Source organism: Arvicanthis niloticus, chromosome 5 (assembly GCF_011762505.2).
Source record: "Arvicanthis niloticus isolate mArvNil1 chromosome 5, mArvNil1.pat.X, whole genome shotgun sequence".
In the NCBI taxonomy this organism is placed as follows: domain Eukaryota; kingdom Metazoa; phylum Chordata; class Mammalia; order Rodentia; family Muridae; genus Arvicanthis; species Arvicanthis niloticus.
In genome coordinates this window covers 82,944,889-83,016,977 of record NC_047662.1, presented here as the reverse complement: position 1 = coordinate 83,016,977, position 72,089 = coordinate 82,944,889, and the positions used below count along the sequence as shown (strand labels likewise).

General features: G+C 37.5%; 1 non-coding gene across 1 annotated transcript; it reads left to right on the top strand.

Annotated features, from left to right (window-relative positions):
* The first annotated feature begins 56,795 nt into the window (after positions 1–56,795).
* On the top strand, positions 56,796–56,925 carry LOC117709722 (small nucleolar RNA SNORA17). Its single transcript, XR_004606962.1, has one exon. It is a non-coding gene; the product is annotated as a small nucleolar RNA SNORA17 (small nucleolar RNA).
* Positions 56,926–72,089: the final 15,164 nt, after the last annotated feature.

Below are 72,089 nucleotides of genomic sequence, written 5' to 3'. Positions count from 1 at the left end.
TAATTGGGCAGTACAGACAGACAGAGCTCTGTGTTCACACTTAATTGCTCTTTTGGGTCTGGCTAGAACATACTGTATGGCTATAGATTTGGGTCAGTAGTGAGATTCTGGAAAAAATTTGTCTGGAGGATATGGAAAAAGTTAGGACTGTGAGAGCCATCAATGATTAGGTAGGATTGCTTTATGTAATATATATATATATATATATATATATATATATATATATATATGATTTACTGTATATGAGTACATGATAGCTGTCTTCAGACACACCAGAAGAGGGCATTGGATCCCCATTACAGATGGTTGTGGGCCATTATGTGGTTTCTGAGAATTAAACTCAGGACCTCTGAAAGAACAGTCAACGTTCTTAACCACTGAGCCATCTCTCCAGCCCCGTTTGTGTTTTTTTTTTTTTTTTTTTTTTTTTTTTTTTTTTTTTTGACAAAGATTTTTTCCTTTGGTAGAGTAAGTAGTGATTTCAGATAGAAAATGGTATTTAAAGAATGTTTAGAGAAAGCCTTCTTAAATAGATGACATCTGAACAAGGAAGGGGGTGAGAAAGGAAACCATATGGGTATTCAGGACTAGAACACCTTAGGCAAAAGTCAAAGTTAAGGCAAAAGACTAGAGATAAGAGAGTGCCTGGTGTGACAATGTCACCAAGACTCTGGGTCTTGAGAGGGATGCATTTAGAGACTCTGGACTTTATGGTCAGCCCTGGGCCTTTGAGTTTACTCAGATTAGAAGAGAAGCTACATTTATTTTTTTCTGAGCAGAAACTGAAGTGGTTGGGCTTCTCTAGTTTAGGATGCCTTAGGGCTAAAATGAGGTAAACACAAAAGCAAGGGTTCTACATAAGATGGTGAATAGAAATCCAGGAAGAATGGTGCTGATGAGATTTTATTAGGGGCACTGGATGACTTGAGAGGTTGCAGGGAAAGCCAGTAAGATTAGCTGGATAGTTGAAAGAAGACATTAAACTCAGAATCATCTGGGCACTTGATAATATGGAGTTCCCAGGAATTGATTCCCAACTGAAAACTGTGAAGAGAGATGAGAACAGGTTCTGGCAGAAGATAGATGCTGCAGTGTAATGTGTTCTGCAAAGTTTATATGTTGGAGATTTAATTCTCAATGCATCTAAATGGAGAGATGGGTCATTAACAAGCTCATTAAATAATCTATCTAAGAATGGATCAATGTGGGAGAAATGGTGAAGCTGTTAAGAGTATTTGGTGCTCTTGCAGAGGACCAGGGTTTGGTTTTTAGCACCAATAAAACAGCTTACCATAATCTATAACTCCAATTCCAGTGGCTCCAATACCCTATTCTGTTACGTATATAGTGCACATACATGCATGCAGACAAAACACTCTTATACATAAAATAAAATAGATAAATCATTTTTAAAATTCTACAGATTAATATTGCTAATTAGATGCATATAGTGTTTTGTAATGAAAAATGTGTTGATAATTTGTAGCAAGCTTGTTTGGCCAATGTCAGATTTGAAGATCTAATACTTATAAAATTATGTCTTTTGTAACTAGCAAACTTCAGATTATCATACTGGATATTTTTGGGACTCAGAAAATCAGTGTTGATTAATATGATATGAGTATAAGGAAGAAGTATGGGTCAGAAAGAATCTTACAAAGACTATTTCTTCCATCCACAGACAAAGAGCTATGCCAAGTAAGATTGCTAATTGGATTGTGAAGATGAGAACATTTGTGTTAATTTTCAGTAGGAATTTCCATGTGGCTGGTCATCAGAACCTGTGAGTGGGCTTGAGTTTGCTTTAGGAGGGTGGGTTTGTTAAAACGTCAATCCAGTTTTCCCTTGCCATCTTTCTTGTGTGCTCTTTTGCCCTTCATATTCTCTCATGGGATTACTCAGCAGCATTCAGGATGCTCACAAGACACAAACCTTGAACTCCCAAGGTTCCAAAATTTGGAGAACTAACTTTACTGTCTAGTGTTCTCTTGTAACATCTTCCCCCCCCCAAAAAAAAAGACTGAACAATAAGCAATTCAATTTTTGATAATTTGGATACTGGTTACATTTCTAGATACGAAAAGGTGAATTGATGGATATTGAAATCAAAGTTCTCAGTGAACCTATCATCTAGACACAAGTGTTTGGTTCGTTTTTGTCTACAGAGATATTTAGAACTGGAAGAATAATTGAAAGCACAGAGAGGTCAAGTGTCAAACAGCATTAAGCAATAGGCATTCTTTTTTCAGTGAGAAAAAATAAACCAAATTCTTGTCCTTGAAGAGCTCATAGTAAAACAAAATAAATAAATAGAACAACACTACAAAATTATGAGGAAAGCTACTAGTTTCTGGATGCAAAGCAAAGGACAAACTAGACAGACAGACAGAACAATGCCACAGTACAGAGGGCTGTTAGCAGTTCACAGCAAATGACTTGCCTTGAGGTCGACGTTGGCAATGCATGGAAAAAAGATTAGAGAGACATGTGAGGTTCTGATCTGCAGATGCTGGTGATGGTTTAAGCCCATCAGACCTCACACAACAGACATGGGTGGAAACAGTTGTGGCTTTAAAGTAAAAATGCGGTGAATTGAGGATGCAAATTCTAGATTGGTGTTCAGGTGAGAGCCCAGCTGTGTTCCTTAACTATTTTGTAACATTTGGTGGCCACTTAATATTTCTATGTTCAAGTTCCTTGTCTTTGATAAGAGCTATATTACTTCAAAATATCTCCAAGATACAGTGCTGCTCATAGAGTCAGTGTGGAACACAGCATTCATTGACTATAAAACAACCACCCCTACCACAGACCATAAAAAGCGTGGATTTTGTTTGTTTGTTTGATTGCTTATTTGTTTGTTTTTCTTTACATAGTTCGGGTTCATTGAGAGGGCTCCTGAAAATGAGACTAGCAAAAGTCAAATTTATTAATGCATGGATTGCATTTGCAAATGAGATTGCTGAATTATGCCCAACCACAAAAGGTGGTTAATATTAGCCTTAACCTAACACCATGGCAAAGGACAATAAATATGGAAAGAAAAGTGCACAAAAGAAGAGGATTCTGGGACTTATTCGTGACAGAGTGTGAAATACTGTAAGATAGTGAAGCAATTAGGCAAAAGCTAGAAGTAAGATTTGTGATGCAGATTCTTCAAGGGTCCTTTATGTTCCATGCTGACTACTGTGGCTCCTGGTGCAGAGTGGATGGGTGAACACACCACTATCCTTCTTCTAGCCTTCTTAAGGCAATGTCTTACGTTTTCTTTTTTTTTTGTTGTTGTTTTTTAAATGTTCTGTTTCTGATTTTTCTTCAGTTTAAAATAATACACTTGCCATTGTGATAGACTCTATTAGACTTCACATACTCATACATCTAGTGCCGTAGGATTAATAATACTAAAATGCAAATAGGACTCACAAAATTAAAATGATAACAGTTCATAGATAAAAGAAACATTGATAGTTTATAGCTTAGCTTAGGCATAATTACATTCAACCTAATCAGAGCTTAGTACTCTCTTCCTCTCATGAAACACAAATGATAGCAAGATAAAGAGAAATTGAGCCAGTGATGCTGTGCACATACTATATATATGCCATTTTCTTTCTCATCTAGGCTCTTTCTGTCTGATCCAAAGCCCAGTATTTAGTGACCATTTTACCTGCATGTCCTTTGATATTGAATTGGTGTTTTAATATTAGGCAATCACATGAGTAAGTCTGAAGAGCCAGACCAAACTCACAGAATAAGTTTAGAAGGGAACAGAAGACAAAATATTGCCCTCTGCACCACCTCCTTTTATTAGATTTTATTTTAAAATATATCATAATTGCTGATCATGAATTATGCATCTTTCTACTGATAGTCACTGAATTTCACTATAATACTGTAATAACCTACATACTTCTTGAAAATAGGACCATTGCCTTTGGGGAAAGCAAGTCATATGTCTCCACTGCAACACAACTGTCCTCACTGGATGGTGTACGTACCATTTTTAAGTCTTCATTGATCTAGTGTTATCCATCAACACCATGCTACATTACAAAACAAGACATATGTTTTAGTTCAACTCAACCTTTTAGCAACTAAAGATGAAACTCCTGGTAAGCATGGGATAAAGAAGAAGATTGTTGAGGCCATAAGCACAGCATGACAAATTAGCAAGAATATGGCCCTAAGACAGAAGAGGCTTCCCACCCAGACTGAATCATCAGCTCACTGGTGGAAACAATTTATTTGATGCAAACAAAAACCCAAACATTTATAAATCTGCTAAACAAGGAGCTCAAGGAGAGAGCTTCTGAGACTTGAAAAACAGATTTTGTTCTCCACGGGAATTAGAGGATTGGAAGTCTGTCAGAGTTCGGGGCATACACACATCTGGTGTGTGTGTGGCTAGGACACTTAGTCATTGCATTGAGCCTTGACCAGTGGGTGACTTTTGTTTATGGACCTTGATCTTGTGCTGCTGGAAGAAACCTTTCTTTTCATGTCAGAGGTTCATCTTTGGGTTGTCAATCATACTTCCAAAATAAAATTCTGATGTACTCCCCTTTCTCTATCTTATAGCTCACTCTCACACTTAGACAACTGACTGCTTAGTCTTGTTTCTTCACAAACTTTTAGGGGTAGTAATAGGGGAGCGACTCCTCTAGTAGGAGTCTCCCACCCAAAGTTCTTTTTTTGTCAGGGTTGTGAATCTAAGAAGAAAAGAAAAATCTGATTGAATAAGAAATAGCGACATGACAGATTCTAGGTGTAGGTGAAGAGGTTTTATTGTAGATATGAGGGAGAAAATATCCAGGGGTATCTGGAAGGATCCAGCCTGAACATGACTAGCAGAATGAACTGTGCCATGGGAAGAGAGGGAGCAAGAGAGGAAGAGAAGAGAGGAGAGAGGTGGAGGCAAAGAGAGGAGCCAGAAGTTAAGAGAACCAAGAGGCAAAGGGAACCAGGAAAGCATGTAGCAAAAATGGCTGAGTCTCTTAGGAAAAGAGAAGCTGGGGGAAGCAAATTAAAACTCGGGGGGGGGGGAGGTAGAGAGGTTTAGGGTGGGGGCAGAGGTATGCCAGCTGGGTGTGTTACAGATGACTCTGTAACAGGTACTTGTGCTGAGAGCCTGGTTGCAAGCATCCACTTTGATTTGTTAATAGGCACCCCAGTCATTTATCCCACATTTCTTTGAGATCTAACACTAAGAAACAGCATTAGCTCACGATGATTTGCTGACAAGAGACTAGAGAAGATACCAAGATCAACTTCTAAATCCATCTCGAGTAGGGAAGACATTGATATTGGGTAAAAGAGATGAAAGGCAGGGGTAGGTTAGTAAAGGATGGGGGATGATGTCATTATTTTCTGTAAGTCTGACCTTTTTACCTCTTTTTTACAAAGCTCTTGTGCTTCTTGTCATGATAGTTGATAAATGTGTGGGACATATGAAAATTATGTAGTAATGAAGATGGAAGATATTTTAAGGTCACTCCAGCAGCTATCTGGGATACTACTGGTTTTAGCTAGTCTCCTAAGGAAGTTCTGGTCTCTAGGCATCTGATCTCGATGTATAACAAGATTAGTGCCAGAGGGAAATACAGCTGGCAATACAGTCGGTCAGCTGGCAATACAGTTGGTAACATTCTACATCTGTTTTATAGTAAACTTTAAATTTTACAATAACTTTACACTTACTGAGCAGATAAAAAAAACAATAGAGAATTCTTTAAATTTCTTACCTTTTTAAATTTTGTTTCTTTTCTTTTTTTTTTTTTGAGACAGGATGTTACCATGTACCCCCATCTATCCTCAGATTCATTATGTAGACTAGGCTGGCTTCAAATTCAGCATCTGCCTGCCTCTGTTTCTTGATTGCTAGAATTATAAGTGTGTGCCACTATTGCCTAGTTTAACTGGTAGTTTTAAGTGCTAGCATCTTACATTACTGTAGACTATTTACTGCAACAAGGAACTACTATCAGACTTTTTTAATGACTAAAGTGTTAATTTTGTCCTATTTTGATCATTTTTCACACCTACCTTTTTTGGTTGGTTACCCCACCGAATTCATCTTCATGTGTGCTGAGTTCTATCAGGTCTGTGACAGAGTCTGTCTTTGCTTTTTGTTACATGTGCATATAATTGAACAGAGGATCCAAGGCCAAGCAAATTGCCAGATATAGATAATATTCAAAGTCCAATGATGAGTAGACATAGTGCAAATAATGAAACTCCTCTGTATGCAATGAGTGAACTGTTGAAGAGAAGAAGAGGAAGAGGAAGAAGGAGGAGGAGGAGGAGGAAGGAGGAGGAGGAAGAAGAGGAGGAAGAGGAAGAGGAAGAAGGGGGAGGAGGAGGAGGACCACTACTACCTCCACCCCCACCACTCCCACCACCGCCACCACCAAAACAACCACCACCACCAGAAAGTCTGATCAGGAAGCTCTCCTGTCTCACAGTTTTCTGCTGTTTCCTGCTGTCTCCATGAGGAATATATAATGTTAGTTGTTGTATTTCTTGCCTAATATGTGTAACAATCCCCGTTTTATATACCCAAGCACACACAAACAATAAAACAACATCTGACCTCTCTCTCTTCCTTGTCTTCCACTTGTGTTCAGGTTTCTATACCTGTATTCTCTTCAGAGATACTGCAGAAGTGGGCACTGGAACTGACTATCCTCATTTTCTTGATTAAGTAGATAAAACACTGACATTAGGATGCTACTATATACTCTGCTGTTGGAGATCAGGGTTCTAAAAATATCATGCTTGGTCTTCAGTCTCTAGAAAAACATACTGAAGCCATATTGCTAACCTGAGATGATGGGATTCCCTGGCCCTTGTTCCTGTACTTGCAGACAGTCTCCAGAGAAAATTTTATATATATATAATTTTTATATACATAAACTCTCTCTCTCTCTCTCTCTCTCTCTCTCTCTCTATATATATATATATATATATATATATATATATATACTAATTTCTAAATGTTATCTGAAAACAAAATAGACTAGGTTTTCATCATTTTATCTGACAACTGAAGGAAACAGAGAAGGAAGGAAAGAATGGATGGATGGATCAGGTTAAGTTTGTTCTGTTAGAGTTTTGATTCATTTAAGGCCAGATTTCCCAAGAAAACATCTGACTACAATTTGACATTTCATGAGGAAACTAGCCACTGGAAGGAATAAGTTGTTCAGACTGCCCAGAATTTCTCACTATTAGCTGACAAATTGGAATCTCACTAAGATGTGGTCTACCCTGAAGCTTGGTACAGGGAAGGAATGTTCAGAGCTCAGGAATACCCATTTTCCAGTCCACGGGACACTTCTATTTTGCAACATAAATTAATAAAATAAATTTCAAATTTTATGCTCCTCTTCTTAAGAATGCAAAAGCTCTGATCCTGTCACAGGGTGTGTCCTCAGGAGCAAGGTTTTTCATTTCTGCTGTTGATGCTTTGTTCAAAGTAGGACGATACTTATATGGCTGCTTATGATTTGAGTTCTCCAAGATTGTACAAACCCAAGTAACAATTTTATAATGAGCTTTCAAATGAGATACATGGAAAGAAGGGTGTGTTGATGAGGCAAGGATGAGTTTGCAGGAGACACTTGTCCAAGCCCTGACTTGACAGCTTCACTTTTATCTATTTTGTTGAATTAGTTGGGTGGATACTCACGTTCTTGCTCTCTGTGTATAGTTTTACTTTTAGTGCTGGTGCCTTATGCTTGACTTTAGCCTTTACCCATCTTCACTGTGTTAGAGACAACCCATAACCCTTAATATGGAAGGGATTTTTGTTATTGTGGTTGTTTTGCAGGGTTTTTAAATTCGTTTTGTTTTGCTTCCTTTTTTGGTGCTGGCCATCCATCTCCTCCTCTCTCTACCTCTCTGCTGCCGGAGGAGTCTCTACCCTAATCCTTACTTATTCTCGTGCAACTGTGCTTAGCCTTTGACTACTCTCATAACACACTTCATATTTTAGTCTCTTTCCCTAATTAAATTTTTTTTTAAGGAAACATTGAGCCTGCTACCCACCTTACAATATGCCCAACATTTATACAACAGAAAATATTTCTCTCTGAGCCTTGGTTAAGTTCTTTGTAAGGTTACTATACAAATGCAAGTGAACCCCCTCCCAGGTGCATGCACACATACTTGCATAGACATACACACAGTGTGCTTAGACAAAACTGCAGCCACTTATAGAAAATCTGACTCCTCAATATTCCCAAAGCATTCATGTTAACTCAATGTCCATCTTTTACTAGTGAAAAGGTTATAGCTTATAGAAGGAAATAACCTCCCCAAGAGTGCACAGGGTAAGGAAGCCACTCAGAGCCAGAACTGAAGCCTTTTCAGTGGTGTCTGCTGACAGTGATTAAAAGCCAATTGTCATTCCTACCAGCTGCCTTAACACTTTGGGGAAGCCAGGTGGAAGCTGCTCTCATTGGCAGAGCACTTGAGCTATGCCAGGTCAGATGTACGAAAATCAGCATGGAGAAGATATATTAACTGTGGCCACAATCACAGTGCTTTCTCACTTGCCAGTACTGATTCTAGCCTGGCAGACCTGCTTCCTTTTACTTAAGTGTCTCACTGGCAGATGCAGCTGGTAGTCTTTGTGGATCCTTTGATGAGCTTTTCCCTGGAGTCTCCTTGCCACAGGGTTTGGAAGCTTTGGTTGAGTGCCCCTTCCATATTCAACTGACCTCAGGCCATTCCCTATGAGTCGAAACAAAAGAATTTGCTCTCTGGAAATGCTTATTACAAAAATTTATTTTGTAACTGCAAATTCCATTAACTAATTGGAATGATCTTTATGTACTTGGCATAACATAGTCTTGCCCTCCCTCTGCCCCTGCAGAAGTTTGGAGGTAAGAATGTTTGTTCTACCATTAGGCACTTGCACAGACACTCCAGAGAAAAGATTCTCAAGCTTCTTAATTCCATGACCCTTGATTACAGTTCCTTATGTTGTGGTGACTCCCCAGATCCCCGATGATAATTTTTTTTGTTTCTACTTCCTAACTATAATTTTACTACTGCTATGAACTATAATGTAAATATCTAATATACAGGATATCTGATATGTGTCCCCTGTGAAAGGGTCTTTCGACTCCCAGAAGAGGTCCAGACCCATTGTTTGAAAAGCCCTGCTCTAGAGAAATCATTTCAGCATGGATTTCTAGGATTGGTTTTCCTCTTGGGGGAAAGTGCTTTGTACTTATATCAAGTGATATACTTGAGGTATCACACATCCTTCCTCGAGGTGACATACCACACCTTTTCTACTTCAGCTCTTAAGGAGAGATCTGTAGTGACCTTGGTTGGTGACAGTTAGATGAGAATATCAACATCATCCATGCTAAAAGAGCCTGGACCTGAGTACTATTTCATCTTAATTTAATCTTTATTTAATTGAAATTAAGGGAGAAAAAAGGCTCACAGGATAAAATTTGACTATATAAGTGTAAATGATGATGATGATGATGATGGTGATAAACCTAGGCCCCAATTCAGCTTTTCCTTTCTATCCTGGTCTTGAGATTCCACATTCTTTTTCTTTTAAGTGAAAAGCTGAAGTTTTATATGGTTCCAACAGCTGAAAATATTTATCCGAATTTTACTACCAGTTCAGCTTTTCAGCTTTCCTCTTCCTTCTCATGGGTGACTCTTTGGCTCATTAGTTTATTGTTTGTTTGCTTACCTTTGCTTTGTCAAAATCCTGCTTCATTCCTGTAACACATCTTTCAAAGCCCAGCTGTTAGAGAATTGTGATGCTCTCCCCTTCGTGGCTTGCATGGGAACGTCCTAAACCATGTTTGTACCAGAATTCTGGAGCAATGTTAATTAAATGTACAGGAAATCCTTAGTTTCTGGGAATTCTAAAACAAGAGACTAAATATAGGGATTTTCAATCTTAAAAAGCACTTTCGAATCTTTTAATGTATTAAGTGGAAAACAACCACATCTGAGGATCAGCAGTATGTAGTTCTGCATAAAGTCAGATTTGGTAAACACATTCAACATTTGAGGACTGTGTTTTTCTTGACAGGGTATCACTTGATCACTTGACAGCATATCCCATTGGCTGGCCTGGAACTCTCTGTGTAGACAAGGTGGCCTAGAATTTGTGGTAATTATTCTGTTTCAAACTCCAAAATATTGATATAAACACTTGATATTATAGCCTGGCCCATACATAACTTGTAAGGTTAGACTTCTAGGAAACCAAGGAAGACTCACATTCTCAGTTGTTCATCTTGACTGAAGCAAAATATCTGTCTGTGTCTCCAGTCCAGTAAGTATTCTGAGGCAAGGCAACAGCATCAACAAAAAGAAAAGAAAAGATACATCTGTAGAAATATGTATAAAAAGACCAGTGACTCATGTTTTATAAAAATTTACTATACATTTTCATAAAATAGTTCCTCCATCAAAATTTAAAGGTTATGATGATATCTTACACTATTTAGCTATGTGTCTACAGAATTATGACTAGGTAATGACTTGAGTCTCATTTGCCAAATGAGTAAGCAAATGAGTAGTAAATGGGTGAGTTGTTGAATGCACTTTCTGCTGATCTATGAGTTCAGAAATGGGACTCTGTTCTTCAAGCACCCATCAATTCCTGCGTTGAGGCCAGATATTAATATCTCTTTCCCAAAAACATTCAATTCTTTAGAGTCATTAAAATGGCAGCGATTTAATTGGAGGCATCCCACCTAGTGAGAGGACTCTCCTGCCTCCATTTCTGTTTTCCTACTGAGTTGCTCTCTGAATTGCAGATTTAGTAAAGCGTGCCTTTAGTTCACATATACGCTTATTAGAAGTTTCATGGGAGAGATAGGGTAAGAATTAAATACCTAGACACACAGTATAAAGTACTGCCAGGGAAAAAAAGACAATGAAGCTGTGATGTTATACTGATGTTTAGATGTTCAGAATGACAAGCTTAAAACAACATTTGTAGCTGTCATTCCTCCATCAACAAACACAGTTGAAGGATTAGAATCAATTAAATATGAAGACAGCAAGGGAGAAGTCACTATGGTTCTATTTTAAGGGAACTCAGATGTATAATCTTCAGAGAGATAGAAAAGAAATGACCGTTACTTTATAGACAGGTTTCACTTCTTGTTCTTTGTGCATTGTAACAGTCACTAGAAGTGATATTGAAGGACTGAACTAGCATACAGAAATGGGCTTGGTGAAGAAGAAATGATTCTGTGAAGTAGGAAGACTTCAGATTTCCAAAATCTTGAAGAAAAGTGTCTGTTAAGTTGATTGTTCTTCATTTTTGTTATGCTTTAACAGTATTAGCCATTCACACAAGGCCTCTGGTCCAAGGTAGAATATGTTCCCTACCCCAACACTAAAGGTGGATGTTGACTTGTCATGTATCTTCATTTCCATTGTTATAATACAATACTCTGGCAACAATAACTTAAGACAGATAGATATATTGGCAGGTAGTTTCAGACAATTCAGAGGTTGTCAGTGTAGAGAACGCATGAAAGCAGGCAGAAAAGTTTTGGGGAAGGAGCATGAGTCTGGCTTGCTCTATGCATTCCTGGGAAATAGAGAAAGAAGAAATGAAACCTATCTATAAAGCCTTAAGACTCACCCTCCAAGAATCACTTCCTTCAGTGAAGCAATACCTTCAAAAGGTTTCAAAATCTTCCCAAATGGCGCCATTAGCAGGGTACCAAGAGCATATGGGAAGCATATCACATTTGTAACATCCTGTCAGGAGAAGTTAGTAGAATGATGCAAATGGGTAAAAAATGGTCCCAGCATCTATGGCTTGCTCTTTCACTTTCTTATCACCATGATGGCAGAGCCTAGGTCTCCTATGTCTCTTAAGCATTGTAGAATTAAAAATGAGACACGAAGCACAGCTTTAAAAAGAGCCTAGCAAAGTCTACTAGACTCTAACTGTTATATCAAGGTATATCTGGAAACTTCATGGCAAAGCCCCTGCCTCAAAAGAGAAAAAAAAAAGAAGATAATTAAAGATGAAATGAATATGTAAACATTTACCCCTCAGTATTTATTAATTTATAAATTTATTTTTTATTCAATGAGTAATTACTAAGGTCTGACTACGGTACTATTTAAGCTTATGCCTCTTAACTTCCTGAAACCATGTCAAGAGGTGCACTTTAAACATGTGGTCACAAATGTGCAAACTCCAAAGAGAAAGAGTCAGAATGGTAAGTGTTAGACATGACTAGTCAATACGAGTATTACATATCTTATAATTGTAGTATACAAATTGTTCATTCTCATACATATAGAATTTTCTATGGACTTTACTAAACCAATCAAATGAGTCCTTTAAAACATTTTTTGTTGAGAGTAATAATTTCATACATTTATGAAGCATTCTGTGTTTTTTCTATACACGTACATGTTATAGAATGGGTATTCAAATTTCTGATAGAAATGAGTCTCAATCAAGAATCCTATGCTCAGCAATAATGAAGAGGTGACAAAGACTTTCTTAGATCAAGCTGAGAGAAGTCCTCAACACTAGACATTCCTGACAACAAATGCTGTCTTCAAGCTGATAGAATTAGATGTTCCTTAGTAATCAGAAAGCATGGGGAAAGATAAAATTACCTGGTAAAAGTAAACACACTGTCAAAACCTAAAACAATCTTATACTGAAATAGTGGTGGGTAAATCAATCATATATCTTCAGAACAAAGATTAAAAGGCAAAACTATTACAAATAATTGAAGATACACTAATTTGTCAATGGATCTTTAAGCCATGATAAATGCTTAAAGGTCCCTGGTATAACAATTTATTTGGGAGATTTGATTTAGTTGACCATAAAAGGTCACTTTTGCATACTAGTGTTATATGGTTGCTAGACTGAATGCAGACTATACATAATGTGGTCATTCCTCATTTAACTGTTTCCAGAAGGCTTGATCATTACAGCTAGACTTCAGTGTGCTAATTACTAAATAAATAAATCACAAAGAAAGTCCTCAGCAAAAACTAGCTGTTGTGCATCTTAGACTCTTCTAGAACTGTGAGAGGATTAATGCCTGCTATTTCAGTCATCCAGAATTTTGTTATGACAGCATGAACCAACCACCTCCATCTCTACTACTTGTACAGTATCTTAAACTGGTGTTCAGCTTCCAAGGAGTTGCCAGGTTCCCAGGTTGCCAGCCCAAGGAAGTCATTCTTAGTTTGCCCAGAACTGACATGCACTGATGAGTCCAACAGGTCCCCTGACTCTATGCCAGATTCTTTCACTGCCGGTCTGGATTTCTGGGTTTCCAGTGGTTGCTTAACCATGCCAGCCATGGAAAGCCAACAGCTCTTTGGGGGAAGACACTATACACATGAATAATATGACACACATCTGCATTGGCAGCAAGGAATAGAAGAATTTTCCTAGGGAGGCAGCCAAGGTTGGCAGGCTTCCTGTCTCCATTCAGCTTCTGGAAGTCCAGAAACTTCTGCTGCCCCAGGATCAACTGGTTGGGGAGATTTTAGAGACCACTGGAATAATACACACCTCTGTAGCTTCTTGGTATCCAACACTTTTCAGCTATCCTAGGGCCTTGGAAGGACTAATAAATATGTGACATTGCCCAGAAGGGCTGAGCAAAGACTGAAATGCACATCCTTCCCACGATTTCTTCTCTCATATATTACATCCTAACTGCAGTTTCCTTCCTTCCTCTCCCTCCAGTCCTTCCCATCCCCATTTCTCTTCCCCAGTTCCACTCCTTTCATTCAGTAAAGGGCAGGCCTCCCAGAGACATCAATGAAGTATTGCAAATCAAGTTGCAATAATACTAGGTACCTCCTCTCATAATAAGGCTAGATGTGGCAACCCACAAGGAAAAAACGGTTTGAAAAGCAGGAAAATGAGTCAGAAACAGTACTAGCTTCCAATGCTGGAGGACACTTTGAATAATGTGTCTCTTGGGCAAAGTGGAGGTCTTGGTAATAAAATTAGAGGACACCTGTAGTGAGTGCACATTTATTCTATAGAGGACAAATGGCCCTACCATGACTGGACACTGCTCTAATAATCTTCAATATTCCATTTTCTATAAGCTGTGTAACATCCTGAGTTTAACTGAGATGCCCATTTAATAAATAAATGTCAGGTCCAGCATTGGTAGGGACAGAATGACAGAGTTCCTGCTCCTAGGACAGTAGGGGTGGGCCTCCATGAGTGTCGATGGCTGCCATAGGCATAAGGCTTGTTTGTGTAATAAAGTACATATTTTCATGTTCCTTCAAAGAATGTTCTCCCTCTTAATGTTAATGACTCCATAATTATCAGAGATGCCATGTGTCCGGGAGTCTAAGGTGTGGTTAATATTTCAGCAAAATTGTAAATGTTGGTACCTTCAAGATAGCCCTTAAGGGTGTGGAAAAGAACTCCAAAACATGGGTTAAAATATATATAATTTCTCAAAAAATAAGGATGCAATATGATTCATATGAGGGTCTTCATGTATCTAACGAAACAAAAGCAGCTGTGTTGTAAGCCAACTTGTCAGAAAATTACTAAAGAGATTTAGGGAGTGGTGATCACAGGAGATCCAACTCAGCTATGATTTTTGTTTATGCTTACAAAGGCAGGCAAATTCCTGAGTTCAGAGTCAGGCTGAGACAGAGCAAGTTTCGGCCCAGGTGTGGTGGAAATGGTAGTTTCAGGACAGGGTCCCACCCAGCTAGTTTATAGTCTGTGCTTAACAGAGGCAGGGAGATCTCTGAATTCTTTTGCAATATTAAAGGAAAATATGAGCTTGCTGTTTCCTAAGAATTAAGGGCTGGTGTCATGGGATGCTTATTCATAGGATAATCAAAAGGAAACCTGGTGTAAATGACTGGATGGTTATGTAAAATAAAAGACTGGGCTTATGATCGGCAGGAGATGAGCTATCCAGAGAATTTTAATAATAGCAAGAGAGAACTGCTTGGGCAACTGTCTGGAGCAGAACATGGAGAGGGAGAGCTGTCTGAAGATCTCCAGAGAAAGCAGATCAAGAAAGAAAGCAGATCAGAGAGAAAGCAGACTGGAAAGTGGTCTGGAGTGGAACATATGTCAGCTTAGACCCACAATTTGATTTCAAGTTGTTTGTTTTTGCTGCTCCGAGACACTCCTCTTCAGAACCCCTCTCCAAGTTGAGACTGGTCCTTGGCAAATGAAAAGACTGAAACTTGAAGAATTTGTTGACTTTCATGGGTTCACAAGGCAAATGAACATAGGATTTCCTTCCTTGACTTGCTGAATGATTTTAAATAAAATGATTACCATTTTAGGGTTTTATTATTTAATTTGTTTTAATGCTATGATATCTTAAACAGTGTCACATTATATAACCTAGACTGGCCTAAAACTATATCCTAGGGTGGCCTTGAAATTAGAATCCTCCTGCTTCAGTCTTCTGAGTGGTGGGATTACATATGCTCACTGTGACACCTAGCTTTTTGGGGTTTTAACTCAAATTGACTCCAAGCCCATGTTCTTAACACATGAGCTGTGGGGTTTTCTTTTTTCCCTTTTAAACTAAACTGATGAATAATGTTCACCTGTAACAACTCATTTATATTTGGCCATTGATATACTTCCCCAATGATTATCTTGTAAGTTGAACCCAAATGGATATCTTGGACCCATACCATTCCCTTTCATACCTTGTATTAGCTTCTGATTTAGTGTAGGCCTTCTTCTAAGCAGCTAGACAGAAGAACTGTCAGTGCTGACACTGCACTTGGGGTTACTGTGCTGCACAGGAGGGAAGCAGGACAGAGGGGCATTCATTCAAAGAGACAACATATAGTCATTTAAGATGGAAAATGTCTGTGTGGCAAATATGTTAGTACAGTTGCATGTCTCTATTTTTCTTGGAAATGCATTCTTTTAAAAATACAATATTTTAGTAAATTTGCTAACATTTCATATAAAATGTTTTGGCCATTTTCACTCTTTCACTCCTCCAGTAACACCTCCTAGATCCACCCCTCATTTCTGGATCTCCTTTCAAATTCATATCCATTTTTTTATTAACCACTGTGTTCAACTTGCACTGCCTATACATTCATGGGTGTATGGCGGTACACTGCAATAAGGTCAACCCACTCATTCTTCCTCAGAAACCATCAACTGTCAATAGTTTCTCAGCTAGATGATGGGCTTTTTAAACCCTGTCCCTCTGTGATAGTTTAAATAGGAATAGCCACCAGAAACTCAGGTGTATAAATGCTTGGTCATAAAGAGTGGCACTATTAGAAACTGTGGCCATGGAGTAAGTATGGCTTTGTTGGATGAAACATGCTGCTAGTGGTGGGTTTGAGGACTTAAAAGCTCAAGTCTGGCCAGGTGATACAGCCTCCTTCTGCTGCTGCTTTTGAATCAAGATGTAGAACTCTTGACTTCTCCAGCACCATATCTGCCTGTGTGCTGTCATGCTTCCTTGCATTATGATAATGATGTAAATTTCTGAAACTGTAAAGCAGCACCAATAGAATGTTTTCCTTCTTAAGACTTGCCATGATCATGGTATCTATTCACAGCAATAAAACCATAACTAAGAGACTCTTCATGTTAGGACATTGAGTGGCCTGATAGTGTGTAGATCTTTTGCAGGGAAATAATACTGTTATGAATACATATGTGCAGTGGTCCTAGCATGTTCAGAAGACACAGTGTTGCTCTCAGCCTCCTTGACTTCTGGCTCTTACAATCTCTTACCTCTCCATGACAATAGTCCCCAAATCTTGAAGGGTATGTGATATAGATGTCTCATTTGTGGCTCAGCATTCCACTGACACTAAGAAAACAATTAAACACTGACACTAAGAAAACACTAAGAAAACAAAAATTAAAGTATATTCTTTAATATAAAAGACATTTTTTTTAGCACTGTCACTGATATGATACTAAGGAGCACTGGGATTTTGCCAGCTCTAAGTTCAGATCCTTATTAGCCAACGTGAGTCCTGACACACTGTATAGAGAGCCTTTTAATACATCTCAGTTTACTCATTTGTGAAAACAGGGACAATTACTGTATAATAATAAGACGTGACAAAGCTATAAAGTTTAACCTGATAATGCCTGTGAGGTATAATTCACCTAACACAGAATCAATGTTTAATAAGTGATTATCATTAACATTTGTATTCACATGCAATTATGAATCAAAACTAACTCAGGCAGCAGATTCTCCATTTAAATATGAGTGACAGTTTGTGAGGTTTTCTTCAAAACAAAGAAAGGTCACTGTCATCTTGATTGGGTAGGTTGCGGGCTGTGACCATTGGCATGCAGAGCTTGGGGATCAGTCATTATAAAGTTACTCTTCTGCTTGGGGCCTCTAGGCTAAATGGGGGACAAATAAATGAATGAGCATCTTGCTTTCTTAGAGTTCACATGGAGTTAATCTCTCCTCAAGGATTTCCTGAGTGTTGCTTCAGAGGAGTTGATGACCTTTAGTATACTCACTGTTTCAAGAATTTTCTCACCAGCAAGATTTCACTCACATGGATCCTTCTCCAACCTTGTGAGATGCACTTGTTTTAAAACCATCTATCTGCTCACTGAGATGGAAAGTGATGGATGGACTAAGTAAGTGTTCAGCCTCTGATTTTTCACATGAAAGATCCAGTGATTCATCACCTCCGAAAGTGTTACAGGGGATGCACTGTCTGTGGAGACTGGAGTTTTTCCAGAGAATAGGGTGGGCTTTGCCCTTCACAAATGGAGGTATTATAAACAGAACCTCATTTAGGTGACCAAAGAGCCACAGATTTAGAGGGATATTGTTCTTCACTTTACTCAACCACAAACCAAGGGCAAACACTTGCAAATCACTTTTCTTTGTGAATACTCTAAATACCATATACTCTGGTCCTGTTTTGATACATCGTAGCTGGTTGGGAAGAAGACAGGCTTCATCATCAGACATGTGATTTCTCCTTTTCTTTTGTGGCACTAGGGATTAATTAAAACCACAACATTAAGACAGGCACTTTACCATTGATGAGGACCCCAAGCCTCAGAGACATGATTTTTTAAGAGATATGACATTTAACTGTCATGTCTCTTGAAAATTTATCAGTAAGGTGATAGTAGTCTCTATCACCTCATCCAGATAGTAGAGAAAATAATCCCTAATTACAGAAGTAAAGATTAGCCCACTAATGTGTAGTCATAGGGCCTCCTTCACAGTAGACTCATAAAATTTATCATGTATTTTATCATTATCTTTACATTGATTAAATATAGTATCAAAGACAGTAGCTCACAATTTTGTGACCTTCATACGTGTTCCCTTGTGCTTTTATTAGTTTCAACTTTTAAATTATTATTATTGCAGTTTTTGCAGTGATGAGAATTAAAGCCTACAGTCTCATACATGCCAAATGTGTGTATTATTGCAGGCCTGCATCCTTATCTGCCCTCATGGTTTCAGTGACAGAGATGACCAGGATATTAACTTGATTCTCCTCTTCCAAAGGACCGTGGTTTGGTGATTGTCGACAAGAGACATTCACTCTCTAGGCCACTGCAATAATGACTCAATATGGTCATGAGAGGGGATTTGGATCAGGAAACAGAGTTTCCTAGTCATCTGACCACATATGAACACTCTGAAGTAATTTTGGATGGTTCTTGGGCAACTCAACTTGAAATGGTCACAGAAGCAAGACATTTGTCCCAGCAATTTGGCATTTGTGTATCTAATAAATTGTTGGACATTTATTTTGTGCATATGTGGATTGCTGAGACTGAAAGCTCATGTCATCCACAGTGATTCTGAATAGGCAGACTCTCCATATTCTCCAGTCATAGATTGCATTGTAGACTTTACCCTGGGCCATCCTGTTGTGCAAAGCTCTGGGAAGTCAGAGCCTTCTCAGACCACATGAAACGAACCAGTTGTTAAAGCATCCCAGGAACTGAAATTTACTTTGTGATACAGAAGGAAGTGTGTACTGACCTCAGAGTGCTGACCATGCTGTGCTATAAGAACGTATGAGAAACTTTGGTGGGTTATAAGGGGACCACCTAGCGCAGTGTTTGTAGTTAATGCATTATACATATACCCATGGGAAGTGACATTGTGGGTGATAATGAAACAATAGTGAAAAAAAACAAATGGAGATAGTGAAGGAGAGAGGTAAGACGAAGACAAAGGCACATTGTGTACAACTATGGATACAGAAGAGGGCGTGGCATACTTGGGCACTAGAAAGTGAGTGTTTGACTAGAACTGACAGTCAATGCCCCATCTGATAGTCTTCATCACAGATACTGAGAGTTGGGGTCACTAAAGAAAAATACAGAGAACATTGTACAACCTAGTTTTTGATCAAATAGAGAAATCAGCTCAGAGGAGGAGGCATGAGTTCATGGTCTTAAAGCAAATAATAAGAAATGGTGTTGTCTTCTGAATTCATCGGTTGTTCTTTTGACCTAACCTGTGACCTTATCATGACCTCTCCTATCACTGAAGGTCATGTAGTTTCTTCTGGCAATCTACTCCCTGTGATATCATGTAGGATTCATTACTAATATATAATGCCAACTGGTTTACATGCATGTGTATTGAGAAAAGGGTCATGAGGTTGAGTGGGGAAGTTCTAGCTTCACGTCTCTTTTGAATGATAAAATATTTCTTTCTTGATTACAAGATGTTTAGAATATTTCAATAAGCCAACACACTTTTGAAAATGTATAGGAAAATTTCCACTTTTCTTCAGTGTTATATATGACAAGACTGACATGTTAATCTGCATAAGTAATGCTTATCAGATTGACTTATGTAGCTTCTTCAGGGCTGATATTATAACTGTATTCTCTGAAAGTCTCTGGGGTTTTACTTGCTTCATTTAAAGGTTTAGCACTAGGAAATTAATCAGCTGTTCTTGAAGTTCATCTGGATGTCTCAGACAGATAACACAGTGCAGAGCCTGAATAAACCCCAGCAGCTTCTCCCAGACTTGAACATTTTAGGATGTATCTCAAAAAAATATTGGCAGTATCTCTCACCTTCAGTTGCATTTCTCCTCCTGTGACTGTCAATCATCTGCCTCCATTAAAACCTCTCATTTCCAGGTAACATCAAAGTAGAATCTCTGAAATCAGTAAATGAAGATTCAAGTTAAATTCAGTGACATGAGGTACAGCATATGCAAATAGCGCTGCTGAGGAGATCATTAAATAAGAGTCACTCTCCATGCACAGCCTAAGTGAGGACCACTGAAAACCAAAAACCACTTACCACTGTAAACATGCATTTTTATTTCAGAGACTGAGATGTGAGCTGAGTTATAAGTGACAGATTGGATCTGATGTAGCTGACATATACTTTATAGATCATTAGGGAATGTCATTTCCCTAAGACAAAAAACAAAATTATAGAATTTTGCCAACCTTTAACCAAAGGGAAACTGTTGAACCTCAAGAATAACAGGTACTCCAATAAGTCTTCAGTTCATTTTGCAGAAGTAATATGACTCTGGCAATAATACAATCTATCTAACACAGTGTTTCTCAACCTGTGGGTTGGGGAGGGGTTTACATATTAGATATACTACATCAGATATTTACGTTATGATTCATAACTAGCATGATTACAGTTTTGAAGTAAGTTTATGGTTCGATGTCACCACAACATTAGACACTGTATTAAAGGGTCACAGCATTAGGAAGATTGGGAACCATTGCTCTACGGGCTCAAGCTATTTCAAGTTTTAAATCTTAGAACATTTTGAGACTTTAGATTTTTTTGGATACCCACAAATTATGGTCTGAAAATGCAGACGCTGGATGATAACACAGAGTGCACTGTTTAAAAGTAGCACACAATTCTGCCTATCCTTAGACTGTGTCATTTAAAATTGTTTCGATTTTAAAATAATTAAAAAAAATAATTTTCTCCACAATTTTATTTTCCTCCTCTTGCCAAGTTAACACATCTGAATGAGATTTTAAAGACTATAAAAAGAGGAAAAACTGAAACATATGATCTTAATTAAGTTTGAATGTGTGTTTTTCCAACTTGAATTGCAGTTAAGAAAGTCAGTATTTTATTAAAGAAGGAGAAAGTGGAAGTTTACAAGTCTATTCTTACTCATTTAAGTCAAAACAAATCTTTCTCAATCCCAGTCATTTGTCTAAGTAAGAGTCCTTTGCCTGACAGTGGTCCCAGGACACTTGTTTGTGAGGTCTGCAGGAATGGCTTCCAGTTTAAGCAAAATACCCAGGAGTGTATCTTCACCATCATTAAATTCATTATAAAATCTCAAATGAGAAAACTGGTTATCTATTCCTCAGCAGCTGTTTACCCATTTACTACTATCTATCTATCTATCTATCTATCTATCTATCTATCTATCTATCTATCTATCGCTGTTTACCCATTTACTATATGTTTATGTATAATCTATTATATATATGTATGTGCATGTGTGTGTATGTGTGTGTGTGTGTGTGTGTGTGTGTGTGTGTGTATGTCAGGGCCTTGTGACATTTGTCTTATCCAGGGGAGTAAGTCAATTGGAGTTATTGTGATAGTCTTGTTTAGACAACCATATTATTGAAATTTTATTGGTTCATCATTCCTCTCTAAAAGTTGGAAAGACTCTCACTGCAGACATCCTGGGCCTTCAACTCATCACTCTGTCTCCTCTTCATCATTGCTTCCAAGCTATAGATTTGTGTTGAGATGTACTAACTGGGGCTTTTACATACTTATTTACAAGTTATGGACCTCTACGGAAGTTTCCATCTGCTACAAAACAAACTTTTTTTAAAATGAGCATGTGAAAGCTAAACTTACCAGTGGTTAGAGAGGTAAGAATTTAGTATTCAGTAAGACGGTATATTGATTTAGAAAAATGGCAGTAGTAAGTTCTCTTCTACTATTGATGAACTCTCCAGTTACAGTTAGCTGGTTAGGTTTATAGTACCAAGAATGAGTTCTCTCATACATGAGTACTGTTTATTGACATTGTTTCTACCCCTTTATTTCTCTAATCATTTTACCTTCTATGACCTCCAAGAACCATTCTGATTTGTAACCTTTTCTTCTGTAAGTGTGTGTGTGTGTGTGTGTGTGTGTGTGTGTGTGTGTGTGTGTGCAGTTGGATAAATTATCAGGGGAATTTAAATGAGTAAAAGGAAGAGGAGTAGCGCACACACAGAGACATACAGACAGACAGAGACATACAGAGACAGACAGAGACAGAGAATAAGAGACAGAGGGAGAGAGAGAAAAAGAGAGAATATAACATTAGAGATTCCTTTAATTTGTCTTATAATAAATTCATTATTTTCTATATTACTAAGAGAGATTCAATAAAATCAAAGAGACTGAGAGCTTCTAGTCCCCTTGCTGTGTTTGTTTTCTCTCATCCAAAGTGAGCATCATACGAGTATTATCACATATTAATGCATCATAGAAAATCACAGAATTCTTGGGATCATCAATCAAACTAACACTTTCATAGGATTTGAGGGAATTCCTGGTCTATCATAAAGGTTCTAAAACATGAGTTATCATTATTGTTGTAGATGTAAGGGTCCTGTTTCCCAGTGTATTAATTATCAAGTGGAATGTCAACATCCAGATAGAGAGTTCAGTGGCATAGAAAATGCTCTGAGTTGTATTCCTAACTGCATTTTTTTCTAAAATGGTAATTAGATAAGTATAATAACTGGGATTTGAGTAGAGTATAAATCTTATTTGAGTATTTTTCATACAACTGTTCCAATAGTATGTATATGAAGGAAAAATTCAATCTTTTGATATGCTGTCTCAGGGTCAAGAAAGTACTTTGGCCTTTAGAGTCAGACACAGTTGAATCAAATCCTGTAAACAGAGAAACTCCAAGTAGATAAACTGTAATTCTATGCTCAACTGTTGTCTCTCCATTTCTTCTCCAGCCCCTGTAAGAGTGTCAGTACTGGTGACTTACTGAGAGGTCAATGAGGACGGAATCAGAGTTGATGATCTGATGAGCATCATTGGAGAATGTTCATGGGGATTTACAAAGTGCGCAAGAGAAAGGCAGATCTTTTCCCAAGAATTGAACTTTACAGTAAGTTTAGGGAAAGAAAGGGAGAAGGCAGATGAGGCAGTGAGTTTGAGATGAGTTAGGACTTTGTGAACATCCATAATGCTGGGTTCACTCCTTAGTCATAGATTTTGGGCTACCCGCCTCTCTGCATATCATAATTTTCTCCATTGTTTTAACCAGTATTAGTTTCTTATTCTTTATTTACTTGCTACTTATATCTGAAAGGGTTTTAATGTGTCTACTTACTCTTTTTAGGTTTTGTTTCTTTCTTCTAAAAGTAAGTCTTTATCTCAGACTCAGTCTGGAGAATTAGATAGTGTGTGTGTGGAGCATGCAGCTTTAAGTCTGAAACAATGTTCTCCCTGGCAGTGCCCCCTCCTCCCAATCCTCTGTTTCTTCCTTAATACCAATGTGTTGTTGTCATGGTCTTTCTGCTTTGATATAAAGACAAACAAAACAAGAAACTACAAATAACTGAATTTGAAGTTGGAACATGAGTGAAACATGATAATTTATGAATGAATATGTAGAGTCACAATTTTGTCAACCTTCCAAAGCTTAATAAATCCATGGATATTATGATTGTGTTTTCCCCCTAAGAATTTCAGCTAGGATTAAATGTTATCAAAGCATTTATTCAGTGAGATTATGTCTACATTAGTCCAAATAAACAGACATCCCTAAATTGTTTTTCTGAAATTGTTTGGATATCCTTCCACAGCCTTGAATACTAGGCTCTGATTCATTTGTTCAGTTGAGTTTAATATCTAGTCTTTCAGTCAAACTATCCATTGAGCTGTCACTAGCCATCCTGGCATACCAAATTAACTTATTTGATTATATTGTTGTTGCTGTTTCTGCTGTTGTTTTTAACTCAGTCTTCTTGGATTTTCTTTTATGTAGAAGAGTCAACTATGACAATAAAAATTGGGTATGAGTTCCATATTATGGAATGCACCTTTAGTCAAACTAGATACTAGATGACTATTCCCACAAGATTTGTCCTAACACTGCATTAGCCATACCTTGGCAGTACACCACCATAGATAAAGTTTGTGGCTGTATTGGTTTTCATGGTTTCCTCTGGTAGCATGAAGAATACCTTGTTGTATCAAACATGCTAAAATATAGGAGTAAAGATTCAATGTAGCAAACAGCTGGTCTTGTCTGTTTTCAATGAGTTGTATAAGTATTGTCTCATCAATGAGGCCTTGCTGTAAGTTTGTAGAGAGTTACTTACAGTGTTGTTAATAGTGTGGGTTGTTTGGATGTTCCTAAGGGACTCCTTTGTTCAAGAAGTCAATTAGATGTAGACCAGTCCTGGTACTGAAAGCCTCATGTGGTGATAAGTGATGCCCAGTTGTGGCTCTGTATCCACCATTATTTGGCAATTTTATTTAGATCACTCTCAATATGTATACATTTTAAAAAGCATTTCCTGTATTGGGTTTCTATACTACCCTAAAATGGCCTTCAATTTTAAGTGTCTCTGGTTCCCCTCTTTCATCCTTTTTTTCTGCCTCCTCTCCATTTTGACACTCTTCACTGAGCAAGAACCTGAGACTAGATAGTTCAGAGACCTAAGGTAAAAACCAGATAGTACTATTTTAAAAATCAATCAATCAATCAATCAATCGATCGATCAATCAAACAAGCAAAAAACAAAAGACAAAAAACAAAAAAAAATAAAATGACTGCCAATAACATTCTTCTATACTTATAGGTCAGTGCTTTGGTCAGCCATCATCAGAGAAGCTTCTTCTTGCATCATATGGAAAAAAATACAGAGACCCATATCCAGACATTATAATAGACATTATATACTCAGCATTAAATGGGATGTCAAATCCTTCCCCTCAATGCTCAGTGGAACCCCATAGAAGAGAAGCCAGAAAAAGTATAAGAGTCAGAGGACTTGGAGGATATAGAATTCAAAGTCCTTTAAATTAACAAAGTCAAAGCACATATGAGCTCATAGTGACTGATGCAGCATGTACAGGATCTGCATGGGTCTGTATCATCTGAAGTCCTAGAGAAGAAAGAAATGTACTTGTAAACTCATTCCTAACTCAGAAGCATTCTCCAGTTGATAACCATTTGCAAATAAAAATTTAGTTTGCACCAAGGAAGTCTCAGTAAGGAAACAAAACACCCTAAGGGTAGGCTTCATGCCCAGCACTGGATGATCAACAGAAAAAAATCCGATATCATCTTTGGAAGTTCCCTGTCTACTAATACTGTGTCAGGGCTTTTCCTCCCCAACTTTTAAAAATAATCTTATTATTTTTATTTTATTTTATTTCATATTTTCTTCTTTTTATTCAACAGATCTTTGTGTACATATTATCCCTTCTAGTTTAATGTTTTTATGGGATCCCTGAGTGTTCAAACAAGTGAGATTCTTGATCTATTTTCTTTCTGTTTCTTTGTTTTGTCCATCCTGATGTGCCAGCTTTTGTTTTGTCCTATCTTATTTTATTATTATTCCTTACAAATCTGTTTGTAATGAGAGACAGAAAGGGGTGGATCCAGACCAGAAGGGAAGAGGGAGGAGATGGGAGGGGGAGAGGGAGGAGAAACTGCAATCAAAATATATTATGTGAGACAGAAAAAAAATCTATTTTCATTAAAAGGAACAAAAATAATATTGACTCCCCATTTCTTACACACACACACACACACACACAGAGAGAGAGAGAGAGAGAGAGAGAGAGAGAGACAGAGACAGAGACAGAGACAGAGACATACAGAGAGACAGAGACAGAGAGAGACAGAGAGAGACAGACAGAGAGACACAGAAAGAGACAGACAGACATACAGCAAAAGATACAGTCAGGCATACGAAGGACCTACCTCTATCTTCAAGCATATCAAGGTTTTGTCACTTTTGGATGGAGAAGCTGGAGGTGAGGAAGATACAATTCTTTTGATGTAATGGAGTATTAGCCCAAAGGTTTTCCCAAGGCATCAGACTATAAATGACATGATTTGGATTTTCAGTTCAATTTGCAAGCAGAAGCCTTGTAAAGTTTGTGCTAAGAGAAGGTCTGGGGAGCTTAGCAAAGGGAATGGTTAGCGCAATGGCCTAAGCATGAAGTGAGAAGAGCAGAGGGAAGGCAAAGAGAACTGAACGAGACTGGCTCAGGCAAGAGCCGGAGAAAGTCAACATGATGCACAATTGTCCAAGGCCTTGTTAACTTCCTCACTTGACTGTTTTCCTCTATTTCTGGCTATTGTATCAAATTAATATTTCTCTAATGGCTTGTATGCTCCAGTAGACTTTGTCAATCAAGAACCATGTGTCTCATTAAGTCCCCCGGGTCTAGCAAAGAATACCAGAAATGTTTGTAAGATGCCAAATAGAGTTTTATTGTGGCACCCAGCTCTTCAGTTTACAGTTTCTCTTTTCTGCTTCTCACTCTAACAAGACCTGGTCTATGGGTCATCTCCCTAGCTTAGGAAACCTTACCTATTTCTTTTACTGCTCCCTCAAACATCAATACTGTCACTTCCTAAGTCAATTGCATTTATGTTTGTCTTTGTGTATGATTTTTTTTTCTTTAGTGTCATGTTAAAGGATGTGAAACAAGCTACCTTGTCAGATGAATGGCTGTAGAAACTTTGGCTCTCTTTTACCTAGTGCCCAGAAGAGTGCTTTCTCCCAGAAGGGGCAAGTTTCATAAATAAAGAAGACCATATGAATTTGAGAATCGTGGGCATTGAACAGGTCAAGATAAAATTTAGGAAAGTTTGCTCTTGGTGATTTACCCTGGACACTTGGAATTTGTGGCTTTTCTTTTCTCTTAGAGAAACATTCTCTTATCTCCATTTATGAAATTTCTTATGAAATTTTACAAGGAAGACCATACTATAAAGTAGATAGCTGCTGCACAAGGCCAAAGAGGTTTTATTCTGTTTTTTTAAAAAAGGTGTAACATTGAAAAATTCTGAGGTATAGAGCTGATGAAAACTACCTTGTTTAGAAGAGTACAAGAAGATAAAGATGCCTTTCAAATTGCTATAGATATGCGTTTTAAATAGTTTTTACCTCATAGGAGATATAAACATGCCAATTTGTGATCGAAAATGAGGTCGCCAAAATCTTTAGAATTTGAATTAGTTTTAGATAGATTAATATAAGGCTCTGTATTACATATAATGTGTATAAGAACCTCCCAATTATGAGAATTCTGAAATCTTCCAAGTTTTTTCTATCCAGTGTATTCAATGTGTGTGTGTGTTAAAAGTTTCTGGGAGGTGTTCAAGAAGAACATAGAGATGGATTACTGAAGGAAATGAGTTTATTAGAAGAGATACTGATGCCATGAACAGACAGATGGAAATGGAGGGACAGGCTCTTTACTTTAGCCCATATTCCTGCATCAGAGGTAGATAACGTCGTAGTGTCTCTAGGAAGAGAGGAATTATAGCCAGTCTCTTGAAAGAAGTATCTCTTTGTATACCTTTTTAAGAATGCAGGAGGTTTCAGAGCTTAATCCTGCATTCAGATAGGCTTTTGATTCCCAGGTAGACGGGTCTGGAAGAAGATGAAAAACAGCATGTGTGGTTACCAATAACTTCTTTAATATAAAGTCACTTTCCAAATGAGAGATACTGGCATCAGGAAGTCTGCTTTGGGGTACCCACAGACAAGGTCTCACAAGATGACTGTTATTTTTTTCAAAAAACTCTCCTAGAAAATATTGTGGCAGCTAGGTCTTAAACATACATTCTTAAACTCTTTGTCCTAATTGTTTTTAACAGACTCTTTAAGTGAACCTGAAGACCACTTGTTTAGACAGAGTAGCTTGCCAGCAATCTTTTGGGCATCCTCGTGTTTCCACATTCCACATAGATCACTGACTCATGCCACAGCACACAGCTTTTATTTTGTATCTTGATCATCCATCTGAGGTTCCTGTGCTTATATAGCAAGCACTTTACTTACTGAGCCCCCTTCCCGCCCCTCTAGTCATCATTTATAAGATATCTAAAATTAAATTCATGGTTTCCTTTGAAATTTTGAGCTGAAATTGTAATCCAGGGGTAGCTAAATAAAACAATTAATTAGTTGAATGTTAGAGATTTTGTGTAACCTTACCCATGGTTACAGTAGTCAAAAATATAAGTACAGGTCACTTATTATAAGGAAAAAAAGAGAAGAAACAAGAAAGAAAAACAGTTAAGAGCTAACCTGTACACATTGGCTACTATGCTATTAACTTCTGGAAAAATACACACATCCCACAAAACCCAAGTGCATAGTAACCGACATAAATATTTTCTACATGATCCCCTTCTGGGTTTCTGTCTGTTTATGATTGATGACAGCAAGGCTTGGTCCAAGAAGGCAATCTTTTACTCACATCTCTCAGCTAAGCTGCTTTTAATTGCCCACATATAATTCAGCGTTTAGAGTCTGCATTTCTTAACCAGGCAATGTCAACATTGAACTTGGCCAATCGAAAGCCATTGGTAAGACAACTACTTTCTCTCAAAATTTCTTTTAAGTTCATTCAGGACATTCTATTTCCTGTTTCTTGACTTTTTTTTCTTAATTTTTCTTTCCACAGGGTAAGGGCAAATGATCATTTCCATCATCTCTGATTTAAAGCAGCCAGAAAAAAGTTTAATTTTAATTGGATGCTATCATGTTAGGGCTGTAACTTACGTTTAGGACACTTAAAATTATTAGAGTATACATTTTCATTTCAGTCTCAATATGGTTCAGTCAGTTCTGCACTTCCCTGACTACTACCAACAACATTTCACTGATGACAAATATGGAGCTTGGAAAACTTGCTTAGTCTACCTAAAGTCACAAGGCAGTAAACATTGAAGCTGAGATTTCTGTACAGGTTTTCTAAATTAAGAATAAAACAACCATAGGCTTTCTTATTATACCATCATAGATACTTGATGTATAAATGGGACATTATCCTTTCCTGTAATGCTATAGCAAATAAAAGAAGGAACCCATTCTTTAGCATGTAGTGAGGTACTTATTAATGAAAGCATTAATGCCAAGAACATCTTCATTTGGTAGCAACTGCCATTGGGCATATTGTATAGTTTCTACAATACCTGACAAGTACTTTCTCATTAAATTTTACAATAACTAACTAATGAGCCATCTAGACGAGGCAAGACTATGATTACAATACATTCATTAAGCACCACTCACTTCAATGGCTTTGCAGAAGAAACCTGGTTTTCTTTCCTAAGATGTCAGGATGCAGGAATCTTTTCACATTGCCTGTATATATGCAGGAATAAAAAATGTCCCCACCCTACCAGATAAGCCATAAGCTTGTTCCCACTCTGTGGGAAGTCATACTCCCCCTTCCCTGATAAGTACAGACTGCTCACCAAGAGAAATCATCCCAACTTATTTATGACCAATCACTAGCAAGTTCTTGGAGCACAGATTTTTACTGTTATTAATAGATGACTTGAGTCTTTGGAAAATTTCTCCAGTTCATTCAGAGACATCATTCCTTTTGTTCTGTCTTTGTCTTTTCCAGCTTTGAATTACAAATAGTCCAAAAGTTCTTCACATTATCATTTGCTCTCAGACTTCATGGTCTGCTGGTGCCTGCCTCAAAGCTCAGTAAAAATAAATGGAGTTTTCTAAGACTATCGTAACAGCCTTGCATACCATAATATTTGTGCATCATTAGCACAAAATATTCCAGAATTAATAAAAAGGATGGGGAAGAATAAACAATATGTAAAAAGAAATATTAATATCTTCTTGGGTATCAAAAGAGAGTTAGGGCCCTATGTTTTAATAAGCCCTTGTTTTTTCAGATCTCACTTGTGTTTGGTTCAGAGATGATTATATATTTTTAGAGCAGAGATGGGGGCAGGGATAATGTTTACACTAAGACCTAGTAAACTTGGGGCCATTTTAAATTATGGAAAAAACCATAGTTTATCTTTGTACTCTTCAAAGGCATTGTTGAGGGAAAAATGCAAGGGAACTTTTACACTATGCAAAGATGTTCTTTTCTTTTTCAAGTCATATAAATGTAATTGTACATATTTCATGTACATGTGCGTGCCCATGTTTGCATGCACACGTGCACGCATGCACGCACAAACACACACACACACACACACACACACACACACACACACACACACACACACACCAACCTCTGCCTGAAGAGTCATTGTCTTATTTCTACTTTTTTCAACATGTATTTGTTGAGCTCCAACTCTATGCAGCGCATTAGATACTATAGATATGTGTGCTCACTTCAACACTCTTCTTTCATTTTCCACTTCATTATTCTGCTTTTTGAAGAAGCTGGCTCTTGGTCGTTGTGGCGAGGACATGAAAATATAAAGAATTAACTTTCCAACAAAAATGCCACCCATAACATCCCTAAGATCTCAACGTCAGCTTTTCCTTCCAAGTGTATCTTAATCCATTCATGAAGACGCCTTGGTTTTAGCTGACACATATCACTGAGGCCCCTCCTCAAATTAGTCATTTATCATTAGGGGGAAGGCACTACTGCTTTTCTTTCACAGGAAGAATCTGGGAATACCCCAAATTAAACCCAAGAATAAACACAATTAGGCTTCTTTAAACTATGAAGGAACATACTTTTCTCTTTGAGTAGTGGAAAACTTGACATTATATTTAGACTTAATCCAAGGGCAGTCGGATTTCTCAAATTGGGAACTGAAATGTTAGACAGGAAACACGTGTTGATAGTAAAGCTACTGTGCAGTGAGCAGAAGAGGGCTCATAAAATGTGTGTGCTGAGGGGTGGCGGTGGGAGGCTTGTGTGTGTGTGTGTGTGTGTGTGTATGTGTGTGTGTGTGTGTGCTCTTCAGATCCCTGATTGAGTATTAACACTAGAAATAGAAACGGGAAGTTATAAAGTGATTGAAAATATACAAAATATAAGCTAATCTGAGATTCATGATTTCCTGTGATAGTTTCATAATTTTCTGAAACATGTAAAGAATAAAATAAGAGTAAACAGGAGCTACAAAATATAAAATTTCTCTCTCTCATTTTACCAATATAAATGTATGCTTTCTTTTCGGTTCTCTGGTCTGTACCTTGAAGTGGTTAACACAGTCATAAGGTTTAAAATTCATAATTTAAAATTTGAAAGTAATGTGAAGATCCTTTCCCAATCTGTAGATTGCTGTTTGTCCTATTGACAGTGTCCTTTTGCCTTATAGAAGCTTTGCAAGTTCATGAAGTCCTATTTATCTATTTTTGATCTTAGACCTCAAGCCATTGGTGTCCTGTTTCAAAAAATTTAAAATAATTCCCCACTATTTATTATATTAGATCAAGTGTATCTGGTTTTATATTGAGGTCTTTTATGTACTTGGACTTAAGTTTTATGCCTGGTGATAAATATGGATCTACTTGCATTCTTCTACATGCAGATATCCAGTAAGACCAGCACCATTTGTTGAAGATGCTTTTGTGCCCTATTGTGAATACAGTTTTGCTTTCTTTTTCAAAAATCAAGTGACCATAGTCATGAAAGTATATTTTAGGTTCTTCAATTAGATTTCATTCATCAACCTGTTTATTTCTATACCAGTACCATACAGTTTTTTATTACTATTGCTCTGTAGTAGAATTTGAGGTTAGGGTTGATAATAACTCTGGTTGTTCTTTTATTGTTCAGGACTATTTTAGCTATGCTGGATTTTTTTTTATTTTTCCATATGAAGTTGACACTATTAATGATACTGTTACACTTGCAGACAGGAGTCTAGCAAGGCTGTCCTCTGAGTCTCCACCGAGCAGCTGAATCACAACCAAATAGTGTATGGAGCTTGGAAACTTCTTATGGAAGAGTTGGGGTAAGGATTGAGCACCCTGAAGGGGCTAGGAACTCCACAGGAAGAGCAATAGAATCAACTAACCTGGACCCTTGAGGATCTCAGAGACTGAACCATTAACCAAAGAATGTACATGGGCTAGACCTTCCTGCTCATATGTAGCAAATGCACAGCTCAGTCTTCATGTGAGTCCTAAACAGCTGGAACAGGAGCTATCTCAAGAGCCTTTGCCTGTCTGTGGATATGTTCTCCTAGCTGGACTGCTTTATCTGGCCTCAGTGAGACAGGATGAGCTCATCCCTGTAGAGACTAAATATGCTAGGATTGGGGGCCTCCACCATCTCAGAGGAGAAGGGGAGGGTAGGAGGGAGAGATTGTGGGAGAGGGTGACCGGGAGTGGAGTATCAATCTGGATGTAAAGGAAATTTAAAAAATGCTAGTAAATAAACTAATTATTTTAGTTCAAAGTGTGTATTGATAACATATATTTTCCCATGTTAAAGACACAATGTATAAAATTAAGACATTTGGTAAAATAATTTCTTTCAATTTATACAAACTATTTACTCACTCTTTTTCTCACTGTGTTGGGTTTTTCTTTCTCCTTTTCTTTGGCATATACTTCTGCTTCTTAGGAGTATTATAGAAAATCTTTTCCAAGAACTTCCTATAAACATTATTGTTAGACCAAGAAATAGAGTCCTCATGATTATGTCAAAGAGCAGTTTACAAAGCTGTGTTCTTAAGTATGAGGTTTCTCACTGAGGATAGCAAACACAGAAGGGAGGTGTTTGACTCTGGAGAATGTGAGGGACTATTTCATAGAGCAAGCACAGTCCTAGTTGCACTCTGCAAAGGGGGTTGGACACTCCAGCAGACAGACCTTGTGAATCAGGACATATAGACAACAGATGCTGGGGTATGGGATGAGTGTGACACTGGATAGCGTTAGATGTTGTAGGTTGTGAGACTGTAGAAACAAGCATTGAAAAGAATGTTGGGCCATATAAACAAAGGTTTTCTTGTGATTATCAGTTTCTTTTTTCTGCCCCTTCTAACTGATAAAATTATAGCAATGTGTATTGGGCATATATGAAGTCAGGAGAGCTGAGTTCCCTAATGTGACATATCAATTGATGATGAGAAATGTTGTGTCTACCCAGAGAGTTTATATCAGTTCATTAAGTGCAATGATTTCCTAAATTATGGCAATTATGACCTACCTATAGAATCAGCACAGAGTCCAAAGTTGTGGAAAAATTATAAAATGGCATGTATACTTTATTCAAGGGAATACCAATTTGGACCACTAAGACTCTGCTAGGCACGTGGTGTACAAAGACTAAAGACACATTATCTTTTCTCAAGACATTTTATTATCCAAGGTATGAAGAAGATACAATGGCTCCAATTGCTTCATTTCTCCCTACCATGTGACACATTTTTACCATATATCCAAACTTTTTTGTTTGAAAAAGTACAAAACTACATTTGATATCTACAGGACCATTCTTCACTCTCCCCTCACCCCACAAATCTGCATCTAAAAAACTCATATTGCACTGCCTAAGTAGGATATACAATTGAGTAGTCACATGGGGGAAATAATATGCAAACACTTAGGAGAGAATTTACTTGATGACAGTTCAGAAATGGGCAAGGGGCTGGATTATTGAGCATCCATACGTCTCTATAAAACCAGTCTTTTTATATTAATACACTTTCAGTATATTTACTGTGTTTTACCAGCAGACGCATTTACCTTCATTTGGTAATCAACAATGCATTAAAGAGGTTAAGGTGATCTGTCTAAATAGAATCTTTGCTAAGCAGATGAATGGAAACATCCAAACCTAGTATTTTGAGATAATTGTCTATACAGTGACAATGTTATCAAGCTATGTCATATATACGTGGTTTTCTTGAAATCTTTTGGTACCAGCTACATGGATAGAATCCAATTTTAAATTCCCAAGATTTGTTTTTTGAACATTTATGATAGCACCAAATAATCATCCCATGAGTAGTGTTTCCTTCTAGACATTCATTCAGAGAACCCGTCCACCCTATATCTCTAGGTACAATTTTGGTTCCAGTAACTTACAGTCTGTGATGCTGCAGTTTTAAGACATGAAAGTCTTCATGTGATGGACCAGGATGCATGATTTAGGTCCAAGACATGTTGATTGAAATCTGAATAGAATCATGAGTGGTCTTAGAGGAATTAAATAACTTGTAATTGTAAATAACGCATGTCCTAACATTTCCCTTCTGGGGACTTCAATAATGAGATCCAGTTGCCAAACATGATGCTCCATTGAGTTGTAAGGCAAAACAAGATTCTCAAAAACTGATATTGTGGGTTGAGATCCAAGGCTGAATGCCACTTGTTTTTGTCCTTTATAACAATTCAAACCAGATTATTTAATACTGAAGCTGCAGGAAAACAGCCCCAACTGCCAGCCCCCTTCCCTCCTCCCTCCTGATAGATTTGCTCTCTTGTTTTCAAAATACAGGTTGGAAACAGGGGTTGTTTATTGAATTCTTCTGAGGTTGTATGATGAAAAGCTTTCCTAACGGATCCTGAAGCTTTGGGGTAATTTTAATCAGCATGTAGGATGTTCACTGATTCCCAGGGTGACCTCTCTTCCAAAAAGCTCCCATGAAGTCCCCTTTCCTCTAGATTATGTTAAACAAAATGCAGACTAAGAACATCCTTCTGATGCCTAGAGAGAGACCTCAAAGAGGTTTGTGCTGGAAGACACAAGACATGAATTCTATTTCACTAATTTAATTCTTGGTTTTTGGCTCAATCTGTAAACAACTGGGTGATTTGAAGAAGAACTTCATGGCCACTGGTCCATGATTCAGGATACAGAAACTATATGCAGTGATGTGAATTTATCCATTTGTAAGCTTCAGTCACAAATTAGGGTCAGTTTTTGAAACACTAGCCATCAATATAGATAAAAGGTTCTCAATGTACAAGTCACAACCCTTTGGGGAGTTGAAGGACTCTTTCACAGATCTCTCCTAAGACCCTTGGAAAGCATAGATATTTATATAACCATTCATAATAATAGTACAACCAATGCTAGCAAAGTAACAACAAAGTGACTTCATGGTTGGGGGTTATCACAACATGAGGAAGTGTTACTAAAGTGTCACAGCATAGGGAAGGCAAGAACTATTGATCTAGATGGTCACAACAGTCAGTCCTCTTCTGTTGTCCTTGGTGGCAGACTAAAAGCAGAGGGATGGGTAGAGATTTTTGCCACTTCTGAAATAAAACTCAACTGTCTAGCTTCACGTTCCAGCACATTTATGATCAGTCCACTTGATAGCTCTCCCTAGATCTAGCCCTTTTGGTAATTCTGAGCATCTCCATGTCCTCAGTCTTCACTCCCCAGATCTAGTCTATTTTTTCATGGTTGCTTTTACTTAGTATGTCCTCACTTGCATATTATTTAATATAAAAAAATAAATATCATGTTCTGGGGTCACTTGTATTTGCTTCAACAAATTCCTCCAAATTTCAGACTCATATTTTTTTCTGTTGTTTCTGGCATCTGTTTTAGAGAGAAGGAAAATAATGTTTTCGGATTCAAGAAATTATAAAGAATTGTATTTATCCTACTCCTCATTTGAAGAACCAGAAGACAGATAAGCAAAATAAATACAAAATAAAAATCTTTAAGCTATCATTTCTGAAGTGCTCATGGTGATGGATGTTTTGTAGAAGTTAGAAGCATCCTGTAGATCACCATGAAAAACAACTATTCAAGATAAGCACAGAATATATTACTTGTCAACTACAGAATTACAAGCAACTCTGATATGTTTTATTTTCATTGGTGTAAATAAATTAAATTTTTATTTTGAGAAAATAGTAGTGGCCACATAGGGTTGTCAGATGAAAGAAGACTGACATCTCTGCACCCTTTACCCTGTTCCCACAAGTGATCACATCTTGAAAAAGAGTAAGCCAAGATCACAGTCATGTTATTGACACAATGAAAATACAGAGCTCTGTTGTCAGTGATGAGCTCACCAGAGTAAGGTGATCATAGTCACAACTGCCTCACTCCAGTCTCCACCCCTCCTTCACTACTTCTCTAACTGTGTCATTTAAAACAGTTTTAAAAGGGGAAAAGTGTTCTATATAATTCTTTGGAATTGGAGTTTTATAATTTGCCCTGATTCAAGAGCTTTTTAGTCTTGAGTTGTATTTTCTAGTGTGGATGTCCTACAATGGCTTGCCTTCCACCTATTGATGGGTATCTGAACTTTCTCCAGATGTAGGTCAAAAAGGGTCAATTTGCTGTAAACATTGCTAGCATTTATTTTCAATGTTAATTCTTTGTTTCTCTGGATAAATTGCTGGTTTATTTGCTAGCTAATAGTTGTATTTCAAGAACCCTCAAACTTTTCACAAACGATTGGACCGCTTTTTGTTCTGAACTGCAATTCCAAGTTTTTTCCTCATCTTATCCAGAATTTGGTGTAGTCATTATTTTTTATTTGAGGCCTGTGATGTTTATGTAGTAATATTTTGCTACTTGAACTTGGGTTCCTTTACTTCTAACTGTTGAATTCTTTTCATGCATATATTTTTACGCCATCATCAATGAGAATATTTACATATATTATCCTTACTTTATAATGTCTCATATTTAAGATTCTATGAATCTTTCCTTCACAAATGCATGATTTTTTAGTATATTTTTGTGCAAAAAGCTTTCTGTTCCATTTAAGGGCAACATAAACTATAGACATGAACTATGTGTCTTTATTTTTTCTTTCTTAAAGAGGTTATATAGATTTTGTTATTTCCAAATGTGTCTGTAGAGTTTTCTGGTGAAATAATAAGGATCTATGCTTTTCTTTTCTCATAAGTTTTTAATCATTAATTCAATTTTTAAAGTAACTACTGGCTCAAACAAATTATCAATCCCATATTAAGTAATTATTTGCATTTTTCAAGGCAGTGTTTTTATTGTGTCCAGATGTAATGCTTGTGTTCCAAAGGTTATTTGATGTTTTCTAATTGTCTTTTTTGTGTCTGTGAGTTCAGTAGTAACATCCTAATTCTTTTATGGAAACAGTACTTTTATCTTCTTTCACTTTTATCTTCAGCACTTTTTTCTTATTTATCTTCTTTCCTTTACTAACCTCACTACAGGTTTGTTACTTCCCCTTGTTTCTAATTATACAGGCAATAATTTGAATTTTATTCTCTGATTTGTTTTAGCCTTACCCTACAAATTTGATTATAGTATCTTGATATTTTTACTGAGATGTATTTTTATACCTATAAGATGTGCTGTTACTTTGAACATGTACATGCTATTTAGCGTCTACAAAATCAGAGATTTTTCTCTATGATCTGATTGCTACTGTCACTTTTGTTAGACTTTGTTGTGGAGGAAGGATGTCTAAGTTTTCTCTGGCTTATTTTGTCCCAGGATAAAAAGAATTTTTGAACTTGGAAGCACTCTATTCTGTTCTGTTGTTGGATGGAGTGCTCTTTAATTTTTCATTAGATTTGCTGTTTTTATATTTTTCCTATATTTTTAAATTTCTGCCAACCTTTCCTATCAATTGTTATAAAAAGTGAGTAGAAATCTCAAGTTATAGAAGCAAATTCTCTTATTTCATTGTTATCTTTTTGGTTTTTTTTTAACATACTTTTCAACTCTATTGTTCGGTGCATACACACTTTAAGTACTATTTCTCATTGGTGATTTGACGCTTTTCTTCCTGAAATAATTCCATCTAAGGTGTCCACTTTATCTCACATTAATAAAGCCATTATTTTAAGACAAGAGTGATGAAGGAGGGAATCCAAAGTCATGCTTGGCCTTCACTTATGAGTGAGCACAAATATGCAACAGTGTACTCACAGACATATATACCTACACACAGATACACACACACACACACACACACACAGAGAGAGAGAGAGAGAGAGAGAGAGAGAGAGAGAGAGAGAGAGACAGAGAGAGAGACAGAGAGAGAGAGAGAATTTAATGTAACCATGTAATTTATTCCTCTTTTTTCCCTTTTTTTTTTTTTTTGATAAATGACCTGAAATAATTATATAGCTGAAGATGGCCTCAAACAACAAGTCTTACCCCCTCTCTCCTCCCAAATACTGGGATGAGTAGATTCATCATCAGGGACCAAGAGATCGACATATAAACCTTTATGGATAAACTGTATATCAAACCTTGGCTCTAATGTTCCCTTCTGATTTCAAATACGTAGGAAACTCCTAAATTTCTATTTTTCTTAGGGAAAATTTGCTTGTGACAAATTGACAGTTTACCATCCTGAGAAAACAGGTGATGCTAATACCTCTGTTTTCTCTATTTGGCCACTTGTTGATTGCTGTTGGTTGTACATCAGTAGTCTAGACTCCTCATCACATGACCTTTGCAGGTTTAAGTATAGATTCATCTCAAATTGTCTGTAACATTTGTCTATGATTGGTTAGTTGTTGCCTAAAAATTTCATGTCTGGTTAGGTTGTCTCTTACCCAGTCTTTTGCTGACTAAAAGAGGACTTATTGGGATATTTATTTTATTTTGTTCCTATTGGTATTTCTGGATTGGTACTTCTTCCTTTCCTCTTCTTCTAGAATATTTTAGAACGTAAATACTTAGGAACCAATGATTTTGTTGTCTACTATATCTCAAAATCTATAGCTTGTAATCCTTTTTCCAAATGTCTGTGCCTTCTAATGTGTGTTATGTGCATAATAGTTAAAGGGAGATGTCATGCTTATTAGGAGAAACGTCTGTCTATTCCATCTTCCTGCAGGCAGAAATATTTTATCAACAGTTTAAAATAATCAATTTGAAGGTTTTCTTTCTTCGAAAACACGTTATTCTTCTTTATGTCTTACTTATTTTCACTAATATGTAATGAGTATGATATTATTTCTCAGCTTGAGATGAGCCCCAAGATTCCAGGACAGTGAGGGACTTAGATAGGCAAATGATATGGTCAATATTTAGCCAAGATTCATATTCTTTTCTAAATAAATAGATTCACTTTAAAAGCCATACTGTTTCTCTATCCAGAGTGTGGTTTACCTTTATAATTTGTATTTTATAATGTAATACTGATTGTTTATAACATAAATCATTTTTTGAGGATAAAAAAGAGTTCCAGGAGTTAAAATATTTGAGGGATAAATGAAGGAAACAAAGTATTGGACAGTTAAGACAGTTTTCCCATAGTTGAATGACAATAAGATAAAAATGAGACATTTGAAATATAGTCAAGGTCTTAAGAGAATATGGCCAGGACTAATGATCAAAAATTACAAGGATATGGAGTTCTGCTTCATTATAAAGCAAAACAGTTACAGATGTATGAAATGAAGATAGTCTGTGATGGTTATGAATCCTAGTTCCTGACTCTATCTGGGTAGCAATAGGAAGAACTGACCAAAAGTATAGTAAGGCCAGGGTGAGATGTCCACAAAGCTCTCTCTAACTTTTAAAATCCCTAGAACTTAGGTACTTTCCATATACCTTTTGTGTGTCATTGACTCAGTTATTTTTTCATAATCTTTACTTTTTTATAGACAGAGGTAATAATAGTACGAGTTTTATAAAATGAGTGGTTTATGTGGAATAATGAGCATCAAAATTTTATCACCATGCTTGCCACTTAATAAGGCATGAAATAAACACTATTCATAATAGTGATAATGGTGATACTGTGGGCTCCAAAGATGCTTCAGCACCTTTGAATGATTCCACCTGTTGAAAGTGTAAAGCCAGATTCAGGAATGGTCTAGGGGTCATGTGTAATAAAGGAAAAATAATAAAGCATAAGAAAATTTACTTCTCCAACTTGCATTATGGTGGAGCCAACCTGAACTTATTGAAACCATGCATTTTGGATGTATCATTGAATAGAGCAAGTGAACACATGCTATTCATTTATAGATACTCCTTTTTGTGTGAGCTCAAGTTCTTTAACATATTTTCTATCACACGAGTAAATCAGTTGTGACCTTCTAATTATTGTTTGAGATTGTGCAAGTTTCCTCATGTCTCCTAGACTTCAATATTAACTTTTACAAGAGGACCTTAGGGAGGTTCACATCAGAGCTCTGGCCTTGCTCTGGGATTTGGATATATTTCATTTGAAAATGAATTCAAAGGCCTGAAGGGAATGCTAAAATTGTATCCTTTCGCTTGACTAGCTGCTTCCCTCCCCCTTGTGTGTATCAGGGTCATCAATCAGGGCAATTCATATTATTAGGCCAGTGAAAGGCTCTGGTCCATTAAACCACATGTCAGTGTTGGTTTGCTTTCAGGAGCCCTCTTCCATGGATTACTGCCTACTCTCGTTTTCTTAGATGAATTAGCTCTTCCCAGTATTGCTTCTCACAAAATTCCTGACCCTGTGGTGGGGGAGTTAACATTGCTTACTTCAATCTACTCTTGGGAGGAAAAGCCTTTAAGAAGTTTGAGAATTGGGGTTGGTTCCAAATAGACACTTTCACAGTTAGGTCACTTCGAATGATGAAATATTTTCCAGACATTTTGAGTACTTCCATCCATTTAAACATTGCAGGCTTCAAGGGGGTGCTTACCTCCTACATAGGAGTCTTTTACAGAGACCCAGACATTCAATAAGTATGGGACATGTCCAGGTATACAAAGCAGCTCTGTAAGAGAGAAGTAGATGTCTTTGGTGAAACTCTCCCTTCTATTGCCTTTTATGTAGTTGGCGACACCTGTGTTTCTGTGTATTCATACCAAAGAGTTTGCCTTTGCCTTACTCTTCCAAATTCTATCAACTTCCCACCCCACAAAAAATGAGTTTCATAATCAGTCTACTCTCCCTTCCATTTTGTATATTACACTCAGCTTCTTCTTATTGCTAACATAGCCACAGTCTGGATTATTACACGAGTTTTGAATTCTTCTCTTGGCTTCACTTTTTGAACTCACTATGCTCTTCATACCACATACTGATGACCACAGTGCTTCCTTTTAGGGCTAATATCACTCCAGACATGTATTTCACAAAGTATTTAGTGATTTTCATCATCTACAGAGTGAAATTTAAATACCACAGGTGGTATGCAATGCTTTTCATGACCTTATCCTGTCTCTGTTCTCTTACAGCTTTTTGTTCAGAACCCTTCTACATTTGAAGTCTAAAATGTCCCCCTTTTATGAGAGCTACTTATCTTGCTTTTGAATATATGAGCATTGTGAGAGACATATTTTTTTGTCTTCTAGGAACCCAAAGTCCATAACTATTGTTTACGTACATAGGCAAAGCATAAAACTGTAACAGGTTGTAAATGACTCAGTAAGAGATTGATATCATGATACATGTGGGTTGTGTTTGTTAGTATATCTTGATAAGAAGATAGGAATTAGTTTAACATTTAAAATAAACATGTACTTAGCCATGAAAGCCTTGAAGTGAATAGAATGATTGCCATAGAAGGGAATCATGTTATGAATTTAAAATATTCATTTTTCTATACTATGCTGATATAGAGGAAACATTTTGGCAAATGTATATGAAATCTCAATGGCTCATTCCTCCTATCCTATAATCAAAGATTTGGAAAACTCTAACAGTGGGTTGAAAGCTGACAGGATCCTTAGCAATAGGAAATTAATAGTTTGTGTTATAACCTTCATGCTATGAGAAAGAGGGTGCAATAAACCATCTTCACTGGCACATGTCAATCAACCTATGCAAGCATCAGTACCATCAACCACTGTGACTTATTAGAAAGCACAAAACAACCCTCATTTTTTCACATTAAAAAGATGAAACTGTGAATAGTACATTAGGAGTGAAACAAGAGAGGTTAAAGGATAGGGTCTAAGATTAACTGACCAGGAAAGAAAACAATGAGAAATGTTTCACTTTTCTCCATAGAGGAAGTCTTATTAGCAATATATTCTGGCTATTTTGTGTTTAAGTCCTTGGGCAAAGCTACATGTCATGTCAAGATCTTCCGCCTTTCTACTCATTTGACGTTCTTATTCTCTTTCACTGGAACTTGTTGATATCTTCTCTAGCCCTCCTTTGAACCCACAAGGGACTAGGGCTAGGACACAAGTGTCCTGTGGGATGCAGGTGGCATGTGGTAAGGTTCTGAGTACACTGTCACAAAATATCACTCCCTTGTCAGTTTTAAGAAACTGAAACTTTAGCCTGCTGTTTTTCCTAATTCATACCCATGAGCAAAACTTTGATCCACATTTCCTGAGCACATGGATTTCCTGTCATCCAACCGTGTATTAGCATTAAACAGTTTATATAAGATCTTTTTTGTGATGCTCTTTGTGATGGAAAGGTCAAAGTAATATAGAAGTGGACATTTGTGAAAGACAGAAAGATGTTATTCTTTAATATACAGGTGAGATTCTCCAATAGACAAAAGTGGTTTTTGTTGTTTGATTTAAAGTCCAGATTTTTATAATGAAAAGATCCAGGATATGAAGCTGTGTTCCCCCCCCCACACACACACACATTCAGTACTTTTTGAGAAGGATTTTCTCTCTAAGAATTCTGTAAACATTATATTCATTTTTCTTCTTTCATTTTGGCCATCTTCTTTCTTTCTGTCCCTTCATCCTTATATTTGTTTTTAACTTGAGATTTTTGGGATTTTCATATGTTAATACACTATATCACCATTTCTACTCCCTTCTCCCCTGAACATTGACTCTCAAATTCATAGCATCTTCTGTAATTGATCTTGTTACATATGCATATATGCACGCATACACATACAACTCCTGAGTCCTATTAGTGTTGCCCTGTTGTATGTGGAGCTACAGCTGACCATTTAAAATTAGGAAACAATCCAAGAGGCTTGTCCCTAGAGATTGCTGACTCACTATCTGTCAGCATCCATCTGACCTTCAGGCCTTTATTGAGGTCTGACTGTTTTTTACATTTCTTCCCATCCAGATTGGCATGTCTACTGGTGTGTGTGACTATGTTTAAAAAGTATTTATATAATTTTTATTTTATATGTATGCATGTATATACATTTTATATGTATATATTCTACATATGTGGTAGTGCCCCAGGAAGCAAGAAAAGGACATTGAATCCCTTGAAGTTGGAGTTAGAGGCAGCTTTGAGCCAATGGATATGGACTGAGGTCTGAATTCAGGTCCTTTGGAAGAGCAGTAAGTGGTCCTAAAGGCTCAGTTATCTCTCTATCCCTTATAAGTGAGTTGATTTGTTTTTGAGAAACAAATGTGATATGAATGGGAGAAAAGGTAGGAAAGAGAAAATATGAAATGTGGCTGAAACGAATTTTTATTCTGAAATGAGAAGTTCAGGTAGCAAAGTAGAAGGAAGATTACTAAAGATGGTTTGATGAGGTGAATTAAGACAAGACAAGATATAAAGAGTGTGTGTGTGTGTGTGTGTGTGTGTGAAGTTGTGCCTGTGCACACTCATGTGTGTATGCTTTGTAGACAGCACATCATATAGCCAGGCTTGTTTCAAACCCACTATGTAGTTAAGGATAATATTGGCCTTCCCCCCAACCCTCTTTTGAGACAGGGTTTTTCTGTGTAGCCCTTGCTATCCTAGAACTTGTTCTGTCAACCAGGCTGGCATTAAACTTGCAGGTCTTTCTGCTTATGTGTTGTCAGTGCTTGGGTTAAAGGTGTGTATCACCATACCTATCCTGTCTTTATACTTCTTCTCTTACCTCTCCTTACCAAGATCTGGAGTTACAGGCATGTGCTAACAGGTCTGGCATGAGGTTGATTTTTTTTTCTTAAATTTTAGGAAAGGATCTCTGATATCTTTCAGGGACAGAGTCCATCATAAATTGAAACCAGAGTAAAATTGGTCTAATATTGTAATGTAGTGTTTGGATAAGTCCTTTTTGACTCCTGGAAATTTAAATGTCATGGGTGGAAAATCATGAAGAAACAAGAGAGGTGCCATGGTGAGGAGTGTAGTTACATGAGTCATGTTTCAAATGGGGTTTAGGATCCCGTCCCTGTCAGCTGTGAATGTGCTACCTTACTGGACAGAAGGGACTTTGCAGATGTGATTAAGGTCAAGAATTCTGGCAGAGGAGATCACTTCAGATCACCTGGCAAGTCCCAAGGTAACCAAAGGAGGGTTTCACAGAGCGTATAGGAGATGGGAAATAGCAGAGACAAGACACATAAATCTGGAAAGCTCTGAAGATCTCTGCTGTTGACCTTGAACATGAAAAGGCACTTGGGCCAAGGAAAGAAAACATCCCTCAGGAGTTAAACATGAAAAGGACACAGATTCTCCAAAAGGATCACAGCTCAGCACACACCTTGATTGTAGGCATGTATTTCTACTTGAGTCTTCTGACAACCAGAACAGTACGATAATTACTTGTACCGTCATAAGCCACTCACATTTTATTGTGTTCACAGTCACTTTTACACCACCAGCAGTAAGGTAACAGAATTGCCCTCATCTTATCCTTTCTCTCAGGTATTGGATTTGCATCTCAGGGACTGAATTAGCACTGTCTTATGAAAACAGGATTATCCAGGATCTGATGGACAGTGTGTGTGCTGGAATTAATTTGCAGAAGCATGATTTCTTGGCAGACCAGGGACATGGTTGATATTCAACTCTGAAGAATATCAGTGCACTTGGTGTGTTGCTTGTGGTTTTGATATTAATATTCACTATCTTAATGCAATCACCATTTTATCATCTGATTGCATTTCCTTGGTGCATCCAGAGACTAACAAGTGAATTGACATTCAAAAGCAGAGTTTATGCTACCTTCCCTGGCTCACTTCAACAAGAAAAACGTTGGGTAATTAGTACAAGCTGCTCATTTCTAAGCTATTTCAGTCATCTCTTACATCTGCCAATGATCTCTATTCCAAAAGTAATATTGGCTGGGGCACTGGAAGAATGTATGTGTACTCTCAAGCAGATCGCAAATTATCAGTAAAATTCATGGAGCCGTAATGTTAGTAGAGTGACAGAAATGATAATTCCCTTTCTCTTGGGAAATCACGTTTCCCCTTTATTGTTAGGTACCTCCTCTTCAGTGGAGGTTATAGTGGTGACTGTACAGGATATAAAGTTCTAGAAACGTAGCAGTGTGTGGTTTATTCCCCTCCCCCAGAGTCTGCAGTTGTGTTTTCTACCACATCTCATTCTTTTACATTGACGCAACCAAATTTAGTAACACATCCAGGAGCAATTAATCATTGATAATTACAGCTACTGGGAATAGAGGGCATTATCTGTGCCAGGAAGTACTAAGTGTTTTCTGTTTATCTCACTTTTTCCATTTGTGTGTATCTAATGTGACACGGGTTAACATTGTTGAATTATTACTTGGGATCATCTTGGCTTGGAAAGTACGAAGCTACTACTGTTCCTAAAGGCTAGAGGGTCTTTAAGGGCAATAATGTTTACTTCTCCTCTAGCTGCCCTTAAAAATAAGCCATTTGCTTATTACTGATGCAGTGCGCACCATTCTTGTTGTGTGGAGTGATAATGCTAGCTGCTCATTACAAAACATATGTTCACATGGATGCAGACATAGATTTAAGCAACTTTGGAAATCAGACTTATCAAACACATGGTACATGCACTCTTAAATTGCATTATTTTTCTGTGACTCTATCAGTTCCTTCTTTTAGACATTGGTATATTTTCACAAAAAATATTTATCTGTGGAATTGCTCTCTTACATCTGAGGATTGAAGATATAAAGACAAAGTCAATTCCAATCTGAAGCTTATATTTTAATGGAAGAACAAAGAACAGCACTAATAAAACAACAATAATAAAACTCACCTGTAAATACAGGTTTAATGTTCTTAATCTGAAAATGTAGAGCCTAAAATACACCATGAAAACCAAAACTTTTTGAGTGTTTCCTGAACACGCATGGAATAATTCCACACCTGACTTAATGTAGTGTGCCGATGCCAAAACACAAGCACAAATAAATATAAGATTACTCAGGCTCTGAGTATAAGGTATAAAATGAACAAAATGGCCTTCGGGTTTATATAAGAGGTTGGCTCTATCCCCAGCATATCTCAGCAAATACATAGATACTTAAAAATCTGAAAATCTGTAAGTTGAAATCCCTTCTTATCCCAGTCTTTTTGGTTAAGGGACATGTGGTAGTTTGAATGTGTTTGGCCCATGGGAAAGGGCAATCTTGGAGGTGTGGTATTCTTCATCTGGCTGCCTTTGGATCAAGATATAGAAGTCTGTGCCTCCAGCACCATGCCTGCCATGGACTGAGTCTCTGAACCTGTAAGCCATACTCAATTAAATGTTTTTTTTTATATATATATATATAAGAGATGACTTGATCATGGTGTCGTTTTACAGCAACAACACCCAAACTAAGACAGAATGCTCAGCCTCTGCTAGATCAGATGGTGATAATTTTCTTGTTGAGAAGTAAATTGGGAGAAGGTATAAGGAAACAGTTTCATGTTTCAGAGAAGGCTTCTCTTGGGGCAATGATACTTCAACAGAGACTATAACTGAGAAAGCAGCTGGTCATAGGAGCTCTAGCCTGAAGAGTAGCAATTGCAAAGGCAGGTCAATTGGGTCTAGTGGTACAAGTCTGTGATCCTAGCTATTACAGAGGCTAGGATAGGAGGATATCATAGATTCAAGGATTATCTGGGAAATTTAGTGAGTTCCTTGTTTTAAGACAGAAAGTAAAAATAGTGCTGGGTATGCAAACAGGAAGAAATAACATAGCATGCCTAAATCCCTTCTAGTAATTACCATCAAAACAAAACAGAAACAGACAACAGAAAGGTCGACTGACCAGAAGTGTGTAAAGAGTGTGTAAAGTCTTGTAGGTTATGGTTGGTAGTTGGGTTGCCCATATGCTTTTATAAGGCATTCATTAAAGAAATGCCAACAACTGGAAACTACAAAGTAAAAGAGACAGAAAGGAAAGAATAAGAATTCAGACAAATATCTCCCAGAGCTTGTTACATATCTTAGGGAGCTAACAAGGAAGCCAATTCCCTCAGAAAATGTCCAGAGAAGTCCTGTAAAGAAGGTACAGGTCACTGCTAGCTGACTTGGCTTGCAGGGGCTAGGGGTGAGCCAAGACAAACAAAGGCATCCAAGGTGTCTTAGAGGAACATCAGCAACGTGCAGCAGATTGGAGCTCAGTACACAGGAGAGATAGACAACTATGTCCACTAAGTCACCAGATGCCAAGTCATGAAAAGGATGCAATTTTAATTTATAGATTTCGGGAAAACTGGAGCTATATGAGGCCAGAGAGCAACATGATCTGACTTACTGTTTCAGACACTATGAAACAAGATGAGAAGCTCTGAGGCTTGTTAAGAGTGCAGTGTAGAATGCTAGGAAGACTGGGGCCTTGGACCCACCCAGCCCATCCTTACAGACAGCTAGCCAAATACAATAACAGCTTATTTAAAATGCGGATTGTTGAAATTATTATGTGTTGTTGGTTACAGTATGAAAAAGAGGTGCTGGAGAGATGAATCAGAGATTAAGGGATTTCATTGCTCTTTTAAAGTGCCCAATTTGAGTCTCAGAACCCATGTCATGTACTCACAACTGCTTGTAACTACAGCTCTAGGATACCCAACACTTTTAGTCTCCAAGCTAACATGCACTCATGCACATAACATACCCTGCCATACACATATACAGAAATAAAAAGAAAACAGTATGCATCAGAGTTAAAGAATGTAAGAGAAAACAATGTAATTTTTTTCATTAATATTTATTTTGGACCAGTCAGATGTTGAATTAAATTAATATTTTGCATAAAGAACTGCTGATACTGCTTAAGGAAATGTTTCCTAGATAAAATGTTATTGGATATATTTCTCAATGATTTTTTTCTTTTTTAGATATAGATATTGGAAAATTTTAAATCACACATATAATTCACAGATTTTTATTGGGACTCATTAGTGTATGTTCAGATGGTTGTAAGTCCTCATGCTTTATATATGTTCTGACAACAGACAGAATAAAATTTCTGCTGAGTAGTCTGTAAGGTGTGAAAGGTGACTGCTGAATGATGTGGACATTGCCAGAGATTCAAAATACTGGCACAGAACATGGTGGGGTGTGGTTTAACTTTAGACATAATTTGGCAATGTCTTCTGGATCTTGAAATAGAGGTGATAAATAACTGGTTGTGTCTGCTGGACTGGGGTTTCTTTGAAGGCCCCAGGCCAGAGGTAAAGGCTTATGGCCATTTATTTTACAAATACCTTTTAATACGCTTAATTAGGATGCTATCACCTGAGGGTCACCATAAAGAGGAAATTCATGAAGTAACTCCTGGAACAACCAATTTTGTAAAAAATTTTGAAATTCTGTGGAATTATTTGCCAGCTATCTGAACTTGTTTATGCCAGTTCACATATCTCTCTCTCTCTCTCTCTACACACACACACACACACACACACACACACACACACACACACACAAATACAACATATAAGCAAGTCATGCTGGATATGATACATAGCTGGGATAGTATATTTTGTATTCATGCTAGCAAAATCTTTGACATAAAGTAAGAACTAAGTAAATATTGACTATTATATTGTTCTTTTCTTTACAGTTGTCATATTAGATCAGTCGTTAGAAGGAAGGAACACCTCACATCAAAGAATTTGCCTATCTTCTTTTAGGATGGAAAAAATTAAAGTTCTCTGCACTGGACCAGAAATAATGAACATGGTGCTTGATTCTGTAACCTTTTCTATGAGGCATATAATCCCACATGTAAATTCTGCATCTTCATGGTCCTCAACTGGATTCCCATGTAGCAGATACTTAGGACAGAAGCCCTGACTAGAAGAGTGCACACCCACAAACTTTTCTGGCTAGAGAGTAGTAGATATATCTTGTTGGTCATCTTGGCAGAAATTCAGATAATTAGACCCCAGAGGCTGCCAGCTGCTAAGGTGGATAAACGGGCAGGAAAAAGGCCACCGGAATGGTCACAGTTAATGTCATTCTGTGTTGGTAATTGTGCTGAGAGAATTAACTTCACTTAAAGATGTTCATGTTCGCAGTCCTGAAGCCTGAGTAAAACAAGTCTTCTATGATGAGGGGGACTTTGCAGTTGTGAACACACTGAGCAGGTTAGTGGGAGATAATCCTGGGAAGAGTGTTATAACCTAAGAGATTCTTAGCAACTGAGGTACAAAAGAGTTTTCAAATCAGTAAGAGTGTCCAAATCCTAGTGAGACATGGTTGTAAAACCTGAGGACAGAGAAGGAGGAAGGGGATGGAGGATAGAGGAAGATGTTGGAGTAGAAAAGAACGAAGAGGAGAGGGGAGAGGAGGGGGAGGAGGGGGAAGAGGAGGAGGTGGAGGAGGAAAGCAGATGTGGGACAGCCAGAGGAAGAGGATAGTAGAACTAAGGGAGAGAAAATCATCTGAACACATGTTCACGTTGCTGCGTTTTAAGGGGAGGAAAGTGTCAGAAGCTAGGGAATATGAGCAGCCCACAGACACAGAAAAGGGAAAAATAGATCCCTCCTACAGATACCCAGAGAACAGCCCCTGCAAACACAGCAACTTCAGCTAAGTAAAACCCATTAGGAATGTCTAAGTGCCTGAACTGTAAGATAATAATTTTGTAAATGTAAAGCTAATAAGGTCTGGTCATTTGTTACAGTAACAATAGGAAAACTAATATATTAACCCCTCTATGTTGTAAGCACTAAGTAATAACTATGATAAAAAAATGTACCTATTTAGGAATGAGCTCATAAATTTGAAACACTGCTAGGAGGAAGGAGCTAGAAAACTTCTGGGCTACCTAAACAAATCTGGTTAGAAACTACTATAACCTATATCTTTTCCTCCATTTTAGTAATGATGCAATCAACTTGGCCTGTCACACATTAGCGGCATTGTATTAAAATGAGGAGAGGAACTGTTTAAAGGAAGGAGCTTGATTGTAACAGGAGATATAACAGTTCCCCAGCAGGATAGCTTTGGTATATGATTGACTGACTTCAATATAGTTCCATAAACAGGTATCTCAAACTGATAAGGAATACAGTGCATGTCACCCAATGCCTGGGGCTCACAGGTGTCAGGGAAAACTGCCCTGGGTGTGCTGTTTGCATAGAATTCTTTTATGCTTCAAAGAGGTCGTGGAGATCCACCCTATTCTTTTGGCAAGTTTGAGAGCTAAAGCACAGATACTCTTACTTTGATTAGGGAAAGGGGAACCCAGAATCTCAAGCTATGGACTTAAATCTCTTCTTGTTCCATGTGAGTTCAAGTAAGGCTCAGAATCTGAAGGTTCAATTGGGCTCCTGATTTAAGCACTCTCCCTCGTGGGCTGGAGGAGATAAATTTGTTATTCTCAAATTCAAGTTCTTCATTCCATAGGGGATGGGAATGCATAAACAGTCTGCCCTTATGGGAAGCACTTGTTTGCCTAGAGGGGTCTTTTCCTTTTGAACTTCTCTGGGGATTCTGCTTACATGTCAGGGAGAGCCAATCAAAACAATAAAAGAGGACCCTGACAAGGGCTTTCAAAATTGCAAGCAGATGCCTCCATTTCGGAGAACTGGAAACAGGAATCTTGTTTGAATTGCTGTAGCAACAGCAGGGACAAAACAACACATTGCACGAAGCTGTCCTGTGGCGTCTGATAGCAATTTGGGGGGAGGAGAGCCGGGGCATTGCGGAGTTGGAGCCAACATGTGCTGAGGCTGGGAATCCCTCTGCGCACCATGGAGAGTGTGTTCTGATGGAAACCACCAATCTCTGGGGCACGTTTCCTTCAGTCTGAGCCCCAATGTGAGAATGTGAAAATGGGAGAGGCAGGGGCCAGAAGTAAGGCCCTGGCTGCTTTCTTGGCTCAAGTCTCTATTGCTTGAAATCTTCCAGATCACAAGCAGTCATACACAATAACCACACATATGCAGCACTTCACCATTTAGAAAACATTTCTCACATCTTATCATCTGAGTCACTCCGTTTATCAGCTCAGTTTAGCGACTCACTTAGCAGGGCTCAGGGGCAGACACCCAGAGATGGAACGTGTTAGTTCAGTTTGTTCCATTGCTGTTTGTATTTGCGTGAACTATATTACTTATAGAACCATGAAGAGTCATGCATCAAGGCACTTGAAGTTTTAATTTCAGTCCTCTGGCTATCAGATCCTAACAGTGAACCTAGTGAAACAGAGGTTACTTCAGTGTTCTGAGAAATTTTTATTACGTTCATGGTTTTGCCTTGTTGGTCTTGAACAGTTCTCTGAGTGGCAAATTGGTGTTGGCCAAATGGATCTTACTTTTTTTTTTTTTTTTTTCTGTTTGCCTTCCTTCTGATGTAAAAACTGGAGACAGAGGATTTTAAATTCCAGCAACACAGCAGTTAGCTGTATGTTGGAATCATTTAGAAGGTGCACTTATCTCAGCGTCCAAAAGGGTCATTTCAAGTCCTCCAGTTTAATTGTCTAGTGGCCCATGATTCTTAGGTCACTTCCCAACTTTTCCAGTCATAGTTTGAGTTTTGTTTGTTTCTGAATAAGGCTATAGCGTTCAAACTGGCTGCATAGTGAGAGGTGACCGGACTATCGAGTCTATGTTTTTGACATTGTGATGCGCCTCTTCTTTGATTCAGATTATGGTGTCTACGTTAATGATCATAAAAGTACAGGACGTATGAATCAGGAGGCAAATGACAGGGCCAATGCTTTGGCTTCTTAAGGGAATCAGTATACCACAGCCCCTCACAAGGAGAACTCGAAATCAAACTACAACAATCAATATAGCGCTCTTGCACTCTCTCTTTCTGTCTCCCCCTTTGTTAAGACAGATAACAACATATATGCTTCTGATTGTACCTCATGACTTAAAGTAGAGCTGATAAATTGCTTAAAATGTATGTATGTATGTAATCTGAAAGCAATGTGGTTGTATTTTATTGCAAATATTAGTGCTACTATATCAATAACAATATTGTAAGTAGGACTTTAATGAGGATCTGCTTTACTTCAGATAGAATCCTAAATTATTGAGACTTTAATTTCCAGGCTTACGACAACTTTGAGAGACGATTTTTACACTAAAGAGTGACTGAAATGGATTTGAAGTACAGACATTTCCTCATAACTTGGGGTGTCTCAAGGCAAAGAAGTAATTTCATATTTATTTGAATTTGATGACCTAGACCTTCCTACCTCAAAACAACACCTGGAAACAATATTGAACATGAAGCCCTTTGAAAAGAATGAAATTGGCAGATAATGGCTTAAAAATAAATGACCAGGAAACAAATCAAATGAAAATAAGAAGTGGAGAAGTGTGTGTGTGTGGGGGGGAAGAGATTGAGAGAGAAAGAGCTACACAGGTTGCTGAGAGTAAGGACAAGGGTAGCTGGTCTCCATTAGAGGGTTGTTTGATTTTCTCTCATTTGTTTGATATTCGTTGTTCTTTGTATATTTAATATATTCCAGTTACCAGTAGGTCTACTAAAGGCTCAATAGAAAAACAATTTAGTGGTCATATACACCACATGATTTCCTCCCTGGGACAATTACACATATATTATCTTAATAAAGGTCTTATTTGGCTAAGAAGTGACACACTGTAGGTTATAATTGGTTCAACATATCATTTCAAAAATGTATTTAGCACATTTATTTTTCCTTAATATATCTTCTAGCATAGCATGTGGTGCTGTTCTCAGAAGTCATTCTGGGAAATTGTGTATTAAATACTAGAGAATCTTACTCTTGTTGTGCCAAGATGCCCCACTATAGACAGGAGATCCTAAGTAAGTCTCCCTTATAAATAAATAATTTTGGATCTTTCTTTGCATAGTCACATAATCCAGGAAGTTCAAAAATTTTTAGTGCTGAGACTGGTAGAGGAAGTGACTGTCTCTCATTTTTCTTGAGCAAGTCAAATAGTGTTCTCATAAGAAACAAAATAAGTTCTTTTCAGATGGTTGATAATTACTGACAACGCCTTGCTTCCTCACTCTGACAAGTGAGGAAACTCATGGAACTTTTGATGCTAAAATGTTTGAATCATAGAGACAAGACAGGATTTGAGTGCAGGGCTTTGCACTGTCTTTCCTTGAATCTTTCTCTGTCTTGTTCATGGCAGCTGGGTGTGATTAAAAAGCGGATGTTGACAGTGATGGCTGAAGCAATTGTTGCTCCACGAGGACTCTTCTAGGAATTGGATAGAGGGGATTATAGGGAAAATTTGGTATAAATACTGTGTGAAATCCAGAATAAGTTTGAACTGACATGGACCTTTATAGATTTCAAAATGTCAGATACCCCTCCCCCCAAAATGGAAAGCTGGGGTTTGCATTTGGATGTGAGACTTCTCAAAGACAGAGAACAAGTTAGAATAATTTCATTTTCTGCCTTATAGAAAAATATTCCCTGCTAGCCTGATGTTTCAAGGTTAAATCATGAATGATCAAAAGTCCAAATCTTTGAAACAGATCAGAACTCAAAAGATCTGGGTTTCAATATTGCTTTTTACCCCCCTAACTTAAATATGATTTTGACTGATGACAGATACATTTCAGCCCACATCTAGGGGACACTTATCAGGGCAGTGACTGTAGAAGTTACCAACTGAATAAAACATAGCACTTAGAGTCTCAAGGACCACAATTTAGGGATCAGGGAAAAAAAAACCATATGATTAGTTGCTGAAGTGAAATATCACCCAGCCATTAGGGATAATAGCCCTGTTAATCCAATGAGTTATGGGAACTAGATGCAGCATCTCAGTTGCTCTTTAAAGGATTGTATCCAACACTGTCATCCAGGCCAAGGAAAAGGCAAAGCCAAAGGCACAGTGGTTTGGCTCTGTGAGAAAACAGTTGGAATGCTGTGATTTGAAGGTAAGATGCTGGGTTTTAACTCAGTATGAATTAGGGTAACTTATGATTCCAGGGCTGGAGATATAGCAGTGTGATGAATAGCCAATGAAGAAACAGATAGCCCGTGGAGATTCTTGACCATATATCATTGATATTTCAAAGAAGCAAAAATAAATAAATAAATAAATAAATAAATAAATAAATAAATAAATGTCATATCTCTAGTCCTGAAATGATTGTGAAAATTACAGGTTTTAGCTCAGACACTGACATATTAACAAACTGTGTTATTTCCAAGGTCATTTCCCCATTCCAGAATTTTGTCTAAAATGAGAAAATATATTCCTGGGTTCTTTCCAGAAGCAATTAACAGAGATGTTCAGAGAAAGGCAGAATCAAGGAACTTATTTCTTCCTCACCAGAAATCCTGCCTCCATCCTCGGAGAGAAGCTGATTTATAATTTGAAGCATGGGTTTAATAAACCAAGAGAATTGGATCCACACCCACTGTGCTGTCCTGTCTTCATGCCAAAGCCAGGTATTTCTGGGCATAAACCTCTCCTGGTTAGTATTCTGTGGTATCATTGACAGAAAAATAAAAACTTTTATTTTAGTGTGTCCTTGGGGATCTGGTCTCATCTGGAGTGTTCACATTTAGTTTTGAATTTTGGATTAAATAGTGGTTTTAAATGTTACTTGGGAATTCGGCTGGTGGGCATTTATAGGAACTTTATTTTCAAAAAGAGAAGGAATTTGTTTACAACATTTGTCTAAAATGTTACACCATGCTAAAGATTAGTCTCTTTAGGGGTGTTACTATTTAACTGACTCTTCTAAGAATGAGAACATTAACTTAATTTTATAGAGTAAGTCTCATCCTAAGGCATCAATAGGCTCAAAGACTCATAAACATCCAGCAGTTTTATTTTTCATGCTATTTCATGACATCTTTAAATTTTCACACAAAATACTCAAAAATGTAAATACAACATTGCATGTATTAAAGAACATACTTGCGTCTCCCCACTTCAAAGACTATGGAAATCTCTTCCCTGACACACTCCGGGTTAGAATGCCAGGTTTCCGTATAATTTGGAATTTTACTTGAAATTCAGTGAATGATTGAAATATATTTAGAAAAAGGATTTGGGGATAGTACATATGATAAAAATATTTTCAGAGATTTAGGATAAGTTTATTTATATAGAGTGTATAGAAAACAGAAGATATATTAATTCAAGTAAAATCACGAAGCTATTATTGCATGTATGTATGTATGTACACACACATATATATGTATATATGTAGGCCTGACTATTATTTATATTGGATTAACAATTGCCATGCTCTCCCCTGTGTAAGAGTTTTTCTTCTACTCTTAGTATTCCTTAGTTAACTGTAGCTCTTTCTATAGGTGTAGATGTCTGTGATCTTTCTGCCATCTACTTTGCCATGCCTATTGATGTTATCCTTGTTTGGCTTGCATTTATGTAGTCATGGTGGGAATTTGTGGTTGAGGCTTATGCCATTACCATGGATCACAGTCTCAGTGAAAACTCCCTGATCCTTTGGTTCTTAAAGTTTTTCTGGCTCTTCTTCCACAGTATTCCCATATCCTTAAGTGCTGTGGTTGTGTTGTAGATGTACTCATTGGGATTGAGCTCTACTACTCTGCATTTTGATTGGCTGTGGCTTTGTGTAACGGTCACCATCTATTTCAAAGAGAAATTGCCTTGATGAAAACTGAGGACTCCCCTTATCTGTGTGTATAAGGACAAATAACACACACACACACACACACACACACACACACACACACGCGCACACACACACACAAGCAAACACACATACACACACGTACACATATACATATACATACAGAGAGAGAGAGAGAGAGAGAGAGAGAGAGAGAGAGAGAGAGAGAGAAGTTAAAACTTACGCTTGCTTAGTAAAGTCCTGGTTTTAGGTTCTCCTCAAGACCCATGACCTCATTATTCTAGTTTAGTTGACTAGGTTTTCTGTTCCAGGTATGGTTTCACTATTGTTGGGCAGATCACAAGTCCATTCAGAAAACTAACTGTTGGTTACTGTCATGGTATGAGTACCACCACTGCATACTCAGAGATATTACGACATTTTGGTTCTTGATGTGGCTCACAGGTGTCATACCTGGGGTAAGACTGTTGCTTGCTTCCCTCCTTTGGAAGCTTTCATGATGCTTCCTAGTATTATAAATGTTATTCCTCAGAGAGGTAACACTCAGATAAATTCCAGCATGGGTCCTCTGGTGTTTTGTTTGAAGTACATCGAGTCTTAAGCAGTAGGGATTTATTTTCTACTTCTGGGGGGAATCAAGTGCAAAAGCTATAACCTGTATGTTTTGGAAGCTCCTTGGCTAACTCTGAACAACTCAAAAGAAAGCTTCTCGTATTTAGTGTTGGGGTTTCTGTTAGGTGGACTTTGGTTTTTGGAGGGAGCACTGTCCATCCAGACATTAAACTTTCATTTAAACTGTATATGCATATTCAAACATAGACATATACATATATTTGTATATGTGTGTATGTGTGTTTTAATTTTATGCAAATTATTAATAGTATGATTATTTATTGTCTTTTAAGACATTCTTACTTTTATTTCACTTTCCTTCTTTTGTATCTCCTTACTCCCTCATCAGATCTTCCCTTTTTCACATTTCTCTAGAGATGTGTACAAGCAGATGAATAAAATTAAATTTTTATTTATTGCCTTTGACAAAAACTAACTCCAAATGGACCAAAGGTATAAGCATCAAACCTACCTGAAACTGAAAAAAAAAAAAAAGAAAAAAAAAGAAAAGAAAAGTAAAAGAAAAGAATCAATAGGTAGTAGTATGCTTCAGGATGTAGGTATATGAAAGGACACCTTTTGCTTAAGAATCAGGTTAACAATAGACAAGTGGGACTTTATAAACTAAATGGCTTCTCCATAGCTAAAGAAACAATTAACCAGTTAAGAAGGAAGCCCCCTAGATGTATTGCAGGTTTGGCTACGATGTCCCATGTGAATCAGTAGGTAGAAGAGAGGAGACAGGCTATGTATATGCTCAGTGTCCTGTCATATGAATGTCTGAATGGTTATTAGGCTAATATTCCCTGAGAAAAGCAAGCCTGAGTTGACTACCAGTTTGGTGTGAGGGGGTCTGAACAGGGAACTAACCTGAGACAACCAACAATCTGCACTGCAGAAACCCTGATGGACTGCCAGATGAGGGAACAAGTGGGAGACTAGAAGAACCCTGGTTTGGACCACAGACCTTGGCAGAAGTGAGTCTGATACAGACAACCTTCACACGGGGCCACTAAGGTAAGCTGAGTGAGGACTGAGCTTTAAATGACCACCAGATCCCCATGCCAGAGTGTCTGACAGGGAGCTAACTTGAGATAACCTCCAGTCCAGTACCCTGATGATCTTGGAAGGCAAACCATGCCCAAGCTGACCCCTGCCAGGTACCATAATGAATGAGCAGGGTATAGCTTTCCTGAAACCATTCCTGAGTTGACTCCAGATACTTAAAGAGCTTAGGTACCACTAAGAGGAGTAGGTAAGTGGTAGAGAAATGGAAGAGAAGGATGTGACATAAGAAAGCTGGCCCAGCAAATTGTCTGTTATGCAGGAGCATGGTGAGGAGGAGATTGTCTCCCCAACCCTCACCCTTTGCCACCCATGGAATGTGAGAAAGCTGGCCCCAGGGTCATGAGTGCAGGAGAGTTGTACCTGCCCTTCATCTGGGCATAACAATAAAGCTGGCCCTGGATATGGGGATTGCTGCTGAGCCATTTCTTAGGGCCTGAGAGTGAGAAAGCTGGAGGATTGTGTGGAGATTTCAGTGGATTTTCCACCAGATAGACTTGCCTAAGGGACTGCTCTGAAGTTCTGGTTTCTGCCTACTGAGCTGAGTTCAAAGGTCCCATTCAAGACCCCGGCAGCAGGTCATCAGCCGTGCTGTATAGCAAGGGATCTAAAAGAGCTCTGCAGTTTGCCCAACTCCAAACATTCCCTGCCTCTTGTGGCTAGCTGGACGTCAGTTGCTCCACTTAACAGAGCAGAGTACAAAATTGTCATTCCTAGTGGCTTCTCTAAGCTGAGACTCAATATTTCAGTAATAACTGGCTAAGCCAAAAGCTTTAGCTTGTTCTCCAACTAGCTTATAACTTAATTACCCATTTATTCCATTCCATTCCCTCCACATGGTTGGTTACCTCTCCTCCATTTCATACATCTGTCTCCTTCAGCATTCAGGGCAACTCTGACACCTGACTATTTCTCAGAATTCTCTCTCTGCCAGATGTCCCACCATCTAATCCTGTCTCATCTCATTGGCCATAGGTTTTATTTTTTTTTTATTTTTATGTTTTTATTGAGAGGTGATGCTTCCATGTATTTTGTAAAGATTTTTTTCAATAGGACTGACCAGCTCAGATACCTCTCAGGACCAAATCCAGGGCTTTGAATTTATCTACACGTCTTTGCTTCCAAATGTCCATTGCTTCTGGCTTCAGCTACTCTATCAACACTGAAACTTCATTAGGACTCTTAGATACCCTGTTGCCCTGTGTCATGGAAATTCTGTAGTTTTGGATATATATAAAGTGACTGGCCTGTTCATAAAGTCCAGCTGTTCATCTCATGGACGGGGTAGATACAATTCAAAGCTGATATGGGCTCTGGAACTCTGTACTGCAAAGAGTTTAATTTCCTTAAGAATATTTCAAGAATGCAATATTTTTCATATGTAATTATAAAATTAAATTAGATTATGCTTATGAACATCTAGCACAATAACAGAATAAATGGCTACTTTATTGTTTCTGTAAATTACACAGTTTCATTAATTCCTATATTCAGTTACAAAGGGAATTATAAAACATTTCTACTTGAGACCAATCAACATATATTTGCCAAATAACAAGTAGTAAAGGAGAGTAATGATATCCACAGAGCCTCTTAAGGCTTATAAAAAATTACTATATCCAAACTTTGACAACTTTTTCAAGATATCTTTTGCTCTTGGGCCACATGGTGTCAATCACGGCCTCACTGCTGTAATTTTCGCATTACCTATGAGAGGTGGTACTATTCAGAGTCAAGTTGTGAAAGATACCAGAATTTCAAGTCTACAGGAATGGAATGGCTTTTCCTCAGAAACTACCTAGAATGATTATATTGGAAGCACAGTTCACCCAGACATCATGCATGGAAAAAAGTTTATGAATAATGTCATAAAATGGAAAAGTATAAACAGCATTTCAGTATAAAAAATAACATACCCTGACTCTGGGTAGCTTAATTCTAATTGAATTACACATGTGATCATTCTAAGACCCTAAAAATTAGTATTCATGCCTGTTCTCTACTGCTTTACCCTACCAGTGATATTTCCAGAGTGCATGCATCAAATGAGAATGAGAAGATTTAAAAATAGTTTCTTAAGTGAAGGGATTGGGAGACCTGTAAGATAATGGTTCACACTTTGGGAAAGATAAAAGCTTCCCTAAAGAATTATGACTGGCTAGATATACCAAGGCATGTCCTCTCTAGACATAAAAAAAAAAAAAAGACACTGGCAGGTGGGTAGTATTTTCAATCTTTTTTTCCCCCAAGGAACTTAACTAAGAGCCCACCTTCTTTGGAAGGTTTATAGGTGCTGCTTGGAGTAAAAGTAGATTCACAGATAGTGAGTCTTCCTTCTCTTCTATTATGTAGAGCAACAGAGGAAAGTCTGATGTTGGTGCTGATCAAAATTTGTTAACTTAGAGACACGACCTGGAGGGAAGAGTGGTTGGAATATACCAACACTGGAAACACCTACAAACTGCAGTAAGCATTCCAGATGCCATCTGATTTCTCCAGCATCCCCAGGCCCTAGTACTTATATAACAAGGAGAGTATAGACATATTTATGTACTCCATGGTCTTAGTGTATACCAGACACTAAGCAGTATACCAGACACAGCTATATACCATACAGCTATTGGAGACCATGTTCAAAGGAACGGTTTCAGATAGCCTTTCATTTTTTAATTTAAAGTAAATGATTAACACTTGTTGACAAATAGATCATGTGACACGAGTTAGGAGACTCACTAAGAAGGGAATCACAGAATCCTGTGTAGGATTCAGACGACAAGTCTGAGTGTCCTAATGGATAAGTATGTCACATGTTATTTTCTCTGACAATGAAGAAAGGTGGAGACTGGCTCATCATATAGAGAAGAGGGCACAAGAGTAATGTAATATCAAGCTGATGTGGAGGGTATGGAGTTGGATGTATATAGCATAGAATCATATTTCAGTCGTGATACCCATCTATTGAATTATTTATCAGATGATCCTATTAGAAATTATGATCAGGACAGAGTCTAGCACTAAGCAGAAGTGTTATTTATATTCTGTACTCAATGATCTCAGCCATCTTGTAAGGTACAAATCTGCTCCAGATTTTAGCTAAGCAGAATGAAGCTTCCATAAATCATTTGATTAAGTTTACTCAGAGAACTTGTCCACGGAGCTAGACTCTGTGTTCTCTCACTTTACTCTTTACCATCCTGTGTCTTTCATTATAGATGTGCCATGTCAAGGCTCACACATCTGAATCAGAGAGCCATGGATCCCTCTGGGATTTGCTTGGATTTGTACTTTATAAACTTACTCTGCCTGGTGCAAGTAAGGTGGAAACTATGTTACTTTCCATTTCTGAGGCAGGAAACAAACACTGGAGGTGAGATGGAGGAAGTTTGGGACAAGAAAACAGACTAATGGTCCATAACTTTACCTCACAAGGACAGCCCATCCCTTAGAAAGATTCTACAGCTAATAGACCTTTGATTTGCTGCTTTCCTGGCCTTGTATTTACAGACCCTGGAAGATGTTACTGCCAGATCCTGTTCACAGACAAGAGTGAGATCATCTTTTAAGGCTTGGCCTTTTTTCCTATGCTGGGAGACATCCTGAATAAATGAATACACAATGAGCAATTGAATGGCTCCATGGGAACAATGAGCAGAGTTCACATCAAGAAGTGCTTAAGCTTCTGCAAGCTGGATCAGTTCACAGCAAAACTACCGGACCCTCTGACTTGGTGCTGCCAGTGAACGAGAAGCCTTGCATGGGTTATCTCATCTGCTGCGTGTTTCTATTTTTTTCCATTTTTGTCCCTCCATAGGGAGACTACTGAAGGGCTTATATCACTCTATAAAACAACTTTAGGGGAGGATCACTATTCATAAATACTCAGGAGGGACCAATAAAAACAAAAACTGATTTTAAGTTGGAGTTTTGGCTTTTGATTTTGCAGTTCCTCAGTAGATGGTGAATAAATAAGAGCTTATTTAGACATTCAGTCCCATCATGTGGTAAATTGAATGAAGATGTTTAATTTATAAGAAATTCCAGGAGTCACATAAAGGAAGGGGTACAATATCTCTCTGGAAATAGAAAATATTTTAAATTAGTTCATTTACATTTTGGACACTGAAATATAGCTCACAGCTCACATTATCTGGTTTTAGTGTAGTTATTTAGTCCGTGGTATTAATTGAGGAATAAATAGGACATTAAGCTGGGAGTATTGTGTATGCCATCATCTGTTATCAAAAGGGTGATCTACTAACCTACTCAAGAAGGAAGAGAGCTGAACTATTAATAACTAGCTTGTTGGAGAAAATGAAAGGTCTTTAGAGGTTTAAAGATGAGAGCAGAGTAAGATTTCCAGTCTTTAGACATCCACAGGGAAAAATGGTTTTCACCTTTTTATCTTCATCCTTGTGTAATCTTGGAATGTTTTCCCACAGGCAATAAAGAAGATGAATTGTGGCAAAGTGTTCTTATGGATTTGAGGGATTGTTTTAGAGTGTTAAAATATTAATAATTATGTTTAAAATGGTTGTCATCCCACAGAATTGAAGCACGGCTTTTTTTGGGGTTTTGTTTTGACTTAGGAGGAAGGAAAATAATTTAGGTGAAAGAAAAGAAACCTACATTACAGGCAAACAGAGGACTTCCAGAGGTGGGGACAGGCAGTGGTTTCTTTGTGAAGAAATCCGGCGTAGATGGGAACTGTACAAAAGACATTAACAAGCTACAACATGGGAAATTAGTTCTTCTCAGATTATACTTCAGGATAGCACCTGGGTTGTGAAAATACTTTGTGACAAACTTAATTTTCACCCAGCAGCTTATGAAAACAAGATATTAACTGTTAGGAATATTGGAAGAGTCTGAAAGGTAAGCCAGGCTGACCCTGTCACTGAACTGATAAGGAAACTCAAACCTAGGCAGCTGTTTGTTCAAAGTTTAACAGCCTACCTCCAGGCCTCTTAAGTTTGCTTACAGAGGGTTAGAACTCAAGTAGTATGCTTACAGTTCAGGAAATTCAGTTATTACATCACGAATTAACCACAAACATAAATTGTCTTTTAGTGATACAGCAAGGATAATTTGAAGATGAAGTAGAGAAGAAGTATTCACACACACATGTACACACACAGAGAGACAGAGACAGATAAAGGGAGGGAGGGAGAGAGAGACAGACAGACAGAGAGAAAGAGAGAGAGAGAGAGAGAGAGAGAGAGAGAGAGAGAGAGAGGATGCTCTGTACATTTAAAAATTTCCTACACGGGTCAACTTAATGTTACCTGAAAGAATTTTTCAAATAACAAAAAGTAGAACCAATCCCACTAGAAGGCCAGAGGCCTTCCATAATTTGTTAATTCCATAATGTTCTCCAAGGAATCATTTTAACAGGGTGGGAGGTCTTGGACCTGCACTGCCAACTGTAGTGAAGAATTGTACTTGGGATAAGCGGAATGTTTCTAGGAACTTTGAACACCAATAAAGTATTGGAATGTAGTCTAAACATACATGACAAAGGGTTCACACTGGGATAGAAACCAATAATTTGAGTCAGAAGTTAAATTGCTTTGAAATATGAGATAATTCTCCAACATTCTCAATGTTAGAAACCACCTTTGGGGAGCCTTAAAGACATCTTTGTATCTGATGCTATTAGGAATACTGAAGGATTCTCACTGCTTGAAATATTCATCTTCTTCTAAATCATCTTTTATGATTCCCCAGGTATTGCTTCTTTCTGAAAGACACACTAGTTATGAATCTTAACCCTTTTTTCCCTATCCAGAGCTGAATCAAGAATTTTCCCAGAGTCCCATAAAGCTTTTTGCACTCCAGACATTCCAAAACTCTTTACAGAAAAAAGACAGGAATAATCATGTAATTCATTCTCACTTGTTTAAAAATGTTTGATTTTTATTGTCTAAGAAAACTATGTTCTTGAAATTACCTACCTACCTATATTATCTTCGCTATCTTCAAGAGAGTTTCAAACTCACATAGAACTTTCTTAGAGCTCATCAAATGTAGCAATGAAGTGATATTCATCCAGAGCATAAAGTCTTTTGTTGATTTAAACAGCAGAGATGTGAGGGTGCTGTCATAGATGGAAGAATAATAAGAGTGAAAGAATCAGGGCCAAGGTTAATATTCTGCAATAACTAATACCAAACTTCTTCCCAGTCCACAGTAGACATTACATATGTACTTATGAAAGTGAATTAAACTGTGATTGTAGGCATGTTATCTAAAATAGTGGAGTGATAATAAAGACCTAGGTTGTATAATACTCATGAAAAAAGATAGCCCATAAGGATTATTTTTCAGTAACTTACATGCAACTCATTGCATGCACTCTACACAAAACTAACACATCTGTGGTGGTTTCTGTTATAAGCTAAACATTGTTTTTCAGTCATGTTGTCTCCAAACTGTTGGCAAAATAACCTATCTTATTCCCCAGTGAATAACCAAAGCTTGGAAATCTGGAAAATGCATAGGTATAAATCTCAAGAGGAAAGAAACACATTTAAAACTTTAGTGAACTTATATATATTTAGGTCTTTAAAAATATGTTGGTTTTATGGTGAACAGGATAAGACTGTCTAGAGGATGTAAACATTTGGAAAAGAACATATGTGTGTAAGCACTTCTACAAAAGTGGTGGTACTGTTCTTTGCAGTATCCATAGAATTATGAAAAAGGGGTTGGTTATTCTTACAATCTCTTTTCTAATCACAAGTTCTCAGCAATGAAAACCTATGGTTATTGTCAAAGACTAGCTTTGATATACAGGGTAAACTGAGGAGGAGCATAAAGTTAGCTATTGAGTGGGTCCAGTGAGGATGCTCCTTGGGAAACCAATGAAAAATTGCTTGTTGGGAGCATAAGGGGTCAGTGAAAAAAAAGAGAGAAAAAAAGGGGGGGATGGGGAGTCATACACATACTGAATAGATGAAGCAAACTTCAACAACTTCCCACATACATGGACACACACACACACACACACACACACACACACACACACACACACACTTTTGCAAACTCCAATGAGCAGGCTCTAACAGATTTATTGTTTCTCCCCTAGTTTATATATCCAACAAAACCTTTTAAGCAGTAAATAAATTACAGTGTCACTATGTTCAATTTTTTTGTTAGTGAATGATTATGAAAACAGTAAGTTACACAATGCCTTTACATGAAAAAAAATTACATAGTACAGGTAAAGAAAACAAAGGATTCTCCAGAACCCACATACATTTGTACCTAAGTAACCCAATACAGATTAACAAAGTGGAAGCAAGCAAGGCAATTATCTCAGTCAGTTTCTCTTACTGGCAGGCAGCAACTTGTGATTACAAAGAAATAGTCAATTATCTTATTATTTATCTCAAAAAGTAATCTTATAAAATCTTAAAAGAATAATAAATGTAAACTGTTATATAAAAACAGTCAGTCATTTCTACTTCAAATCCTCAGGGTGTGCATCTACTTATTAAAAACGTTTTATTAAATCATATCAGGTCTGGTTGTCATTGTTGTTCCCTGACCTTCAAAGATCCCCAGCTCAACTGTTAAGAATGTGCTCTTCTGGATTTCAAACAGTTCCCTAAGATTTTCTACATCAGAGCAACTAGCAAAATCATCTTAATCTAACTTCACTAATAATCTGTATCTCCAAATACTTTCTAAGGGTGGTGATTATTGCTAACAGTCTGTATCTCTAAGTTCTTTCTGAAGGTGTTGATTGAATCATTCATTTGTTCCAGCAGCAATGCTTAAGAAAGATCAAGCACTATTACTGTGTGCAATAACGTTGCCCAGAATTTTCATACAGTTCTTAGATTAAGAGGAATGTGAAGGCAACAAGCAAAGCAAAACTCCACAACAGCATGAAGGCCCTGTGACATGTAATCCTTGGGGCTTTGCCTCTCCGAGAAATACCAGTTGTGATTGTGCTAACTATTGAGGCACATCCCATTAGTTTTAAAGACATTTGTTGTTCCTCCAGCATGGTCCCCAACAGATTATAGTTTCTTTATTCTATTCAGAGAGCCATTTCGATTGCACAGATCTCAGTACGAAAGAAGTAGTATTGGACCAGAGACTAGAATGTTGAATGTTCTTCCTATGTGGTCTTGTGCAGGTTCTACAAGTGAAGACCTTAAGTTCCATATCTGTGAGTTTTGATAATTTGATGATTAATAATTGAATTTTCTTGGGGTTGGCCTGGTATATTTGACAAGCATTTGTTTTTGTTTTATTCACTGACTATAATATATTTGTATACCTACGTGACAACTATAGAGTGAACTATATTTAGCCATGGTAGGTTTCAGGAAGGACTATTTATTTAATATTAACTTAGAAACAAACAGGTATATGCTTTCAAAACCATCAGTAAAGAATTCATTGCTGAGCTGTCTGGATTACAGAAGAGAAGTAAGAAATGCTAGAGTCAACTTTCAAGACATGGTCACTGTTTATCTCTACAGAGTTGTCATTTGCAATACTTTTCTAGTTACCTTGCTACAAACTGTCTATCATTCCTTTAACTGATAAAATAAATCCCCATGCCTTAACTTTGTCCTTTTTGAGGAAGTGGTTTTGCCTTGTTTGATTTATCTAAAGATTTTAACAAGATACTGACTAGTCAAAGGGCTGCAAATAGGAGCTTGGATACTCAGTCAATGAAACTGGAAAAAAATTCATCCTGAGTGAGGTAACCCAGACCCAGAAAGACAAGCATGGTGCATGTTATAAATGGTTATTAGCTGTGAAGTATAAGATAATCATGCTACAGTCCACAAACCTAGAGAAGTGAAGTGACAACGGACTTAAGGGGGGACTAAAGGATCTCCCTGCGAATGGGAGATAGACTAGATTGTGCTGGTGGACTGGAGACAAGTGAACATGAGAACATGAGGGATAAGGTGGGGTTGGGAGGAAGGGAGAGATGACTGCAATTGGGGGTTATCTGGGGGAGAGTGTGAGTGGAAACCTGGTGCAATGGAAACTCCATGGACTCTATAAGAGTAACCCTAGCAAAGGTCCCTATTAATAGAAGACACAGAACCTGTACTGTTTTTCTTCTGTAATCTAGAAAAGCTTCAAGTGGAGGTATTGAGATACCAACCCAGCCACAGAATCTTCAACTTATAGTTTGTCCTACCTGCAGAGTGTTCTGGAACTGGGGTCTAGCAGAACTGTCATCAAAGAAACCAGAGAGACTTCATCCAGCCACTAATAGGAACAGATGGTGAGTCCCACAGCTAAATATTAGGCAAGCCTTAGGGAGTCCTGCAGAGGAAGGGGAGGAAGGAGTGGAGAAACCAGAGGGATCAGGAACACAGTCCACAAAGTCAACTGACAGGAACTCGTGGGGGCTCACGGAAGTCAGGGAGCCTGTAGGGATCTGATCTAAGTCATATATGTTTTGGCTAAGTAGTTTGGTGTCCCTGTAGAAATCCAAACAGTGGGATCAGGGGCATTTTGTTAATCTTTTGCTTATTTGTGGGACCAGTTTCCTTCTCCTAGGTTGCCTTGTCTAGTCTTAATGTGTCACTGGAAGAAAAAATCAATCAGCAAAAGACATTTATTAAAGTCTGTGCAGTCAAAGGTTTAGAGAAGAGACAGTTTTCTAAAGCTGAAGGACTCACATTCTTTGAAACTAATAATGTGTTGAGAACAGAATGTAAGGAAAACGAATGACATGAGTTTTCCATAGTACCAGTTCACATTTTCCCCATAGCTTAGGAAGTCTTACTGAAGAACATTGTCTATTTACGGGCTTGCTTCTCTAGAAGAGACCTAAGGGAGAGGGGTCCAAGCTCAGTGTTTATTATTCATGAGGCCTGTGCCTTGTTTGAAATACAGAGCCCCATTGAGATTCCCAGATACTGCATCAGAAGTTATGGCCACATGAAGGCCAGCAACAGCTATAAACACAGTATAGATTTTAATCTATATCCTATTCCTGCACCAGCCTAAAATAGTTTTTATTGAAGATGGTTTTAGCTGCAACATTTAGAATATCAACATTTGGAAACAAACTTGGATGTGTGTATGGGTGGAGGCAGGATAAAATTATGAATCTTATAGGACTTTTTAAAAGATTTCTATTAGCACCCATAAATGGAATAATGGTGGAAAAAAGAGTCCCCATTACTTGGGGGAAAACATGCTCTAAGATCACGAGATATTCTAAAAGTTACTCATGTCATCCTCACTGTGACTCAGAAGGGAAAGTGGTCCTTTCATCAGATGCCATGTGGAGAAACCAGTTGTTGAAAGTTAATCCCAATATAAGACATAAAATTCCCTGGGACTAGTGCAAAGGGGAAATTTCTATATTTTTATTCAAAAGTCATTGAGACTTTATAGATGGTAGCAGAACATTAAATCAAATGGAGCTCCTCTAAAATGGATTGACATTATGCTTCCTTTATCTCCTTCTTCCCCTCCTTCCTCCTTTCCTTCATGCCTTTCTTTAATTCTGTCTCCTCCTTCTGTTGTCTTGCCTCTGCCTTACCCCCATTCTCCTATTCTCCTTCTTTCTCTCTTTTCTTTTTGCTTTTTCTTTTCTTTAGTACTGGAGATTGAAACTAGACCCTTTCATATGTTAGGGAAGTACTCACCCATTAAGCTATATGCTATCCTCTGTTTTCTTTTGTGGCTATTGTTTTGTATTACTCAAAATTCCTTTTATGATATGTTAACTTACTGAACTTACTGATGACAAGAAGAAACCCGAGTAATCAAGGTCATAGAGTACAGATCCAGGAAATCAGAAATCACAACAAACATGTCTTAGAGTAAGATCATAAGAATATTTATAAAAAGAACAGTTACAATAAGATAACCTATTCATTTCTTTATAAAACAAACTGTTGTTTTCTTACAGTAACAGGTAGTTACAGGTATAAGAATATTTATAAAAAGAACAGTTACAATAAGATAACCTATTCATTTCTTTATAAAACAAACTGTTGTTTTCTTACAGTAACAGGTAGTTACAGGTATAAGAATATTTATAAAAAGAACAGTTACAATAAGATAACCTATTCATTTCTTTATAAAACAAACTGTTGTCTTCTTACAGTAACAGGTAGTTATTTGTAAATAAAGGATTCCACAAGGTCCCAAAGCAATACCATTGCTCCCATTCTACAAATTTCTCCCTGCAATTTGAAAAAACAAAGATATCATATAGGAGAAACAGCAAAGATCATTTTGCTGTTTCTATATTTGAAACCTAGGTTCAGATGTACTATGGGACAGTTCAGCTTTTCCATGACAGTCCAGGGTCTCTGGAATTTTCATCAGTTGCTGTTTGGAGACATTTCAATTGCTACAGAACAAACAGGTCAAAGTGTCCCTTATTCCTGGAAAAAGCTAGCTGTGCAAACATTTCCCAAACCACAAGGGATTATAAGGTGCCAGATAAAGGGTAGCTCATATCATGTATTCCTGAACAATGTGTCTATTGGGGAACCCAGCTCTGAGGTTGTTTATGGTGTATTTTATTGTTATTGTGAATGTGACATACTATGGAGAATGCCCTCATGCTTAATTGTTTTACCATAGAATCATGATGACATTTCCATAAACACTCTTAGAGAGATTGAAAAGCAATAGCTGTACAGTCAGTTAATACTGGTTTTCTTGTTAAAAGGCAGCACTATGAATGTAGAACGTGCTTACCTGATTAAGCCCCAAGGTCTATAATTGATAAAGAGAATTTTGGAGACCCATAACTCATCCTTATCTTCTTAGAAAATACGTTTAATGTAATCTTGTAACTGTATCTTATAACTGAGGTGGACAGTCCCAGATAACCTGCAGCTTCTAGATTCTTTAATATTCTGAGTATGTATGTTTTCTAGCAATTCCTAATCCATCCAGAAAGCCATCTCTTCCTTTCTAAGCTCCAGATCAGTCTTTACCATTCACTATTCCTTGAACTCTAGCTAAATATTTCACAAAATAAAGACTGTATATCAATCTTTATGTAAAAAATCATTTGTAGGCCTGTAGCAATGATTTTTTTGAACAGAAATAAATAACTTATATAGCAAGAAAGCAACTGTAATGGAGATGTGTCCAGGATCTAAGCCTAGTTTTCTCATGGCAGAATAGAATAGATGCTAATTGTTTTAGTTCTGTTTACATCACTGAGACCAACTGCCCAACAGAAACAACTTAAGGGAGGGAACATCGAAGCAACAAAATGCCACTTCCTGTGAGCTTCTCAAAAGAGAGCACTCTATGGGGGTCTCAGCCAAAAAACTCTGTATCGTTAGAAAGCACATATAAAATGCAATCTACTATTGACTCTAGAAGAAAGAACAGTTGAATTATTTTTGCAATAATTAGAATTTGATTCAATTTTCCTTCTTACTTCATAAATAAAAGAAAAAAGTTAGTACATAGTTTATCAGTGGCTACACATCACATAAGTTTGATTTTATACAATCTCAGTTACTACATTAAAAGAGCAAACATCTCTCCATTCAGGTTTCACGAGTCATATAAGTGAGTAATAATCTACAAACCACATTTACAGAGACAGACATATTCACATACAAATGTAAAAAGGTTATGCAGATGTTTATAATGTAAACTTAACATTAATCCATTGACATTAGCCTAAATGGAAAAGACAATTCAGCATTTACAATATATTAAAATATTTTTATCATTTTAACTTTTTATAAAGGAAAGTGAACTTCAGTAGATTAGAAAAAAACTCAATGTAGTGCTACCTCCTCTCATATATTTGCATATGCCTGTAAATTTATATGATTTAGAATTAATTTTTAAATTAATTTGTTTATTTATAACCTAAATGTTGACCCTTCCTCAAGGTCTTCCCTCCCAGAGTTCTTCAAACCATCCCATCTCTGAGGGGGTGCTCCCCCTCAACAGTATCCCTCTTTCCCTGGGACAGCAAGTATCTACAGGATCAGGAACATCCTTTCCCAATTAAGGCCAAGTAGGACCATGAAAGGCAGCCTGGTTCCTGGTTGGAAACCCCAGTGACGCTGAGGTGTTTTGCCTGGCTCCTGGACATTAGGCTCCTGACAGGAGGCTGCAGCCCTTCATAGATTTGTGGACATCAGTCATATAGGGGCAACGTCCCAAGGCCCCACAAGTATAGGACATGACTTGTGATCATGTAGCCTCAAGACAGATCTCCATTTTAATGAGGTACCTAAAGGTCTGAAGGGCTTAGCTAATTAAGTTCCCCATCCCAGCTACTCATTCCTGCAAAAGGAACCTTTTGCCCACCTTGAGAAACTGAGAAACAGGGGTAAGGTTTTTACTCATCTACTTTCCGCCGTGACAATAAAAGTCTTAAAACCGTGGACTGCTTCTTTTCATCGGGATCTGCTGTGGGGAGCCAGAGAGAAGGCCGTCTCCTACAGAGCCGCAGTCTAATCTCCTATACTAGGTCTCTCTGTGCTCCCAGCCACGACCACCAAGTTAAACCAAGCCACTGGTCAAATAAATTCCTCCTCCTCCTCCTCCTCCTCCTCCTCCTCCTCCTCCTCCTCCTCCTCCTCCTCCTCCTCCTCCTCCTCCTCCTCCTCCTCCTCCTCCTCCTCCTCCTCCTCCTCCTCCTCCTCCTCCTCCTCCTCCTCTTCCTCCTCCTCCTCCTCTTCCTCTTCCTCCTCCAACCCTCTTCCTCCTCCAATCCCCCTTCTCCTCCCCCTCCCTCTTCTCTTCTTCTTCTTCTGGATTGATCTCATAGCCCTGTGCAAAAATAGTTGACCTATCATGCACCTAGGCAAAAATAGTTGACCTACCATGCACCTAGAAGAGTACTTTAAGTTTGGACAAAGCACTAAGGACTGACACAAACATCTACCAAAATCAGATGACCCTCTTCAAGCTTAAGAGAAAAATATGAAAAGTTCTTCATGTATAAGAAACAGACAGGGTTCAGTACTGTGGTTTGAGGTCCCAGACATTCAGAAAAGCTAAATTAATTATTGAACTAACAGGTAATAAATAAAATGCTCACCATATTCTGCAGATATGAATTATAGAATAAGAAAATAATTGAGATTAATATGAAAGTACACAAGATTGTCTATTACAAATTAAGAGATAACATTACATTATTTCCCAAATGAGAAAATATTAGACATTTGAATTAAAATATTTTGAAAATAGATACATAGAATTTTATCAGGAATGAAACAGATAAATTTTGGCCAAAATATTTTGTGTAAATAGTGGGGAGAAACCTGAATTATAAGGTGTTTTAAAAATGAACACAAAAACTTGGAGTGACATGACATATTCATAAAAAAATGCAGCCTTCATAAAAATGTTAAAGACATTTCTCCCCAGGCTGATAGATTTAATGGAATACCTATCAGCATCTCTGCAGGGTATTTTGTGTGTGTGTGTGTGTGTGTGTGTGTGTGTGCAACTGACAAGTTAATTCTGAAATTTGTATTAAAGGGAAGAGAGAATCTAATTTTCTTAGCTTGTCTTAGCCTGAAAAAAAAAAACTCTAGGGAATTTGCCAAGGTGTATAATAACAACTTGTTTAAAGCCACAGTCATTAAAGCAATTTAGATTGCTGCAAGTCTAGACAGATAAACTAATGAGATCAAATTGAAAGCTCAGCAATGAGATAGGCATTTGAATCAACAGTGTGTGCCCAAAATGACATTCTATAACAATAGAGAATGAGATGGAAAATCTAATAAAGAGATTTGCTGCTGGCTATCTATGGAAGTACAAAAGAATTTAATTTTTTATATAGCATGGAAACATAAAATGGCAGATAAATTTTTAGAAAAGAGGATATACACTATGTATATGTATATATATATATAATATATACATATATATTATATATATATATAGTATACATATGTATATAGTATATA